The sequence below is a fragment of the Benincasa hispida genome, chromosome 9 (genome assembly GCF_009727055.1).
Source record: "Benincasa hispida cultivar B227 chromosome 9, ASM972705v1, whole genome shotgun sequence".
Lineage (NCBI taxonomy): Eukaryota > Viridiplantae > Streptophyta > Magnoliopsida > Cucurbitales > Cucurbitaceae > Benincasa > Benincasa hispida.
The window spans coordinates 66731720-66803213 of NC_052357.1; the positions used below are offsets into that span (position 1 = coordinate 66731720).

A 71494-nucleotide genomic window follows, 5' to 3' on the forward strand; every position below is an offset into this window, starting at 1 on the left:
TTATGATGCTTGGATCACTGCTGATCAGCTATTTCTAGGCTAGTTATCTAATTCGATGACACCAGAAGTGGCCGTCCAATTAATGGGGTTCGAAAATGCCAAAAGCCTCTAGGATGCCATTCACGCCTTCTTTGATGTTCAGTTGAAGGCTGAGGAAGATTACCTTCGTCAAGTTTTTGTTTACCAGATCCATCTTCTCCTTATCCACCTCCTGGGGACTCGACTTTGGTTCAACCCTACAGTCCATCCACTGATTCACCACTTTTAGCTAGTGGATCATTTAGACTGTCATCATCTCCTTCTCTAAAAAACACCATCTCTCCCAGTCAGTCCATCACCTCTACCTCAAATCAACCATCTAATTTAGCTCCCACAGTACCAGGTCCTTCAGTGCCATCCCAACCATCTCATCTATGATTACAAGAGGGAAGGTAGAAATTTTCAAACCAAAAGTCTGGTTTACAGCAGCAAAACCCGATTGAGCAATGACATAACCTACTCGAGTTAAAGATGCTCTAATCACTCCTCAATGGAAGGCGGCCATGAACAATGAATACAGAGCCTTGATCAGCAACAATACTTAGCATCTGGTACCTCCATCACCATCATATGACATTTTGGGCAATAAATGGATCTTTAGATTAAAGAAGAATCTTGATGGTTCAATAGAAAGGTACAAAGCGAGATTGGTGGCTAAGGGATTTCATTAACATCCAGGGGTTGATTTCTTTGAAACTTTCAGCCCGGTGGTTAAAGCTTCAACTATCATAGTTGTTCTCAGTATTGTTGTCTCTAAGGGCTAGGGAATTCAACAATTGGATTTCAACAACACATTTCTCAATGGAAATCTACAAGAAAATGTTTATATGTAACAACCCACTGGGTATGTTAATCCAAAACATCCTCATTATGTCTGCAAACTCGATAGAGCTATATATGGCTTAAAACAGTCTCCTCGGGATTGGAGCAATACTCTAGTGAATACACTGGTTAGTTGGGGATTCAGCATGTCAAAAGCCAATACATCCTTTTTTTATGTTTCATCATCGTGACTCTGTTATTTTTCTCTTGGTTTATATGGATGGTGTGATAATCATAGGCAACAAAAATCACCTAATATCTCAACTAATTAAGATGCTTGACAACAGATTTGCTCTAAAAGATCTAAAACGTTTTCACTATTTTCTTGGGATTCAGGTACACTACCTTAAATCAGGCTTCATGCTTAACTAGGCTAAATATGTGGAAGACCTGCTTCATAAGTTGGACCTAACCGAACTGAAATCGGCTGCCTTTCCTTGCACTATAGGTAAACACCTTTCCTTCACTGATAGCACGCCCTTGTCTGATCCATACTTATATCAAAGCACTATAGGAGCTCTCCAATACTTAACTCATACAAGACCGGATATCTCGAACATTGTAAATCACTTAAGTCAGTTCTTAAAGGCCCCAACAGATGTTCGTTGGCAAACGATAAAGAGGGTTCTTCGGTATATCAGTGGCACGAGACACTGTGGACTTTTGTTTCAACCGAGTAATAACTTAGAAATTTCTACCTTTTCTGATGCATATTAGGCTTCTAATATTGATGACATAAAGTTGATCACAGCTTATTGTGTTTACATAGGGAATAATCTCGTGTCTTGGTCTTCAAAGAAATAAACGGAAGTGGCACGCTTCAGCACAGAGTCTGAATACAGGGTTCTAGCGCATGCTACATCTGAAATCATTTGGTTACATCCACTAATGGCTAAATTACAATTCAAATCGACCCACAAATTGGTTTTATGGTGCAACAACATTAGTGTTGGAGCTCTAGCATCGAATCCTGTCTTTCATGTCAGAATAAAGCATATTGAACTTGATGTACACTTTGTTCGTGATCAGGTTCTCAATGGAAAACTTGAAGTCCGATATATTCCTTCATCAAACCAAATAGCTTATTGTTTGACAAAACCATTGACGCATTCTCAGTATTTTTTGCTTCAAACCAAACTCGGTGTCGTTGAATTCCCCGTGAGTTTGAGGGGGATGTTAGAGAAAATGCCAAGAACAATCCAAGAGAAAGAGGTTGCCACCTCAGGTTGATTGTGTCAATTCAGGAAAAAATGCCACGGTGGAAAGATAAGAAAAAAAGGAAAAGTTTGTTATGGTTTGTTATTGTATTCTTGAATAAGATTGTGCCACCTGTCCAATAGTTATTAGGCATTATTTTTCATTCTTTATTCCTCCATTAGAGGAACCCTAATAAGGGGAAAATTTGTATTTAAAGAAGGCATTGTGCCCCTGTTAATACATATAATATTCAAAGAAAAGATTCTCATAAAATTTGTTCTTCACCAAGTTCTAACTACGCAGTATAGATCAATGTACAGAGCAATGGGAAGACCAAATCGCAACAATCCCTTGGTTCTTTACGACACTTTTGACTTGATATAAATGCATTATTTCCTCATTTAAGTTCAAAACTCGATTTACTTGATTTATCATTTCTTCATTCCTATTTTCCATTGTTTTTTATTGTGTTTTTGCTACTTTGGGTTTGAGACTAATATTGGCAATTTAGAGCTTGATTATGGTGATTAATGGCTAAGATAAGTTCTCTGTAGCTTAGGATAAGGAATACACACATTTGTAATTAATTGTGAGGATGTGTGCAATATGGCTTACTTTTTGATTGCTTGTAATTCTCAATGTATTCTCTCTTTATCTCTTTCCCCACTTAAATGGCTTCTTTCTCTAGACTTCAATTTTAAATCCACGTTTCCTCGCCAATAGTTGCCGCTATTAGTTTCTCTCTTCAACTCGCTGACCAGATCCTTCCAACTGCAACTAAATCCAGCCAAGATCTAGTTGTCGTCCAACGATTACCAGAAAAAAGAAATGGGACAAAGTAGGGAATATTCGAACGATTTTCCTTCAATTTCGACGGTGACCAAACGATTCCAGTGATCTGGACGACTTTCAGCGATTTCGGACCTAGCAAAACCAATTTAGTTATGGTTTCTGCGATTTCGAACATACAGATGAATTTTTTTTCTTCTTTTTCTTATTAAAAATAGAATATATTATATATGGTTGAAATAATGTATTGTGTTCATCATATATACTGAAATATACATCCAGGTATTAAGATGGTTTGGGACTTAGGTTTTTAGATTTTCTGCTACATACTTTGTCATATGATATATTTTGGGGTTTATCACTAGTTTATATGAAATATATCGAGATATCGAAGTGAAAATTATATTATATATTTTGGTATAAATGATCAATGAATAAGGTTAACTTATATATAGTACAATGTTTATAGTATATATCATGTTATATGATATTGTCTTGGGGTCTATCAAGTATACATGTCTTATTGAATGTGTTGGGTTTTTCACTGCTATAAAAGATTTATATAAAATATCTAGGGAGTAAAATGTTTATATGAAATATATTGGAATACAGAAGAGGGAATTATCTCGTATACAAAGGTATATTTAAAAGGTTTATATGAAATATATTGATATATATAAATATATGTGATAAACAATGGAATGTATAGACAAATCAAAATACCTAAGGTACATATTATATTCAATATATATGAAGGTGTGTTTATGCTAACAATGGGTAAAAGACACAAAAAAAAAAAATAATGGAATATTTAAAAAATAACCATGAATCTGTCAGAAAAACCAACAAGTTGTCGTGAAATAAGTTGTATTTGATTACATTTCAAATATATTTCATATATTTGGTTAGAATATTTTAAAACATCTAATACAATGTTCTAAGATATGTTTAAAAATAATCATGAGTCCGCCAGAAAAACTAATAAGTTGTCGCGAAACCAGTTGTATTTTAGTAAATATATTTACCAATATATTACATATATTGGTTAGTGTTGGATTTTATGCCCTAAAACTCATAGATAGTAAATTTAAATAATTAACCGTTATCAATAAAGAGTTATTGATGTTATTTCAATAAATATTATTGATTGTATGGTATTCTATTTTCTCTTAATAACCCTAAATCCAATAAACTAACACCACAGGTTGTCTAATGAGTCTTGAACTGTATGTGCAGACATATAGGGATCATTGTTCAAGATACAACTTTAAGGGTCTATCATATAAGAATAAGGTTGGGTATCATATCCTTGTGACACTATGGATACGACCGACTTTATACTTGATATACAATCCAATATGTTTGTGTAGATGACATGTGAGTGTGGATATCCTATACAATGAGTTTGCATAAGACCAAACAGCTAAACAGTAACCACTAACTAGTTAAGTTTCTATTTCAATAGGATGATTTAGGCAATTTAATCTTAATCCTAGGTGTATTATGAACTCCTGTTCGCGAGGGATTGTCCTTTGATTTGTATGGGCGAGAGTGGAAAGTTTGCTGACTCACTAAAGTCTACCATTTTGGGGACAAGACCAAGTGAGGAGCTGGAAACATAATAATATAAGATGGATGTCGCTTCTTCTCGACTTTAGGGTAAGTAGATGAGTGTTCCTTTAAATGGTGTCTATGGGACTTGAACAAATGGTCTTACCCTCTCATTGGCCCGAGAGGGGTTTTTATTTAATAGTTGGAACATAAACAGGTTGTTTGTTAAAGGAGTACTAGTACTTAAGGATACAGAGTAACCAGGGGTAAACCGATAATTTAACTCAGGTGATATTACGAATACTCGTGAATGACTAATTTATTGTTATTAGTCTATATCCGCAGACACAAAAATATAGTGAAAATAGTACAGTTGTAGGTTTTTTGTGGAGTATACCCACAGTTAATGAATATCGATTAATTTGGTTAATAAGTTTAGCTAATTAATCCCATATTATTGGAATTTCTAATCTGTAGGTTCATGCGGTCCCCTTCCTAACTTGTAAAGGGAATTGAGGTAACTATGTCTTGAATTGAGTTTGAAATGTTCAAATTCACTTAGGAAAATGATATAATGTATAATGATACATTATAATATAAAGTTTATATTTTATTTAAGCTTTATAATATAAATTTAATGTTGGATATGTTTCAAAATTAATTTGTGGGAGAATTAAACATTTGAAGAAGTTTAAATATTAATTAAATGTGAATTGGATTCATATTAAAATGGATGATTAAAAATTAATGTATATTTGATGTACATTAAAACCATAGGTTATGAGAGAAATACAATTGAATATGATTCAAGTATGAGCTAAATTAAATATTTGATATTTAATTTGGTAATTAATTAACTATTAACCTAATTAAATTAAATTAATCGAATTAAAACTATAGGTTATGTAAAAGATGTTTCATTTAAATATGATTTAGATGAAATCATTAATTAAATAAAATAAAATTTAATTAATTATTAGATTTATTTATTTATTTATTAACAGTTAACTCCCATGCATGGAGTTAACAGGAACAATCCCACGTTTCACCATCTATCTCTTATTCTTAGATAAAACTCCTGCAAATCGTTTTGTAAGAGTGTTGGTTGTACTGAGATTTTATTCCGAGAACACAAAAGAGTTATGTATTCCCTTTTGCCTCTCGAAAAAAACCCTCCAGTTTTTTTCCCAATTTTGATATTTGTTTCCCACAAACCTCACATCAAGTTTCTTAGAGGATAGGGAGGTAACCTTCGTGGTGGTATTGATTTGGCCATTTCATCTCAATTGTCAATATAAGTAAGGCTTTTCATCCTCTATATATTCTTTAATTATATGCTTAACCTAGGTTATATTTTACAGAGTAACTGTTGATTGGTCCCTGTATTTTTCTGGAATTGCCCAGTATATGAGTATTTCAAAAAACTCAAATTAAAAATGAGTTTGGTTTTGTGTTTTTCGTTGCAATTAGAGCTTTCATCCTTACTGTTAGAACCTTTGCAAATATTTAATACAATGTTTTAAGGTATATTTAAAAATAACGATGATTTTTTGGTAAGTAAAACTAGTAATTTGATACATGAAATACGTTAAATGAAAAATAAAATCAGGTTAAATGCATTTTAAATCACAATTATGTTAGTGAGTTGTTGTTAAATTTGATTTATTGGGATTGTATATATTGTGATATAAAAGAAATTTACGATATATATTGGGAATTATGTTGAACATTGAGTCAACATCCAATTTATATATTGTGGTATATTTCATATATTGATTTAAATATTTGCAAATATCTAAAACAATATTCTAAGATATATTTAAAATAACAATACACTCCTAAAAAAAATAGTTGCTTGATACATCAAATTTTGGGTTGTATGTCCTAAAACTCGCAGTTTGTAATGTTAAACATATTCTATTATCAATAAAGATGTTATTGATGTTTATTCAATAAAATTGTTATTGAATATGTGATTGCACTTGTAAAGTTTAAATCCAATAAACTAAAGATCCATGGCTTATTTGAATACATGAACTTTATGTGGAGACATAAGAGTAGATCAATTCAGTAAATAGCCAAAACGGTTTATAGTATATGAATAACGTTGGGTACCTTATTTTGGTAACACTATTGGATGCGCCCCACTCTGCAATTGTTACAATTTGTTGTAAAGTGCTACAAACGAAGTGATCCTGATTCGTCCATGTATTGACATGAGAAGTGGAGGCATCCTATACAATGAGTTTGCATAAGATTGGACCAAGAATAAGTCACTCTTACTGTATAACGTCGTTTACTATTTCAAAGCAATTACCTAAGTAACTTGACCTTAATCCTAAGCTGTGAACTCCTGTTTATTCAAGATTATCCTTAGATTTGCATGGGTGAGGGTTGGCTCAACAGTGCTGGCTCAATAAGCCTTCTATTTAAGGGGTAAGACCAGGTAGATAGTTGAGACATAGGGTGCAAGATGAAATTCACTCCTACTCGCTTTTAGGAATAGTAGAGAGGTTGTTCCCTTAAGTTCTAACTTCGGGTCTTGAACAAGGGGACCCAACCTCTCGTTGGCCCGAGAGGGACTTGGTTTAGTGATTGGATCACAAACCAATTGTTCATTAGAAGATCAATGGGACTTAAGGAGCAAGATGTAATCTAGGGGGTAAAACAGCTTTTGACCCAGCCGTTATTACGAACAACCTGTGAAGGGTTAACTTACTAACCATGGTAATATCAAGTGAACATAATATGTCTACAGTGAGAGGAGTGCAACTATTAGGCTTTAGTGGAGTGACCCGGTAGTTAACGGATAGTGGTTAAATTAGGTTAAAGAGTTTAGCCGGTTAATTGCGGATCGTTAGAGCCCATGATCTGTAGGTCCATGAGGTCCCCCTACTAACTCACATCAAACTAAACCTTACAAGCGAATTTAAAGTGTTCAAATTCAATTTTTGGAGCAAAGTGTTAATATATTACAATATATTTAACCTAATGTTTAATTGTGAATTAAACATAAAGAGAGAGGAAATATGATATATTTAAATATCAAGATTATGAATAGTGATTCATATTGATTGGGATTAGTGTTGGATTTAATATTAAATTAAAATAATTAATTGTTTAATTAATTATTTAATATTAATTTAATTTTTAAATTGATTATTATAATTAATTTTGAAATTAAATGGAAATTGTCAAAATTGCATTAAAAGTCAAATTGTTGACTAGGTAAAAATGCAATGAAAGTGACCATGGTAATATCAAGTGAACATATATGTCTACAGTGAGAGGAGTGCAACTATTAGGCTTTAGTGGAGTGACCCGGTAGTTAACGGATAGTGGTTAATTAGGTTAAAGAGTTTAGCCGATTAGTTGCGGATCATTAGAGCCCATGATCTGTAGGTCCATGAGATCCCCTACTAGCTCACATCGAACTAAACCTTACAAGCGAATTTAAAGTGTTCAAATTCAATTTTTTAGAGCAAAGTGTTAATATATACAATATATTTAACCTAATGTTTAATTGTGAATTAAACTAAAGAGAGAGAAAATGGGTATATTTAAATATCAAGATTATGAATAGTGATTCATATTGATTATGGATTAGTGTTGGATTTAATATTAAAATAATAATAATTAAATTGTTTAATTAATTATTTAATATTAATTTAATTTTTTAAAATTGATTATTATAAATTAATTTTGAAATTAAATGGAAATAGTCAAAATTGCATTAAAAGTCAAATTGTTGACTAGGTAAAAAATGCAATGAAAGTGACCATGGTAATATCAAGTGAACAAATATGTTTACAGTGAGGGGAATGCAACTATTAGGCTTTCGTGGAGTAACCCGGTAGTTAACGGATAGTGGTTAATTAGGTTAAAGAGTTTAGCCGATTAGTTGCGGATATTAGAGCCCATGATCTGTAGGTCCATGAGATCCCCCTACTAGCTCACATCGAACTAAACCTTACAAGCGAATTTAAAGTGTTCAAATTCAATTTTTGGAGAAAGTGTTAAATATATACAATATATTTAACCTAATGTTTAATTGTGAATTAAACATAAAGAGAGAGAAAATAGGAATATTTAAATATCAAGATTATGAATAGTGATTCATATTGATTGGGATTAGTGTTGGATTTAATATTAAATTAAATAATTAAATTGTTTAATTAATTATTTAATATTAATTTAATTTTTTAAATTGATTATTATAATTATATTTTGAAATTAAATGGAAATGGTCAAAATTGCATTAAAAGTCAAATTTGTTGACTAGGTAAAAAATGCAATGAAAGTGACCATGGTAATATCAAGTGAACAATATGTTTACAGTGAGGGGAATGCAACTATTAGGCTTTAGTGGAGTGACCCGGTATTTAACGGATAGTGGTTAATTAGGTTAAAGAGTTTAGCCGGATAGTTGCGGATCGTTAGAGCCCATGATCTGTAGGTCCATGAGGTCCCCCTACTAGCTCACGTCGAACTAAACCTTACAAGCGAATTTAAAGTGTTCAAATTCAATTTTTGAAGCAAAGTGTTAAATATATACAATATATTTAACCTAATGTTTAATTGTGAATTAAACATAAAGAGAGAGAAAATATAATATATTTAAATATCAAGATTATGAATAGTGATTCATATTGATTAGGATTAGTGTTGGATTTAATATTAAATTAAAATAATTAAATTGTTTAATTAATTATTTAATATTAATTTAATTTTTTTAATTGATTATTATAATTAATTTTGAAATTAAATGGAAATGGTCAAAATTGCATTAAAAGTCAAATTGTTGACTAGGTAAAAAATGTAATGAAAGTCAAATTATTGACTTTTGACTTTGAAGTCTAAAAGTTAAATTTGTTGACTTTGGACTTTGAAAGTCAAACTTTGACCAAGTTAATAGAAATATCCAACATTTGTGAGTGGGAAATGTCAACTTTTGTATGGCTAAGTATTTTCTTCATTTGAAGACACTTGTCCCATTAAATCCCACTTTGAGTTAGTGGATTTTTTAGTGTTAAATTCTCATCAAAATCAAAATTGCATGTTTTGCATATAATAGGCTTTAAAAGAAAGAGCTCCTTGAATTTTAAACTTCTTGGCCATAGTGGAAATTGATGAGATTATGTGATAATCTCTTAACAAATTTCTCTCTAAGACTTAACCTTTTTCCTGTCCAAATTAGTCACTCACCGGATCCCACCATCCCGTTCTAAGGCTGAAGAATAGTCGGAAAGACTCTCGCAGTGGTCTACGAACCGTTCGTATGGAGATTGGAGCTAATTTGGTGAAGATTCAAAGTCTACAAAGGTTATATTCTTTTTCCCCTTTTACTTGTTTTAATTGCATGCTTATCTTTGTGATTAACCTAATTACTTTAGATCCATTTTTCTTCCGATGCGCATGTGTTCGTTCCATCATCAAATACATTAAATGAAAAATAGAATCATATTAAATACATTTTCTCTCTCCAATTGAAAATGGAAAGAATCTCAAATAATTAATGTAATATAATAAATGCATTGTTTCTCTCGAACATTAATATGCTATATATGGAAAATAGAAAGAAATCTCAAATACTAATTGTTTGTGAGAAGATTTGAGCTAATTTAGAGAAGATTCAAAGTCTACAAAAGTTGTATTCTTTTTCCCATTTTACTTTTTCAATTGCATGCTTATCTTTGTAATTAACCTAATTGGAGTACTTTAAATCAATTTTTCTTCCGTTGCACATGTGTTCGTTCCATCATCAAATTCGTTAAATGAAAATATATTTCCTCTCTCCAATTGAAAATGGAAAGAATTCTCAAGTAATTAATATAATATAATAAATGCATTGTTTCTCTCAAACATTAAAGATGCTATACATGGAAAAGCATACGATAAATGTATTTTCTCTCTCCAGCCGCCCACCTCAGAAGGGTAGAGATATCCAATTTTTCCATGGGGGCGGAGATTCTCCAATTAGGCGGAAAATGGGGGAGGGAGTGGGGAGAAAAAAATACCCATGAGTTAAACGGGGATGGGGACGGGAAATGCATTCCTCGTCCCTGCCCCCACCCCCGTCCTCGCCTCGATTAACTTATACATATTTATTTAGTATAGTTATCTAATATTATGTTATTATTATTATTATATAAATATTACATTTAAATTTCAAATTTGATTATTTATTGGGAAAGATAATTAATATGTTTAAATTGAATGTTTAAATTTAGATTATATACGTGAATAATTTGATTTATATTTATTTCTTTCTACTAAAAAAATTAATTAGCTTTTTTAGGCCAAAATTTGAGTAATTTACTTTTAAATTCAAATTTTCATATAAAACTAACCATAATAAACAATTGAGTGATAAAGTTAATTATTTAATTAAAATTTGCTCACAATAATGATTTAAATTAATTGGTTTTTTACAAAAAAAAAAAATAATAATAATAATGACGGAAAAAATTTTCCTGCGGGGAACCCGATCCCTGCGAATTCCCCGCAGGGAATCCCCACCCCGATCCCCGTGGGGAGTTTCATGGGGATGGGGAATGAAATGGGGAGCGGGGACGGGGAATGACATCTCGACCCCACCCCACCCGATTGACATCTCTACACAAGGGGTGTTTTTGTTTGAAAATAGTATTAAATTCCTTATATGAAAATGTCCAAATATTTAGATATTTATGAAAATAAATTTTCAAAATTGATTAAATCTATAATAATCCCTATTTACAAATCAGAAAAGTAGGTGTTATATTTACAAGGGATTAATATAGATTCAATCTCTTTTCAAAACTTATTTTCATAAATGTCCAAACTTTTTTATATTTTCGTATATAAGATTTAATGGATTTTTTGGATTAAAATAGCCTTGAATGTGATTAGCGACTAGAGAGTGAATGTGGTATTGGAAAAAAAATCAATATTTACCAAGCACCCTTAATGTAGGAGAGAGAAAATGCATTTATTTGTTGAGATTTTATTATTATTTTTTAATTAGAGAGAGAAAATGTATTTAATGAAATTTTATTTTCTATTTACGTTGGTTTCATTTATAACTTATTGGTTTATCTTGTGGATTCATATATATACCTTAGAACATTTTGTTAGGTACTTGAAAACATCCTAACCAATATATGAAATATATCACAGTATATAAATTAGAGTTTTACTCAATGCTTAACATAAATCACGATATAAACCAATATATCAAATTTATCACGGTATGTAAACCACATAATGGCTTAATATTCAACATAAATTAGAGTATGTATCATAAATTTCATTTACATCACATTATATATTAGTAAAACAATTCAATAGATCAAAATGTGTTTATGTCATAATACATGAAATCTAAATAATAATAATAATAAACTCTCATTTATAATACATATATTACAAATATATATTATATTTCCTATAAAGCTAAAAAAAGCATAGAAAAAGTGTGTATATATATATATATATATAAGGGTTTTGAGAGATAAATCGAAGAATATGGAAAATTGTGGGTATTTAAAAAATATTATAATTTAATATATTTTTCTTAAAAAGTGCATCTCATTTAAAACTCTTTTTCTCTTTCCTATTTAAAAAAACGTATAATTAATTTATCATTGGAGACTAAATAATAATTTAACCCTAATTTTATTGTAATATTTTTAAAAAGTTAGACATTCTCGTAAATGAAAAAAAAAAAAAGTTGAATATTAATAAAATATAAGTCCCTTGTTAGGCATGTGCAGAAAGACCTATTTACAATTTACTCGCATTTATGAGAAGACTCGGTGGGCTGAAAATGGGCCTATTTGAAAAACCCAGAAGAGGTTTCTGGGCCAAGAACGGTCGAACTCTGTACTGTTTTAAGCCCATCGTAGGCCCATCAGCCCAAACACCAGAACTACATGTACACATCCTCACGAAAAAGAGCAAACTTTTCATCATCTAAAAAAAATGAAAAGTTTTTAAAAGGGGAAAAACAATTTAAAACGGAGAAAAACCCGTGCGTGCCAGCTGCTTTAGTACATGTCAGGCTGTCAAAACCAAAGATTTCTAAAATAAAATAAAATAAAATAAAAGCTGTCAAAACAGAAGACGCACAGTTTTGAACATCTCTGAACCATCCATCTCAATCCAACGGCTCACATTCAATCCATCTCCCCAATCCGGTCTTCGTCCTCAACGCAATTATCGCTCCACTATCTCTTGCAAAAGAGAAAAAAGAGAGAGAGAAAAAAAAAAAAAAGTTCTCCAACTTCTTCTCTTCGGCTCTGTATTTCGATTCAGCCATTCTCAAACTCTACAGATCTAATCGTTCTTCTTTGTTTTCTGCAATGGCGGTCACCTCTTCCCCTCGTGAGGAGTATGTTTACATGGCTAAGCTTGCCGAGCAAGCTGAGCGTTACGAGGAGATGGTCGAGTTTATGGAGAAGGTCTCCGCCGCTACAGACAACGAGGAACTCACCGTCGAGGAGCGGAACCTTCTCTCTGTTGCTTACAAGAATGTTATTGGAGCACGTAGAGCTTCCTGGAGGATCATTTCCTCTATTGAACAGAAAGAGGAGAGCCGAGGAAACGATGATCATGTTTCCATCATCCGTGAATACAGATCTAAGATCGAGACTGAGCTCTCTAACATTTGCGATGGGATCCTTAAGCTTCTTGACTCTCGTCTCATTGCCTCCGCTGCGTCTGGTGACTCCAAGGTGTTTTATCTTAAGATGAAGGGCGATTATCATAGATACCTTGCTGAATTCAAGACCGGAGCTGAGCGCAAGGAAGCTGCTGAAAGTACCCTCACTGCTTATAAATCTGCACAGGTTTGATTCCGTCCCTGTTTTACGATCCACCTATCGTAATCAGTCGGTTTCTTAGGTATCTAATACTCATTCTCTCTCGCTTTCCGACTTTTATTCGAATGCCGTGGAGTAACTACCTTTAGGTCTTACAGTCTCGTCTCGAAGTTTCCTCCTTTGGAGACATTTTAATAAGCTGGGAAAAACCTGTCTAGATCTTTATATACGATCGAATTACTTGCATTTATGAAAAAAATATTGTGTGAAGAAATAAATCCGGGAAACTAGGTTTACATAGTTTTTCTTATGGCGATTCTCTTTTGATACTTTATTTTTGGAACAAATTAAATCGTTTCTCGTAGAATCACTAGTTTTTTTTTTGTGGGAAAATGATTTCAATATACATAAAATTTATTGGATCTAAATTCTTGGAAAGAGTTATGGGAAAATGTAAACTGAAAATTGTTTGTCTAGGGATTCCTTTGCAATTAATGTGAGTTGCTTTTCTCTGAGGTTCGAGCATGAATTAAATCATTGATTGCATTGACCGTATACATACTCGGCCTATGAGTAGCTATCTTTTAAAGAAAAGTTATTGTTCTGATTAACTGTAACTCTTACGTTTTTTAGGATATTGCAAATGCTGAACTTGCTCCTACTCACCCCATACGACTTGGGCTGGCTTTGAACTTCTCAGTGTTCTATTATGAGATTCTGAATTCACCTGATCGTGCTTGCAGCCTTGCCAAACAGGTTACTCGAATATATTGATCCCCTTTCATCATACCCTGAAGCTACTTGATATGTAGAAACGTTTCCTTATTCTTCTGATTGAATGATTAATTTTTGTTTCTCTTTCAATTGGGTGTAACTTTGTGCAAACCAACCCATTCTATATTTTTTTAACTTCGTTTGTTATAAACTGAACTGACCATGCCAAGAAAATAAATCAAGCTGGCTGAAACCAACTAGAAAACCATGTTCGAATGATCGATCATAACCAACCCAATTGGGCCATAATTGGAATAATTTTCATTTTTAATACTGTGAAAGTGAGCTATTTTGGTTTGGTTAATTTGCTCAGTTTTTTTAGTTTTCTTTACTCTGGCTTCAACTTGCACCCTTACCTAGAACTGTATATTTCCTGTTCAACAGTCTGGAATGTCACCATCCTTATCCACTTATCCCTAAGTCGGAGTCTATAAGTCATTTCAAATCACTTACCATTGTACTTCTATACCAATCAGGCTTTCGATGAAGCAATTGCTGAGTTGGATACACTGGGCGAGGAATCATACAAAGATAGCACTTTGATCATGCAACTTCTTCGCGACAACCTCACCCTATGGACTTCAGACATGCAGGTAATGAGATGGATGGTCCTATTTCATGGTCTAGATCTTTGTCGACCATCTGCACACATGTCTTGACTCTTGGCATTATATATTAGCTTGCTATTAATGTGTAAATTTCTTTTTCTGGATTCTTTTCAGGATGATGGAGATGAGATTAAAGAAGCAGCTCCAAAACGCGATGATGAATAGTAGTGAGCTTATTGATTTGCACGTGCAGTATTCAACTTCTCCTTTACATGTTTTATTCTGGAGAAGTGCTTGTTTGGAAATTTGGCTTTTCTATTATTATCTAGGTATTTCTTAGCCTTTATCATCACCACACTCTGGAAAAAAAAAAACGCGCTCGTTTGCCTTTCCCCCGTCTTTTCTTTTTCTTCTTTTGACCAATCAATTCGATGTCTCTGAATTGGCTTGTTTTTCTCGAATATAAATTCTATATATTATTAAGCATCATGTAACTGATCTACCTTTCGTCTCTTACACGGTACGATACAGATCCTTCCCAAGTAATTATATAAACTATCTCTGCTGTCTGATTCGAATCCTGTTGTATGTGGGTTGTGGCTATTTTCCATTGCCAAATAATAATAAGAAAGAAATTGTAGAATAGTTTATTTTCTATGTATAAGATGTGGTTCAGCATCATCTTCTTTGATATGTCACATATTTGGTGGTCCTGAAGCTTTGGCACATGTAGTTGTAAGATTTATATTGATTGGTGAATGAATGGTGAGATGAAAGAAATTGGCTCTATCTATCTGCCTTAGTGTATTGGGTTTCTGCAGGCCTGCTTTTGGTTCTATGAAGCTATCTTTTCAGTGCTCTTGTTGGTATCTGCAATCAGGTATGTTTTAAAAGCCTAGTTTAGAATGGGACAATATCAATTTTCAACCCTATTCTAAAATTTGGTTTGGGAGTGATTCTAAAATAATTAAGATCATTTTTGTCATTTTCAAAATGGAACATATTTTTAATCCTTCCAAACTATTTTTGATCATATGATTTAATAGTAAAATGATTTTGAGTGATTAAGAATGTGTCTTAGAGTGGTTTTAAAATTGACAAAAATGATTTTGATAATATTGATTTTCACTGATTTTCTTTGATTGACGATTTTAATTCTAGTAAAACATGGAGCTAACACAATTATATTATTTTGTTACAAATTTAGTCTCAAATGTTTACACCTTGTTTGTTAACTATTTTTTTCTTTTTAAATTAAGTATATGAACATTACTTTCACTTCTAAATTTCTTCCTTGTTTATCTACTTTTTGCAAATGATTTAAAAACTGAATCTAATTTTGAGAACTACAAAAAAGTAGATTTAAAAAGGTTGTTTTTGTTTTTAAAGTTTAGTTTAGAATTTAACCATTGTACTTAAGAAAGATGCAAATGCAAATCATGATAAGAGAAATGTAGATGAAATAAACTTAATTTTTTTAAAAAAAAAATTAAATGATTATCAAACGAGACTTTATTTATCTTATCTATTAAAAATATTAAATTTTTTTTATGAAAATTCGTCTTAAATATATATATGTAACATAGTTTAGACTCTGAACTTATATTCTAATTTAACCATTAATTTTATTTTTTCGCTTGATCAAATTCAAAACCAGTTTTTGACCTTTACTGTATTTTTTTCCACTCATTGCCCCCAAAGAGTGATAGAATTGAATATTTCAATTAATCATTATTGCTTCTATAAAATGGAAGAATGAAAATGAATTTGTTACAAATTCAACCAATTTTATTTCCAAAAAAATCCTATTTCTAGTCAAAAATGAAATAGTAGACGTCCTATTCTATGCCAATCCATTTCATCTACCAAACATTCCTTTCGTCCACTCACCGTAGAGTCAAAGAAATCGGTAGGTAGGCAAAATGCAATATAAATCCAAGAGATTTGAAAATGAGTGTTCTAGTTTTGATTAAACCCCTATCGTAAAAGATATTAGTATAGGTTTGTATCTACAAATATAACACAATTTAAAAAAAAATTACAAATATGTATCTACAAATATAACACAATTTTAAAAAAAATTACAAATATAAAATATTTAGATTTTACTTTTGAAATCTATCGGTGATAGTATATATCAATGATATGATCATTAATAAGAGTCTAAAAACAATAGAGACTGTCATTGACAATATTGTTATATTTACAATTCTTTAAAAGCCTTGCTATATACTTAATTATTATCTCTAAAAGTGTTATTCAATTTCCTTAAACTATAACGTAATAAAAATTGATACTTAATTTTGATGACATTATCATAACAAGAACTAAATTATTACAAATTGTAAATTACGGAGACTAAACCTTTATTTATTAAAATTTAAAGATTAAATTATTACAAATTTCAAAATAAGGGACACTAAGCTGTTACCCACTAAAGTGCAGAAACCAAAAGTACTTTTTAAATTAAAACATAGAATATAACCTAATATCTAAATGAAAGACAAACAAAATAACAATAATGATTGCAAATCCCACCTTTTTTAAGTTCACAAGAAAGCCATTTGGAGCTTGCTGCAAAACCCAGCTTTATGGATCTAAACACAGACACAACAAACCTCCTTATTATCATCTTTTCTTTCGCTAATTTTGATAAAGCTGAATCCATTAGACCAGCAAGTAAAAGCATTTTTGCTTCCTTCTTGTTTTTCCCCTTTACATGCCATTAATTAACTAAAGCAGAATCTTGGAAACAAACAACATTATTCATTATAAACCTCATGTAAAAGCAATAACAAAATTCACCCTAATCTCAATTTGCAACAGCATCTCAACTTACTCTATGCTCTGCCTCCTTCAAACCATGAAATGACCTTAATCGTTACAAACCCCATCAACTATCCTATCATCCCGACAACGAGCTTTATTTTAGGGTATAATATACAGTATAGTCATACCATGTAGGTACTCCGACATTTGACTATGTTCTTTTTTCACTGTTTTTACTTGCAACCAAAACTGGCAAACAGAGTTGTTCAATAGAATGCCATCTAAAGAGTTGACAGGTTCAAATCCAAACAAGGGAAAGAAAACCCTTATGAATTAAGAAACCATAACTCAAATCAAGATTATATAAATGAATACTTGCCAATTTGGTTCTCATGTTTATAACTAAATAATAAATGACATATGTATATATGTATGTATATACGTATACATTTCTCCAAAAACCCATGAACAGTTCTTTATACAAGCAAAGAGGTCAGAAAGCAAGTATCAAACCATAGGACAGAATTCACAACACCAAGACAAGCTGCTGGATTTTGAAATCCTATTGTTCTCCTGCAACCAAGTCCAGCACGTGAAAGCACGTGACAAGCTTTTTACACCCCCCCTCCCCACAAAAGTTAACACCAGAACTGCAGAACATTGTTTGAAACTATGCTTAAAATACCATGATTCCGTCTCAGAATTGATCAGGCATTGAGCTTCTAATAAGAACAAACAGCCACCAAATCACAAGAACCAATGTTTTTGTCTAATCAAATCATACAATTTAAGGAACTAATTCAAAAACTTGTTATAAGGGAATGAACAAGGCCTTGTGAGGCAGATAAACAAAGCTTGAGCTCAAAAAAGTGTTTCTTACAAGTAATAACAAGAAAGAAACAGATACCCTAAGAAATGTAATCTATGGCACTTGAATACTGTAATGTAACCCAACCCTCTAAACAGAAAGAACCAAAGAAAACAAAAAAGAAAAGATCTTCCAAGAGATTTACAGAACAAACTTCAGTTTCTGAATCAGTAGTGAAAATTCATTCCCATTTCACAGACTGATGATCCAATTTAACCCTTCATTTCAACATGTATACAAAATAATCTTAAAAAAAAGAACCTGAGAGCTGTGAGAAACTACAAAGATTAACGAATTTGTATCAACTTACCATATGATTATGAAAACTCACAGACCTCTCCATCTGGGGCTGGGCACTGGAACAGTGGGTGACAATGGAAACTGTGGATATCCCAACGGACCGGCCGACGGCGAAAACAGCAAGCTCGGCGAAAGCAAAGGGTATGCTGATCTTGGTGAATTCATACATCCGAATGGAAGAGGGGAAGAGGGCATCGGCAGTTGAGCGTCTGAAGTCATTACACCCGATGAAGGTGGCGGAGGTATGGTTCCTTGCGCCATGGCTGGCGGTGGAAGCTGTTGCTGTGAGGTTAAATTGTTCCAACGAGGTGAAACAAGAGGAGCTAGAGGTGAGAATCCGGAGAATTGCTTCTGATTAGAATCGAGAGTTGAAAATGAGGTGTGAAGATATCTCATATAAGCCGAAACGGGTGATTCAGCCGGCGCGTGGACGGCTGGTAGCGGAGGCAGAGGCGAAAGCGGCGCAACAGGCCGTCCGAAATTATTAGCAGATGAAATGGAATTTCTAGGGTTCAGACCAGGCGGTGGTTGTTGTTGCGGCTGCGGCATAGGAACAGCGCTATTTAGCATCGGAGGAGGACGATTACTCACGTTTGCAAGTGGAGGTGGTCGGATTCGCTGCAGGCGAGAGCTCTGGGGCTTTGGTGGATGAATCGGCGGCGGATTCGAAAACCGCTCGTGCGCCGGTGAGCCAGTGAGCTTCTGAACCACGTCTCGAAAATCATTCTTGTTGATATTGTAAACCGGTGGCTGATGGTGCTGCGGTGGCTGCTGGGTTTGAGCCTGCACCGCCAATTCCGGCGGCGGTGGCGGCGGTTGAGGAAGACTCTGATTTTGATTAAAATTAGGATTGGAGTGAAGAGAAGAATCAAACCCGGGCTTCTTAACAAAACTAGGCTTGGAAATTTTGTGGGAAAGCTTGTTGAGGTGCCTGAGATATTGGTCCCTGCCTGTGGAGGCCGTACTGCCGCCATTATTAGCGGCGGAGGAATCTCCCGTCAGAGAAGATTGACAGCTTTTCTCCATATTTCATACAAAAAAAACAAAACAAAACAAAACCCAGATGGCCGGACCCCTGTTCTTGATCAAAACACAACTGCAGATCTAATCTAATCTAATCTAATCCAACCTCTCTCTCTGTCTGTCTAACTCCTCTTAGGTTTATAGAACAGAACAGCTATGTCTGAAATTTCTGCAAATTGGACGATCTTCTTCTTCTTCTTATTCCTCCTCCTCCCGCAGTTGCTGAAGGGGACCCAGAAGAGAACAGAATCGGAAAATGAAGAAAAAAGAAAAAATATTTAGGGGAAAAAGATATAGTTCAGAGTGCAGAGATCGCCCACCTGTACAAAAAACTTCATTACAGAGAAACTATAGAGAGAGAAAACAAGTGGAGCCTCTTACTCTTATCTCATTGCCTTTCCCCACATACCAATAATTCTTATTATATCCTCTCTAATATAATTTCTTTTTTTTTTTCTTTTTTTCTCGTTTTAAAAAATATCAAATTTAAATTTTGGGTCTCTTTAATTAAAAATACTATTTTAGCCCCACGACTTTGTATTTATTTTATTTTACTTTCCATTAAATTTTAAAATAATTTAATTTTTATTTAACTCTCCCAAACAAACAAAATACTTTCTTTCTATAAAAAAAAATTAAGATTAAAATATTATTTTGGTCCATATACTTTTAATTTTGATTTATTTTGGTTTTTATACTTTCAAAATATTCATTTTCACATATACTTTAATTTTATTTATTTTGGCCCTTCTACTTTCAAAATGTACATTTTGATCTTTAACTTTCAAAAAGTGACCGCTTTGGTCCACGTCATTTTTTAAAAAAATTTAAGGACTAAAATGAATCAAAGTTGAAAGCACCACGACCAAAATAAATATTTTGAAAGTATGAGAACTAAAATAAATATTTTAAAAATACAAGTACAAAGATAAAATTTTTAAAATATAGATATCAAAATGAACCAAAATAAAAAATACTGGCATTTTTTTTAATGCATGTAACTTTTAGTTTTGATAATTATGCCTATTTTTCATAAAAAGAATTATCTTTTCGGAGGTGAATAATAACTAAGTTTTGGAAAAGAAAATATATACATATTTTTAAATTTTTAAAACGTAACTTAAATTTTTAAAACAAATTTGAAATATAGACAGCAAAAACAAGTAAATAAATAGATACAATTAAGTAGTGTTTATAATCTACAAGTGGAGAAATAAAATGGTATGTGAATTTTATAATAAAGTATATATATTTTGTCTTGATGTTGAGGTCGACGGGCCAAGAACAAGCTTTGTAATTGAATTAAAAATTAAAAGTATTGGAAATGAAGAATCCGGCTCATTAGATAAGCATGAAGGAATATGTAACGTGTCCTTTTTTTCCCTTTAATTATAATATATTTATATTTATATTTATTATTGGTTGCTTAAGCAATTATAATTTATGGCTTACAAAAACATCATTCCACCACATCAAGAATTTTATTTAAAGTTCATCTCAGAAAATGTATATTTAAAGTTGGCAACAAGACAAGTTTTGTTGTCTAATTAAAATATTATTCTCTCTTTATAACTCAAATCTTATCTTCATATCACTGTAGTTTGTGACACTATAATTTCATTCTTTTTTTTCTTTTATACTTTATATTCCCATATTCTCTCTCTCTCTCTCTCTCTCTATATATATATATTTTTTGTTAAAGAACAATTATTACATTCTTTTTTTGGCTAATGTATGATATGGTTAGTGGGTGAGAACAAATACTTAAATGGAATATATATATATATATATATATATATATATATAATTATAATTACTTAATTTAATGAAAAATTATTTTAAATGATAAAATTGTTAAAAATATTTACAATATAGAGCAAAATTTTAGAACTATCAATGATGGATGCTGATAGACACTGATTGACAGAAGTCTATTAGCATCTATTATTGATAGTTCTAAAATTTTGTTATATTTTATAAATATTTTGATTTATTTTTTTATATTTAAAAACAACCCCAATTTAATAGCATACAATAAATAAGTGCAAGTTTATCTTTATCAAATGAATGGAATTTCGTTGAATTATACTATCATATTTAATTTAATCGGTGGTCATATATTTCTTTTTAAAGTGTAAGTATATATAGAAAAAATAAGGATCTTTTTAAATATAAAAAATATTTAAAAATATTTACATTTTATAGAAAAAAATTTTAAAAATATGAAATTTTTGGTGTAAATGTTTTTAAAATTTTTCTATTTATAAGAATTTTCTAAAAAAATATGTAAAGAAAACAAATAGAAAGAGTGTGGGATAGGATTCATGAAATGTCGTCACACAAAAAAAATGTTAAGAAATGAATTGAATATTCTTTTTAAACAAAAAAAAAAAAAAAAACAAATGAATTAATTACTTACCAAACATTTACCGGGGAAAGTGTCTCTCCATATATACATATTGATGAGATTGAAAAATGGAATGAAAAAAGATAAACTGAAGTATAAAAAAGGGTATTCAATAAAAATAAATATGTGTTTTATATTTTTATATATGTATTTGATAATAGATTCAAAATTAAATTCTATTTCAATAGTTATTTAAATATATTTTTATACTATATATTTAATCATAATACTAATTGTAGTTACCAACTAATATTTAGTTGATAATAAATTATTATTAATTTATTTTTTAATATGATTTATGTTTTAAAAATATTATATTATCATTTTAATATTATATAATTTACAATACATGACATAATACATATTATATTTTTTAAAACATGGACTTAATTTGTAATCTGACATATTGTATTTTTAAATATTATCTTTATTTAATATAATTTGTATTTTAAAATATAAAATCCAAAATCTAGATCCAATGAAAACAAAAAAAAATGTTGTTGTCATAATTTGTAGTGTTTAGATCACAGGATCTGAAACAGTTTTCAAAACAGAATAATTCAATGAATCTTAGAACACGAAATAAAATATGGATTCTTTATCAAATAAACAAATTCTTAATTATTGCGATGCATTCATTTTTGCTCAGTCCAATCGATGTCTAATAAAATTTTGTCATGGGATAATTTTTATTAAAAAAAGAAATTGAATTGTTTTTATTTTTTATAAATTGTGATATGAAAACAATGTTATTTGTACAAGAGAGTATTATATATTTATATTATAATTAGGAGAGTAAATTAAAAAAATGAGAAGTGAGGGGCAAAGTGGTAATAAAGAGAGAAAAGAAAAGTGGGTCAGAGAGTACTATTGGTGGTCAAAGCAACCATAGAAAACGAAGGACGTTGTTGTCACCAAATTTCGTTCCTCTAAAAAATATCGTTGTTCATTAAAGAATCTTTTCGCCTACCCCTTTTATTTCCTTTTTTCTTATTTTATTCCTTTAAATTCTATTTTTGATTTGTTAACTTTTAAAAGGGTTATTTTACTCATTGTATTTTAGAGTTTGTTCTATTTTTTTTTTTTTTAGTATACTAGTTACTCACTCAAACAAAGTTCAATCTTTCGACCTCACCAATAATAGAGTACAAAATGAAGAAAGGAGTGGAGAGAAAGCCAAACGGGGACAAAGGCGATAATACATTTCCCATTTTTATTCCAAACCTCATTTATTATTTTTATTATTTTATATATATACACCAACACACATACATAAAAGATATGTTTGAATCAATTTAAACTCTTATGTGTGGATAATGATTTTATATGAATATTTTGATATGTTTGAATAATTTTTAAATTCCCATGTATGGAGAACTAAATAACTTCATACACAATTTTATTTTATTTGATCATTTAAAATGTTTACAACTTTTTCTTGAGAAATAAATTATTTAAAGATGATTCCAAAACGTCATTGTCTATTAATGATAGTCAATGATGGAGATTAATAGACATATATCAGTGTCTATCACTATATATCCATGTCTATCATGACACTACTAAATATCTATTAGTGTCTATAATGACATTTTGATATGTTTGAAAATATTTACAGCAATTTTACCATTTAAAACCATGGTATTTGGACAATTTTTATTGGATTTATTTCCTTAAAAAAAAAATTAAATGGATAATAATTTTTCATAGGGAATTTGACCCTTGCAAATTTTTTCATAAATCTCTACTTTGATCCAAGCAAAATTAAACGAAAAATTAGTTTGGATGGGAAATAAAAGAGTCGAACATCTCTACATATAGTGGAAGAGGATGTCCATTACCATCATTTGGCAGAGTTCGTTATATTTTAATTTCTAAATTTTAAAAAAATCTAACTCAATTTTTTACTGATTTTATTCATTACCTTTTATTTTAATTGTAATAAACTAATAATGCAGTTTTCTTCCGAATGTGTATTAGTATGTTCGTATGAGTAGAAGTCAGATTAAACATTCACACGATAAAATTTATGATACATAAATATGGACCCGTTTGGATTGACTTAAGAAAAAATAGTTTTTAAAAAAAATTCATTTTTATTTAAACAGTTTTTATCAAAATGGTTTAAAATACAATTCAAAAACTATTTTGAGTGATTGTCAAATACTCAATTTTTTTTCCTTCTAAAATCACTTGTTTTTTTTTTTAAATTAAACACTTGAAAATGTATTCCAAACATACACTAAATAAGCTTGGGTCAAATTGATTTTTGAAAGGTTGGGACAAGAAATATAACAAACTAACCACTCAAAGACTAAAGTGAGATTTATACTTATTTTATCTTACTTTATTGGCTTATTTTAGGGTCGAATGTCATATGCCAGTTCATTGGTTTGATTTGTTTTAGTTATTGTACTTTAAAATATTTAAATTTTAGTCCATATGATTTCAATGAATATTAAAATTAGTTTTGTTATTTGTTTGAAGTTTATTTTTAATGAATTTTTTAGGGCAAATATCAATTTATACTCTAAACTTTAAAGATTGTATCTAAACTAATTATCGTATATATTTAAACTTTGAATTTTCTTAAGTGTATTAATTTAAACCAAACTAATAATTATATCAATTTAAACCCTAAACTTTCGTAAACATACCAATTTAAATCTAAACTAATAACTGTATCAACTTAAACCATAAACTTTCGTAAATGTATCCACTCAAACCTTGAAGTTTTATAAGTGTACAATTTAAACGCCCTCCATTATGTTATATTTGGATACATTTATGAAAGTTCATGGTTTAAATAGATATACATGTGATCAAGATTTAAATGGATCCATTTATTAGTTTGGGGTTCAAATTGATAATAGTCTGAAGTTTAGGATTTAAATTTATATAACCCAAAAGCCCAAGATTATAAATTGATATTTGTCCAATTTTTTAAAATAATAAAATTAATTTTAAATCAATAAAATACATAATAGGAATATTTTGTTCTTTCAAAATTTATAGGGGGAAAACTAACATATGCTAATTTTTTTATTTCTATAAATTAACCGTAACTAAATGCATGGACTAATTTTAAGTCTCTCATTCCCTAGTTCAATCAGAATAATCAAAGGTAGTCGTTGAAGATGCGTAACAATAAATAATCTTTTTAATTCATGTCTAAATCAGTCGAAAAGCACGAGAACTTTCCAATCTATAAAACTAAAATAAAATAAGTCTAGATTATAGGGACCAAAATAATAGTCTGACATTTATTGTCTTTTTTATTACTTTTAAAAGGTCACTTCTAATTCACCATGAAAATTATTTTATTTAAATAACATTTTGAAAATGTTTATTTCAATATATATTTTTTTTAACGACTATTTTAATTTTGTAACCGTAAGAAAAACAATTATTAGTTTTTGTTAGTATCACTTGTTTTGTCAATAGTTGTCAAAATGAGCATAACTTAACTATTATAATGTTGTCTCAATGATTGGTAGGTTGGAATCCCAATTAGGCTGGTCCCAAATAAGATAGGCCATACTTTTCAAAATGAGACCATATTTTGTAAAAAGACAAATGGTAAAATAACAAAATATATCATTTTTAACACTTAACCATCATCGTTCCTTATCTGACTGATGTGATTATCGCTGATAGGATTAATATTCTAAATGGGCACATCGTTAGAAGAATTCTCGTTGTCAATAGACAAACATTCATCCAAATTAATAAAGTTATTAGCATTATCATTCCAATTATCACAGTTTTCACTCAAAATATTTTTATCCTCGACGTTAACAATATTATTACTTTCATTAGGAGTGCATGATTCCTTCACAAAGAACTTATCAAGAGCTTCTCTTTGAGATCGAGTTAACTTTCTAATCTTCTTTTTCCTTACGTTTTCACATCGAAATCATGTTTTCTCATTCCAAGACCCATTATCAAATTCTTAAAACAAATAAACAAAGTGAGAGAATGAAAACCAAAAGGATAGAAATAACCTGTAAAAATAATTATGTCAAACATTAGTCATCAATCAATCAATATTCAAAAACTTCAAGAGCCTTAGACGTCTATTTTATATCCAAAATTATATATATATATATAAAGAAGCTTCAATTAGAAACCATCACACAAACAAAAGTAGGACGATTTTGATAAATTTCAATACAAACAAAAATAAAAAGCAAGCCCGTAAATCTACCGATATATATATTAAACATTTACCTTCAATTATCGAATTGGAGAAGAAACAATCCTCATATTCTCACAGCCTTCAAATTCAAACCTCATTACAATGAATAGAAGTAGACAATAGTTGTGGGTAGGAATTCTTTATTGACTTTTAATGATTTTATCATAAATCACTAGTTGAATCGGTATAATTGGAAGAAAGACAAAGTAGACTGAAGATAAATAAGATTTTTTTTTTTTTTGGTGAAACCCCATAAATATGGTGTTTTTTTAGGAATAATTGATTACAAATTAACTTTTAAGATGACAAGGGAGAAAATTAAAAAGTTTGATGTTTGAAATGACAAAAGGAAGAATTGGATTTTTTTTTTTTTTTCTAAAAATTTTATTATTATTATTATTATTATTTTTTATAGAGGTGAGGAGTTGATGAAAGAGACACATACTCAGTCAAGTTTTCGTTTTATTTTTATTTTTCTTTTTTGAGTCAACCAACATTTTCAATTTGGAGCTCCTAAATTTTGGGTCCTATGATAGGTCATAGCCCACATATGCTAAAGAGGACATGCCCCAACTCTTGTTCTACAAAAAGATTAAAAATAATAATAATAATAATAAAAATAAAGGATAATGTGATTTATGTGTATTGATATATTGACATATAAGGGATCTATTATCCACCCTGAGCATAGTTCAACTAATTTTAGATATATACACTCGATTAAAAGCTCTAAAATTCGTATTCCAACTCTGTGTTGTTGAACTCGTGGATTAAAAAAAAGTATGAATAAGATATTGATATGGATTGGTCATAAAAACTTGGCTAAAACCATGAGATAAGTATTTATGGGGTGGATATTATATGTCAAAATAATAGCAATGATGAAAATGATTTTTTTTAAGTCTACTAATGAAGAACTGATTTGATAACTATTTATTTTTTCAATTTTTTATTCTTTAGGTCCGTTTAATAGCCTACAAATACATCTTCCATCTCTAAATTTATTGTTTAATTATATATTTTCTATCAATGTTTTAAAAAACCAAGGAAAATCTTGTTTTTGTTTTTAGAATTCAACTACTAATTGAATCCTTTCACTCAAAAAAGATGAAAAGAAATAGAGAGAAAATATACTTGGTTTTCAAAAGTACAAGAAAAAAAAAATCAAATGGTTACCATATAGGTCTTAGTTTTTTTTTTTTTTTTTTGTATTTTTTTTGTATTTTTTATTCTCTTTTTTTAAAAGCAAATATATGTGTGTTTAATAATAATTTTTTGTTTTTCGCTTCTAAAAAACAGAAAGCTTAATTTATTTGATAATTGTTTTTGGTTTTTTAAGTTCTTACAAAAGGGAGAGATGAAGAGATGTTTTAGATAGAAGAATGGTGTAAAGATAGTAAATAAAAATTTAGAGACATAAATATAAATGTTTTAGGGATAAAAGTAAAACATGATAGATTTAGAGACTTAGAAGAAAAATATTTATTTAGAGAAAAATTAGTTAGGGATGTGTGAGAGAAAATACTGGTTATACTTGGTATAAATATTATCTAAAAAGTAAATACAACTTTGAGGAAAGAGATCAAATTTTAATGAAAATAAAGTTAAATAAAAAGAAAAATTTTAGAGAGGGGAAAGTTAGGAGTAAATGATATGTTAGATAAATAAAGTATAAGGTTTAAATCCTATCTTGATTCTTAAATTTGGAATATTATTCTATTTTGGTTCAAAATTTTTTAAAAATGTCTATTTTAGTCATTGAATTTTAAAAAATTCCTACTTTGGTCCTTAGTGTTAAGATTATCTTAACTTTTTAAAATGATGAGTAAATGATTTTGGTCGTTTACTATTTTGATCTGTTGGTTGTTGTCATTCTGATTTAATTTCTCAACGCATGTCATATACAATTTCATCCATATATACAATATGTGAGTGCTTTGTTTCCTTGGAATATTTTTTTGATTCTATGACAGTACTTTTTTCTCTCCCTCTCAATCCCTCTATTTTCTTTCTTTCTTCTTTCTTCTTTCTTCTTTTCTTTTCTTATTTTATTTTATTATTTTTTTATGAATCCAGTTATGTGATTTATTGAGATAATATTTTTTTCCTTTTTCTTTTTAGAGTTTATTTTCTATATTGGTAGATTTATTTGATTCTACTCTATTTTCATCTCATTTGCTTGGAGATTCAAATTTGGAAGAAAAAATAGTAGGGTTTGTTGTAAAAGAAATAAAAAGAAAGATAGTATTTTTTAAAAAGGGAAAATAATATGGGAAGTTGGAGGATCGTAGGAGAGTTAGTTTTGAGGGAGAAAAAAGAGAAGGAAATCAATATATATATATTTACTTCAATTTTATTTAAATTTCTTGATTTTCCATGGATTTTGGCGAACTTTTAGTTACAATTTTGACGGAGACTCCAATTTTGTCCTGCTTGAGCTGATTGCCATCGTCGTCTTCATCTCAGGCTCCAATCTACCTGAGCCGATTGCAATGTTCCATCTCCTTCAGTTAATGTCGTCATCATTGCTTTGTACACCTCAAAATCAATATTTGAAGTAGAATAGCTTCAAATAAAGGAGAAGATGGAGGAGCGAGAAGAAGTTAGGTATTGATATTTCAACCAAGTTGATAACAAAATAAATTAGGACCATCGAATTTTTCGTCTAAAGTCGATCAATTTATTTAGCATCTTAATCCGAACATTCAGTGCCTAATCATTTAAAAATGAAACCACATTCACCACTAGTTAACAGAAGGGGCATTTTTAAATATAAAAAAAAATATATTTAAAAATATTTACACTTTATAGTAATAAGTTTAAAAAATACATAACATTTTTGAAACTTTTTACTACAAAAGGTAAATATTTTTGGATTTTTCTATTTATAAGAATTTTCTTAATAGAATCTTAACAACAGTGAGCAAAATAAGTAATTTTTCAAAATTCAGAAATTAAAATAAATATTTTTAAACATTTAAAAATCAAAATAGAATAAATTTCAAAATTCAGAGACTAAAATAAAATTTAAATAGAAAATAAAGAGTTGCAGTGACAGAAAATTTAGAGTATACAAATCTTAAGAGAAAAGTTAAGCTAGAGATTTATTTATTAGAAGTATAACAAGTAAAAATAAATAATTTAAAAAAACAGTTAAAAATAAATAAATTTGGAGCTTTTTTTTAAAAAAATATATATAGAGAGAGATTGAGAGAGAAAAAGGTTAGGGAGGAATGAGGAAAAATTAGAGAGAAAGAAATAAAAATTATATAAAGTAACAAAATTAAAAAGCAAAAGCGATTATTAAAAGTTAGAAAAAAAACAAATCGTTGGAAAGAGATATATGGGTATGTGATCAAAATTTTGAAAACTATTGATTTAAAAAACATTTTTTTTTAAAAAACAAAGACGATTATTAAACCACTTTGTTTTTTAAAATAAAAACTAGAAAATAAAAACAAAATGATTATATATATATATATATATATATCTTCTTAATATTAAATGTTAGATTAGATGTTAGGAAGAAAGAAGATTTCGAAGGACAAGCCTTTTAGAAATGAAAATTAGAGGACTTTCATAAACATATCAACATAGTGAGTAGAAGAAAAATAGAGATTTTTGCAAAATAGAGTGTGATTGAGATGTTTGATGAAAAATCAAACTATTGAAATAATAGCACACAAATTCTCCACCCAAAATATAATTGGTAATATTTTTAGAGTTATTTTTAAATATTAAAAAATGAATCTTATAGCAAAATGTTACTTAGTGATAAACATCAATAGATAATACATTTTACTATATTTGAAAATATTTCCAACAATTTTATCATTTAAAAAAATTATCCTTATTTTTATAATATAGTGGCAGATTATGCCATTTATTATTTTTAATACCACACAAATATGGAATCTTATAATCTTCCTTAAAAAAAAGGATTAAATTGTGTTTAAAGAATATATGTAAAAAAGAATTGAAAAGAAATAAAGTTATTTATGTGCACGTCTCATTTTTCTCATTTTGTCTCTTCAATCCACTTGCTGGGTAATAGTGTTTTTCATTTGTCACATATTATGATAATCAAAGGTACAATAATTAATTAACCATAGTTAATTTGCTACATGCATAAATCATTTATTGGAGTGACATCTTTACTTAAAGCATTTTCAAAATGAAAATGTTTCTTCCATGGGTCCATGGGTGTGGACTTATATGATGCGACTTCCAAAAATTAATTTGTATTGTATTAAATTTTATTATAAAATCAAGACATACAAGATCAATTTTATAGTGTTGAAGATAATGGTATTGACTATTGACCTTTATGCATATGATAGAAAAGAAACTAACAAAATGAAAACGTTTTGAATGAATGAATTGAGATTATGAACCAATCATGACATAGTTTAGAAAATAAAAATGTAAATTATCATTTCAAAAGTTGAATTTGAATCTCATTATCGCAATTGTTGAATTCATAAAAGAGAGAAAAACTGGATTGAATTATGATTTTGGTATTTCATCTTAAGTAACGCATTTTGTGGAGTTAGCAGTTTGGTTTAAATCTCAACCTTATGTATTGTTGAACTAAAAAAAATTGAAAAATGAAGTTGTTAGGGGAGAAAATTTGTATTTTTCATTTTCTTCTGCATTAAAGATTAAGAAATAGTCAGGACTAAAACTATTAAGTTATTTATTATCAATATTATGCTATTCTCTACACGATCTAGTAAAGAAATTTTGGACAGTTGGTTTGAGCATAGTAGTGATCATTAATCAAGAATATTGAAATTATATGAGAATTTATTTTTGGACCATCAAAACTTCATATTAAAAATGTTGCTAATAGATTGTGTTGATACTGAAACTTGGGATCAATGGTAGACTTAGATAATGGAAACCAAACCCATGCTTGTAAGACCCAAAAAATGAATGGCTTAAACAAAAGATAGTCTAGTTCTAACGTATCCATCGTTTTCTCTTTTTTATTATAGACAGATTTATAGACTAACGAAAGATTGAGCTAACTAATGTCCAACCATAAATCATTTTTAAGATTCTTTAAGTAAGAAAATAGGAGAGAAGAGCATAAGGCGAGCTTGGGCTCAGTTTTTAAGCTTGGTTAATCCACGCTACCCGACTTATTAATGGCTGATTCATGAGTCCATGAAGTCACAACTAGTCCACAATAGTTGGCCTCAATCTTTGGGAGCCCGATTAGGTGTGTGGATTGGCCTTTTCTTTTGGATTGACAACCTAATTCAAGCATAGTCAATATATCCCTTATCTATGTTGTGTGTCTCACTTTTGGGCCTTAAACCCCTTGTGAGATTAGGGTTGACAAAATTCCCCGCGAGTACCCGTGCCGATCTGAGCGGGGAATCCCCGATTTGATCGGGGATGAGGTCAGGAAAAAATTTTCGGGCCCCATCCCCCGACCTCGACCCCGATTTGATATATTTATATTTTTTATAAATATATATTTATAATATTAAAAAATTTATTTATTATATTTTTAAATAATGTATATGTTTGGATTGGAGCCCAATATTAAATATTTAATTTCTAACTCTAAGCTACAGAAGTCAAGCCCAAACTTAAAAATAAAAAAAAAAAAGTCTTAAATTGAATATGGTATGGGATTCCCCATAGGGAACTAGTAAGGGAATCCCCATCCCCGTCCCCGCTTTCAAATGGTGAGGACAGGGGCAGGAATAGGGGTGAATTTTCCCCATGGAGCTGGGGACGGGGGACGCCCCCATCCCGACCCGACCCCATTGTCGACCCTATGTGAGATCTCAAACGCTACTTGGTTTTTATATAATATTGACTTTCAAATTAAGTTCGTGAAATTTATTGTAGATAATCTAACCTTAACGACTTAAAATTCCTGTTCAATATTTATGTACGTAGAAGAAGAAGAAATAATAATATAATAGCTTTTACATAATAAAGTCACCGAAGTGAAAAGATATTATGTCACCCAGATGAAAAGTTATTAGCTAATAATTGTTAAATTTAAATTCAATATTTGTATGTCCCTTAACAACTCCAAATTTTAAACTAATTTTATAATTTACTTTCATCTACTCGACATTATCAAACTACTTGCCATGTCATGGTAGTCACTCCAATAATCTCTCTACCCAAATACTAATTGAACTTAAAAGGCACTTTAGAATAGTTCAATAGTCATATCACTTTTTAGTTAGGTCATTTGATCAAAAGTTTGACTAATTTAATAGAAATGATGTATACGAGTGTTCGAGTCAATTAAAATGCAGCTTGCAACAACATATTGAGAATAAATTTGAAGCCAATTTATGTTTTTTCTACAGGAACTCTAAACTAATCATGAAGGTCAATTATGATAGTTAAGACTCTAGTTTTGCTTTGATTTACCTATAAAAGTTCTACTTTTCTTCCCATTTTCTCCAAAATGCTTTTATTTTTTAAAAAATAAAATTTAGAAGCTATTGTTTCCTACTTTAATGTTCAAAAATTGATTTTGATTTTTCTAATAATAATAAAAAAAATCAATGGCAGATTGATGGAATACATAGATGTAATTATTTAAGTTGATTCTATAATCTAACTCATAGATGGACACTATTTGTTATCTACCGTTTCAAAAGTTTAAGTTTTCATGCAAAATGAGTATAGTCGAATTGACATATTGATGTGTTAGCGATCATAAATTATGTGGCTCGAATCCCTTGCTTCGCTCAAAGCATATCGTTGCAACAGTATATGAACATAATGGATGAAGGAGAATAATAGAAGCACCAATAAATCTTAGGACTTGAATGTTTTAACAAGGTTGTAATTTAGTAGTTTAGTGTACGTTAATAATCAAATATTTTTTTCCTGTTTGTATTTGATTATTTATCGTCTCTTTAATATTTTGAGGAGAGATTTTAATTTTGAAATTTTATGAAATTTTGTATGGAAAAATAATGAGGATATATATATATATATATAAATAAATAAGTCAACTTATTTATAAATATAACAAGATGTTACTATCTATTAATGATAGTCATTTATACACCTTTTATATATAACTTTTATCTTTTTACACTCAAGAAAACTTCCAACGAATTGATGTACGAAAACCTGCAGCGAATTGATGTGCCAATGGTTAGAACAATTTTTAAATATATTTTCAAAAAAAAATTTAAAGTTATTTATGCAAGGAGGTGGTATTAATGGTTAATGTTATTACATCAACGATAAAAAGTATTTTTAAATGATTTTTAAACATTTAAAATTTCGAGGTATTTTTGACATAAAATTAAAAAAATTGAATAACATTTATTTTTATAATTTATCCTTTATCTACTTTTCTTTCCCCATAATTCATCCTCTTATTTTCCGTACATCAGAAAAAGAAGATAATTGGGGAAAGGGCAGCCATCCGCTACCTCCATTCCTTCCCGCAAAGCCAAAGCTTTCTCAGAGCCCCAACAATGGGATTCCAAACCCTTAAGCTCGCCGCCTTTCCGGCCTCTTCCACTTCCCGTCTAATTTTCAGGCCACCCACCAAAACCCCTTCTCTTAGTTCCCTTCACCCTTGTTTCCGTACCCACAGACCTCCATCTCCATTGCTCCTTCGAGCTTTCTCGTTGCCGGCAGTCCAAGTCGATCCTCCCACTGCAATCACCGGAGAAGAAACGGGTAATTTCATTTTCTCATGGTTTTATAGTCGTTAACTTTTTTCGAATCCTCCAATTTGCTTGATGAGGAAACGGGTGTTTGATGCTGTGTATTGTTGTTCATGAATTGGTTAGTTGTGAAGCCTCAATGGAAAGCTTCAATAGACTTCAAGTGGATTAGGGATAACAAGGATTTGGTGGCTTCAAATATAGAGAATCGGAAATCTGGTGCTAATTTGGATCTCGTGCTCCAGCTGTATGATAAAATGTTAAATCTTCAGAAGGTTAGATTTTGATTTGGCTTTTTTCCCCTTTTCTCTTCTGGGTGTTGACTCAATTACCATACGGATTGATTCTGTATTAATTCTTGCACCATTTTAGCTGCATTATTACGTCTATTGATCTTTTCATCAAAATTTTAGTTTCCCAACTATACACGAGGACAGACCATCAAACTAGTCATTTTGCCCCTTTTTAAATCAATGCTTAGCTAACTGTTACTCACAGATACCAGGAAGTCGAGCGGCTTCGTGCGGAAAGGAATGTGGTTGCAAACAAGATGAAAGGGAAGCTGGAACCATCTGAACGACAAAAGCTCATAGAGGAAGGTATATGCATTTTTCTGTCCGAAAATGTCATTAACTTCATTTTCAATTTCCACGTTACCAAATTTACTCTGGTGTTCTCTTTTCAGGAAAGAATCTGAAGGAAGGATTGGTTTCTTTGGAAGAAAACCTTCTTAAACTAACAGACCAGCTCCAACAAGAAGCACAATGTATACCAAATACAACCCATCCGGATGTTCCTATCGGAGGGGAGGACTGCTCCATAATAAGAAAGATGGTATTTCTGCTTTTCAAACTCTTTAATATATTTCCTCACTCCAATCCTTTTGGATGATAAATTTTTATGCCCTGCAATCTCGTTTGTAGGTCGGTAGCCAGAGGGAGTTCAGTTTTCCTGTTAAAGATCATCTTGAACTTGGGAAGCAACTAAACCTTTTTGACTTTGATGCTGCTGCCGAGGTACAATCTTTGTTCAATTTGAGGTACTCAAGAGCTGTTAGTTCACCTTGTTATGTCTGTTTGAAAATGTTTGTGAGAAAGCTATTGTTTTGAGCACCGCCCTCCCCCCCGGGCGGTTAATGCTTATCATTCTATGTAACAAAATTGGAGGACTGTATCTTTAAAAGATAATTAATTTAAGCTTTTGAATTATCCAGTTCTTAGTTATGTTGTATGTCATAATCAATTCAATGTCGTCCTCGTTTACTTTGTTACTCTTGTGAGTATTGGTTTAGTTGTTCTCTGTCTCTAGATATGACTTTGCCACTTTTGTTTAGTTTGAGATATTCAATTGATTGTCCTTAATTTGGCCTATTCTTATTTTAAACTTTTATTAGTGTCCTTACATTTTTGAATGCACGAACCGCCTCAATGTTAAATTTTGCTGATTTATACAGGTTAGTGGATCTAAATTCTACTACCTGAAAAATGCGGCAGTAACATTAGAAATGGGTCTGATCAACTGGACACTCTCTGAAGTCATGAAGAGGGGATTTACTCCTTTAATAACCCCGGAAATTGTTAGGTCCACAGTCGTTGAAAAGTGTGGATTCCAACCTCGTGGTGAAAATACTCAGGTTTTGCATATTTTTCTCAGTTTTTCTTGGTTTTCTGTGGTATGAGTTCTAGCTTCAATGTCGTGAGATAGCTTTCCAGTACAAGATAATTTCATCTATTCGTAGCATACACATTTGATTTGAGACAGCATTATAATTGCGGGGCTAGTTATAAGATTTCTTGAACATATAGATGTGTTTTTAATTGCCATTTTAAATCTCTGCTTTCCAGTCCAGACATGTAGATGGGAGTGTTAGTTTGCGAGGTCTATATGGAATTCCTTCTTTCAAGAGTTTGATTTTGTGTTAGCTTGCCAGAGGGATGTTTGTTTGATGATCGGAGAGTTCTTCCATCTACTTTTCAAAGAGAAAGGCCATTTTTTGTAGTATGAAAGGGTGTGCGCTTTGTTGTGGAATCTTGGAAGATGGGGGAGGAACAACTGAGTGTAGAGGTGTGGATAGGGATCCTAATGAGCTTGATCCTTGGTGAGGTGTTCCATGTTTCTCTTTGGGCTTCGGTTCCAAAAACTTTTTGTAATTATTCCCTAGGCAACATATTATTTAGTTGGAAACTTTTTCTCTAGTGGGGTTTCTTTTTTTTTTTTTTAAAAAAAAATCCTCGTATTCTTTCATTTTTTCTTAATAAAAGTAGTTGTTTCTATCTAAAATATGGGTGGCTTTTTCCAACTATATTATTTGTAAGATGATTTAGCTCTTAAATCCTTTCACACACTTGGCTTGTTGCTTGTGGCAGGTTTATTCCATTGAGGGAAGTGACCAATGCCTCATTGGTACTGCAGAGATTCCTGTGGGAGGGATTCACATGGATTCCATCCTTTCTGAGTCTTCATTACCTTTGAAGTATGTTGCTTATTCTCATTGCTTTCGTACTGAGGCAGGTGCTGCTGGAGCTGCAACAAGGTACCAACCGACATACTTCCCTGACCATTTTCTTTTTCCTCAATGATTCTCTATCTTCTATAATGAAGGCGTGATTGGGAGTGATTTTGAAGCAGTTAAGATAACTTTTGTCATGTTCAAAACCACTTAATTATGCCTTTAATAAATGAAAATCAGTTTAATGTTTGATTTTACTTTTTTAACCTAATTTTTAAGCCATGTTTTAAAGTAATTTAAACATGACAAAAGTAATATTAGCAATTTCAAAATGACTACCAAACATTCATTAAATCTCCTTCCTAAAATCAACATTTCTACATCTGTGAGATCCATTCTCATTTGAAAACTTCATCTTACATCCCTTATTTTACAGTGGAATAGCATTTTGTAATCGTTCTTGGTGTAATTTTTCTCAGCCTTCTCTTGCCTTTTGTAATTTCATACTATGAAATTATGAATGATGTTTCTCATTTAAAAGGAAAAAAAAAAAAAATCGTTTGAAAACTTCATCTTTTCATAAATGAACAAGCCTTAGCCTTTACATCATTAACATAGTCGCCTCTTCTCTAATAAGTATTTGATTTATTGATCTGATGATGAACAGAGGCCTGTATCGAGTTCATCAGTTCAGCAAGGTAGAAATGTTTATATTTTGCCGACCTGAAGAGAGTGAGTCTTACCACGAAGAACTCATTAGGATTGAAGAGGACCTATTCTCATCACTGGGATTGCATTTCAAGTAAGAACCTGCCTTTTGTTATCTTCATTGCCATTGTATTGTTTGAATAACACATCCGTTTTTGCCTTTTGGTTGCCTCATCTCACTTCATTTTTGTTCTTGTAGGACCTTGGATATGGCTTCAGCGGATTTAGGCGCACCTGCTTATCGAAAATTTGATGTGGAGGCATGGATGCCGGGTTTGGGACGGTATGGCGAGGTACTCCATTCTCTCTCTCTCTCGCTCCCCTTTGTATGCAGTAGGGGTACAGTTAGAGTTAAAGTGTTATGAGACATTTGAATCTTATTTATAAATCATACATTGTCGTCGTCAACAGATATCAAGTGCATCGAATTGTACAGACTATCAAAGCCGTAGATTAGGAATCCGATATCGTCCACAAGAACCTGTACCAACAACTTCGAAGAAGAGTAAAGGCAATCTAGTGCCTACACAATTTGTTCACACATTGAATGCAACAGCATGTGCTGTGCCTCGAATGATCGTTTGCTTGCTTGAAAATTATCAGCAGGAAGATGGTTCTGTTATTATTCCTGAGCCATTGAGGCCTTTCATGGGTGGACTAGAGCTAATTGCTCCTGCATCTGTATAGCGTCCTGAGGCAATTTCAACTTAGTCTTGTTCTAGAAATTTCAAATTTTGCAGTCCACACAACATATTTATGTTGAAAGAGAGAAATTCAAAGAACTGACATTTACCTGATTGATTTCCCAATTGTAGGTTCTATGGTTTAACTTATGGCAGCTGATTGCTATATTATATTTTACCATTTGGTGGCCTTACGTATTTGACTATGATTTACATATTTCTTCTGAGTAGTTTCTTCTAAAGATGGCCCATTCCTTTGCCTTTGCTATGAGTAAATATTATACACTTCTCCCTGGCAGGTATTAAATGCTTGTTCCCCTTTTGGAGGGTGTACTTACAGCTGAGTGTTTTGAAGCAGTTGGTTTGAAGGGGAAGAGTGAACAAAATTGGAACAAAAAATTTCTAGTGGACTCCAATTGTAAATTATGGCTAATGCCTACAAAACAACTCTTCCCATACAATTCTCGAGAAGCTTGCCGTTATAAAATCGGTTGGTTTCAGAGTAGCTTTCTTCAGGTTTATCATCCTTTCGAGACTCACTATAACTTGAGTTTGCTCAAATCAACTTTCTTAACTGGATAGGTGTAAGCCTCGTAATTTATCTGCTGTCCCAAGCTACTTATTTTTGTAAGAGTGGTTATTAGATCAACCTGAAGGAATAGATCGTAAAGCTGAGTATGAGGATACGAGTCAAATGAAGATATATAAATGAGAATCAAATATGTAAAAGATGTGAGTGAAAGCAAATGCAGTTAATGTGAAATCCCATTCATGCCCACCAAAAAAAGGGTAGAAACCCGAACATTTTCAAGACTGGTCTTTCGTATCATCCATTTTAATGCTGACAGAAAAATAAATAAATAATCACATACCTCATAATCAGTTTGAGATACTGTTTCACGGCTACGTTGATACTTTTGAATCCATGGAAAAACATTAGGATCTGAGGCTAGTAATTCCTCAGTTGCTGCCTGATCCGGACCCAGAAATGCAGACAGAACGGCTAGCTGGCAAAGGTCCAAGCAAAGTTTTAGCATTCAATTCAATCTCTAATAAAATAGCAAACTACTGACATAATTTCCGGGTTCATTCCTGTTTTAGTCTTTTGTTTTAGTAGTTATTTCTTTTTTAACTTAAAAGCACATTAATCATCCAGTAGAAAAGGGAAATCTTAGTTAATTCTCCAGGAGTAGACTAACATGAAACTCCAAAATGTCAGTTAAAATAGAAAAGGAAGATGAAAAATAAAAATAAAAAAAGCACCAAAAATCCAAAAAAAAAAAAAAAAAAACACATGAGTGATGTGATGTGACTGACGTCCCTATGAGATGCTGTACTAACAAAAACTTTCATGAGAATGAAAAGAAACAGCTTATTATTTGTTAGATCACTCGAGTATAAAAGGCATTGTAGGTTATAGAAAGTGCATTTACCATATTGTTGAAATGTGAGAAGTGTTAGAGATTTTTTAGTTCAACAATAAGTGGAAAGGGAAATCTAAACTTGAAAGGTTACATATTTTATGGCTGTTGAGCTAAAAGTTCATATGAGCACCAACTAGTGCATTCCAGGCCTAGAGAAAAAAAACATCTTCAGGAGATGACTAACACATAACAGGTATACACAACAGAAGGGAGTTCAAGTGAGACAGGAAATACAGGGGTCCTTGATAAAAAATTCAGCCAATGTAACGGAAACCAACCATTGTGGCATAAATTCATAATAGAAGGGAGTTTATTTTTTTCATACAGTAAACAATATTGATCAAATATAGCTAACTTTTTAATCAATTCTTTATATTAGGAACTAAACCATATTAAAAAAAAATCTAACCCCACTTTCTCTCTTCCCTCTCTCACTACTCCAATAAGGAAACTAACACTGTTATAGAAGTGACACATTCTAAAAATTATTTCTCACTATGTCCTTTCCTATCCATGAACAACTACTACTAACTCTTTCTTAAGATTCTTTTATTTACTTATTTTCTTGTCAGCATACTGACTGTCCAAGCAATCAAAACATAGGTTCTATTATTATTATTTTTTAATTTTTTAAATTTTAGTATACTACTCTACACAGATCAATTAAGTTTTTTGACATATATAATCTGCAGGAAACATATGAACGTATTACTACTTGTAAGGCAGCAAAATATTTCAAATGGAACTTTAAATTAAGGAACATGCCTGTCGGGGACCAAATCCAAGAGCAGAGAACTTTTCTTTCATTTCCTGAACGCTAGCTTTCCCCCAGATGGGAACCCTTCCCTCAGGATCAGGCGCTTCAGCATCCGATCTTCCAAATTGCCTTTCAAACAAGCCCCACTGTAGGCACAAGAAGACACTGTTGTTTGCGTTATGCCCCCAATAGTAAAAATTTGGAGAATGTAAATGTTCCTTTTTGACACTAAATTCATAGCTGCTCATGCGTAGACTATATTTTTCAGAACAAAGCATCTTTTCTCTATCCATTTGTACAAAAGGCAAAGAAATGGCCACCCATTAGAACAAGATAAAAAGAGGATCCTGAAATCAACTCAACCAAATATCATACTGAAAGAATTTGCTCACTCACCAAACAATTCCCTATAAAGCACATAAATAGGTAGAACTACTTTGACAGCTATAAATTAATATGAGAAGTTCAAGGTATCCACAACAGCCATATCGTATTTGCAACTAAGTAACCCAACTTGCAGTAATGACTTCAGCATGTCTTTCAATTGACTTAGCACAATCTTCTGTTATTAATAAACAGATACAAGACACTCGTTTTCGTGATAGTTTCAGTTAACTTCGGTAGCCAGAAGCATTCTTTCTGAATAACTCTATTCACTCTAACATCTCTTGACAAAATCAGATTCATTGCATGGCTTTTGTTGCCCAAGAGCTACTCAGCAGATTTAAGAAGAAACGTGGACTTATAGAAAAGGACCACATAGAGGATTGTCAGCTCAGACAAGCAGTACCACTCAATTCGCTATGTAATTGCTAAAAGAAAACATCACTAACAGGAATATCACGTCAACCCTCTAGTTGACTGCCGAGGGATCCTCACTCGGTGGATGGATGTTAAAATGAGCCAGTGTAAGATCGTCAGTGGGTGATCCACTGACACACTTGCGGCGGCTCATTCATGTACTGGATGAGTATATTTGTGAAAAACATTCAGATGTCCATGCAACATAACTGACCTGCCCGTTGGAGCCATAAGCAGTATATAACAAATTCCCCTTTTCCTCATTCCCACCACATTTTCTGATGGCAGACGCTAGAAAGGTGGATTTAATGGCACTTTGTGCTGCATGGAGAAAATGAACTTGATCTCATTGTTATTGTTTATTTCGAAAAGGCACTCCAACTCAACCCCACAAGAATCTGAAAGATTCAATACATTTGAGGGGCTCTGACACTCACAACTTAGCTAATTACCTGCACCATTTTAATTTAATAAAAAACTAAAAAAGAAAAAGAAAAAAGGTATTAGAATGCAATGGACCAATGCATGGAAGACGTTCAGAGATGGACATTGATAAGCCATTAAAAATTTAAACCTGCAAATTGAATAAGATCTGCGTAGGAAATAGGTCCACCCTTTGAATAAGAATCTATCTCCTTCTTTGCTTCCTCTAATAAACTCAGAGCAGCAGACAACTTCTCGTTTTCAGGTCTGGAAATCTCTGAACTTCATGGCAGAAAGCATGAAAAAGAAGTTGATAGATTTTATAATAACGAAAGCACCAAGGTATTATTTTATACAAATGCCTTCTAGTTAAATAAAACTAAACTACTTGATACCTGAAAAGAAATATGTAACTAGAAAACGTGCAAGGATAATGATTTAAAACTAGTAATAGGATACCATATTTGAAAATCGTATGCAAATCATCAATGATGCACCAGACATGCAAGTCTTTTATGAAAATAATGTGAATGTTAATAATTTATTTCCCAGAAAGAAGGAAATGGCATTCAAAATGTAGTACCTGAAGCGAATGGATCCATTTGGCCCTCCAGATTTAGTCGCCTACAAACTCGATAGAATTCTATTAGCATCTTCCTTCCAATCTATTTAGTTTGTCAGTGCAGTAAAATCAAACCCAGTTAGGTAATTTTCAGAGAGGAAGTATTTTTGTCTGACCTTGTCGTAAGTCACAGCATCATTTAGTGCCAATGTTAATAGGGAGGGAACGATGTCTGGATTTTTCTGAGATAAACAAAGAAAACAAAGGGGATGAGCATCTCCTCCCATAACCAAGTGTATGATTATAAGAACATAGATCCTTCAACCATAGCAACCAAAACCAAAACTTGTCGAGAAAAATATTAAAAGGATTAAATATACACTATCCTATTTAAGCTTCTGAGTCGAGTGATGCAGAGGTCTTAAAGCTCAAATCCGTATAACATTATTCTTCCTTATTTCACATGATAAATCTCCGTTCAAATATCGAAGCCTCAACATTAGAGGATGTGTTGAGAATGTATTTAAAAAAGAAAAATAATAATTTACCATAGTCTATCAGCTTGAATTTAGTAATGATTTATTGGATTTATACCTTAATAGCAGTAAAAAGGGTCCCCTTGATACTTGCTGCAATCAATAATGTAAAAGCGAAATCAGTAACATAGGCGTTTGTAAATATGTAGCCGCTGGAATAAAACTCATCACCTTGCATTATTTACTAGACGTTTCAAGCACTAAGGAATGGTAAGATCAAGCAAAAAATCGACTGAAAAACAGTAATGCGGACGAAAATAACTTACATAAAAAGTCAGATCGCTGTCTGCGTTGTATTAAATCAGCAGCATAAGCCGGTTCCACAATTAGGTCAGAGTTCACCATTAATCCCTAAGAAGAGGTAACAACTGGCAGAAACTCATCATCACTTCATTCTAACTCATTCGAGCTCATATAATATACTAAAACAACCATTTGATCGCTCACTCTCTTCATACATTATGAGCAAGCAGCTAAACTAATTTACTGTCAGAAGAAACGAAAAACACCTCAAACTAAGAAAAATCTGCTAGAACAGAGAAAGAGAAAGAGTAATGGCTCTCACCAGGGCAAGAGTACCACCAAAACCTTGAAGAACATCTCTTCTACTAAACCGATCCTCGTTGTTAGCATCCGTTTTGATCTGAGCACAACGAACTCTGACCTGAAATTTCAGAGAACAGAATGTACGATCAGGGAGCAACTAGAAGCGCGACTTTTCATCATGAAAAAGGATCTACATAAAATGTGGATGGCATAATCAAAGAGACGAAAGAGTTACAGTGTGCGAGGGAAATGCAGTAGCGGAGGAGAGGGCAGTTTGAGGAGGAAGGAGAGGGATAAAGGAAGGCACAGAAGAAAGGAAGGAGACTGCCATTGTTGATAAATCGAGCTCTGTGTGGAAGAAAATGGAAGGAGGAAGAAGAGGAAGGAGGAACGTAGAATGGGAAAGGAAAATGGAGATTGTGAAGCGCTATATTTGTGGAGAGTGGGAGTTTGTGATCATATCCTGATCCGGACTTGGATGCATCCATCTGTCCTCCACATCATCTGCCGTGGCCCCACCATATCCTGATCCGGACTTGTATGCATCCATCTGTCCTCCACATCATCTGCCGTGGCCCCACCATATTCTTCAATCTGTTAAATTTGTTTCTTCATTAAAAATATGATTCAAATATTTTTTTCATCATTATATTTTTTATGGGACCTTTTTTTATTGTTGCAATTTTAAAATGTTCTATAAAATAAAAAATTTACAAAATTATTTTAGTTTTTAAGAAGATCTTTTCAAAATCTACAATATTTTTCTAAATAGTTTGAAGATATATATATATAATTTTATAAATCTTTTAAAAAGTGTAATACTAATGCAAGAGTTCTTATATTTTGTGACTTATTATGGCGTTTGATCTAAAAATTTGGTAAATATGTTCATTTTTATACCTTTTCTGGAATAAAAATTATCATTATATATTTGTTAAATTATATAAAAATTAACTTTAAACTAAGATAAAAACTAAATTTAAAATATGTATAAATTATTGGGACTAAATTTAGACATTTGAAAGTAAATGAACTAAAGTAAAATTAGATTGACCAACATGATATTTTATCCTAAAAATATTTTCTTTTTGTTTACATTTCAAAATAAATATTTATACTTTATTTAAAAATAAATATTTATACTTTATTTAAAAATAAATATTTTATAAGTAATAGAGGCATTAAAAAGACCATAACAACAAAAATGCACATAGGAAAGCACTGTTCTTATTTATAGGTCATTGAATATATATTATCTATCTAGTTCATGTATTTTAATTTGTTTTTGATAAATCTCCCATTTCCAATTTTTTGTTGTTTAACAAGGCTCTAGGTTAGCCTCGTTGAGTTAAACATCAAGTAGTAAACTTGTATGTAAATCTAATTTTGAGTCATTTTAGGATTGATTTGGATTGATTAGAGAAAAGTGTGTTCTTTTTTTAAGAAAAAATCATTTTTATTTAAACTCTTTTGATTAAAAGAGTTTAAAATATTTTAAGAGTATTTCAAAAGCTATTTTGTGTAGTTGCCAAACACTTTGATTTTTTCTAAAATGACTTATTTTTAAAATTAAACGCTTAAAAAATTAAACCAAACACATGAAGTTATGAGTGATATAAAAATTTGTTAAGGAGAATAAACCTTTACATATCTTTATAAGGTATGATATTGTCCGATTTAAACATTGGCATAACTTTGTTTTTGGTTTCACCTAAAATATCTCATATAATTGAAGATAGTTGTTAGAATTGTATTACTGACAATATTTGTTTAAGATGTGCTTAGTTCTCCATAGTGAGTGTCCACTAAATATCTTTAACATGTTTGGTTTCTAATAGGTGGTTGTTGATGTCAAAATGTTGTTCATGCAGTTATTTTGTTTCCTTATTTGGAAGATTTTAGTATATTATTTTCTTCAATTGTGTTTTCTTTTCTACGAAGATCATAATATTTCTTAGGGATTCCTTTTTGCTTTCCGCTGAATATTTAAAGGTTGTTATGTTTGCTAGGGTTGGTGATGCTGTGATAGAAGATCTTTGTTGTTGCTACAATGTGAGTTGTTCGAAATTATAACAGTATGACTTTCTAGATGAAGGTTGTTTGTTCATTTCTCATCAATTATCGTTTAAAAGATATTGATTGGGTTTGCATCAAAGTGAGAGATTCTCTAACTTAGAGATAGTCTAAGTATACAAAATGGAGTGAACTTCACTTGAAAAAAAGAAAGATAAACTACGTGGTGAGTAGAAGTCTTGCACTTAAGTGGAGTCTAAGTGTTCATTTGTTAATGTACGAGTACTTGGAGGGAGGAGGACCTTAAGAAAATTGAGAGAGTCTCACATTTAAGTGTTCATTTGTTATTCACATTTAAATTGAGGAGGAAGTCTAAATGTTATTTCAATAAGTGAAGCTCTAAGAGTGCCATGGTAATTATCGTAGCTTTACAGATAAGTACAACTTTGTAATAACTTTTCTTTATATTAGTAGATTTATCTTTCTTGGGCACAATGCAATCCACTTATGAACTGGGTTACCAATTTTTGAGTTGCTTCTATGTGGTTATACCTTTACTTTATTTGTATTATTGTGTAGTGTGTTACAACATCTGTATTAACATTTGTATATGTGATCTAGATTACCTTTCTAATCTTTTAATTGTCTTCAATCATATATACTGGTAATCATCCTTTTATTGAGTTAATGCGAAGTCACATTCCCAACAGAAATACAGGCAAAATTGACAATCTAAACCAATCGAAGTAATATATCCAAATAAACAATGCTCAAAATTAAAAATCTTGTGAAAATCTAAACCAACCAAAGGAATATATCCAAATAGACAATGCTCAAATAAAACTAGCAAAACTCATCAACTTTATTGATTATATAAATGACTATTTATAAATAACAAGGCAACAGGAAAGTTGCATATTTCCATGAAGCATCAACAGAAAAACGTAATGGTAAATGGTAACCTGGCAAGCTAATTTAGCTGATGTTAGCTTCCGATGTTATAATTAGAAGCAAATCAACTCAGTTATCAAATCCGCAACAACCTATACTTTCTCGTGATATACACAAACTCTGTATCCGTAATGCCACCATTGACATCAAAATCCACAATCCCAAAAGAGCCTTCTTCATGCCAAATTTCCTCAGTTAATTTGATATTTATATATATATTTATCTTCGAATGAAAGACGAAGTTTGTGAATTTGGTTGTTCTCTCTGACATAAACAGTCGGGCAAAGGATTAACATAAAAAGCTTCTTCTGAACGGAACCTATCCATTCCTCTAGTTCCTGAAATGGGGCCTTTTCTCTTCCTTGCAGATCCTTGCCTAAAGTAGAACAGAGGACATAGTGTTTCAAGTAGGTATGTAATAGTTTGGTTTTGTTCAACATTTTCTTCTATGAGATGGATTATATAGAACATTTCTTCAAAAAATATTAAAAGAACGATGATCCTAAAATATCCTCTTCTCTCCATATTTTCAGTTTTTCTAAAACAAAACTGTACCTTCTCTTATGCAATTCAATAATTTGGCTGGCTAAGTTATTCCCCTCTTTCATGGTTCCTTGTTCAAGCTTGTCAAACAGGCGAACAAGGGCTTTCCTGTTTGGTAAAGTTTAGAAGTTAAAAACCGTTTTCACCGAATAATGTGCACAAATGAATTCAAAATTATATGTACAAAAGACTTGCCTGTCTGGTGATATTGTCCTCCTATGTCCAAGGAAACGACGGTGACCTTCCACTGCCCTAGCCATGTTACCAGAATATGAGGATATAAATACATCACTTTCAACAGATACAATGTAGTCAAGAGCAGCCATTTGAGATGCATGATGGACAAAAGGTTCAAGCTCCTTAGAAGATGCCAAAAATTCCTGAAAAAGTTGGATGAAAGAAAGTAAGTAATATTGGAAGGCTATAATAGATAAAAATATTATTGCACAATCTATTACTACCAAAACAAGCAGTACTACTCATTTAGGATTGAAGTCGCCAACTATTGATATACCAATTTCTATAGTTCCTTTCGTAGCATTTGACTGAATTTGATTGATGCCAATGATTTCCTAGCTTAAGGGTGAGTTTTAGATGACTTGGGTAAGAGTAGAAGAGTCGTGATCCCATTAAAAACACATTTCAAAATTTTAATGGGGGTTTGGTTAGATAATTGAAAGTTATTTTGAAATGCTTTTGGAAGAAGCATTTAATTAGTGCTCGTAGAAGGAATACTCACTTTAAAACACTTCTTTCATAAGGCATTCTAAATTCAACCTAAATAAATAACCTTCAGCTAAAATAAACACAAGTGAAAAGCGTCAAACAGTATTATAATACAACTCCATACCTTCCTCATTAACAAGGGATATCGCAATTGGAGATCAGACATGTGAGATTCACCCCCATATATATCACCTGCAGCAATGTATATAGGAGTATTTGATGGGTATCCAAGAGCGCTTAGAAAAATTCCAACCTCTTTTGGAGTAAGGGGGCAATACCCCTTAGATCTTTGCTCCTTGGGATCAATGTTTTTTACTTTCCAATAAGATGTGTTCTCCCTGACAATTTAGTTTATAAGCATATGTTAGGCATCAAACAGTCCAGCAACCATATTGAGTTGCTGCTAGGTCCTCCATACCTAATTGTCCTTAACTCGTCAGCTTCGGCAGGAGACAAATTGTGTGTGCATCCACTGAATGAGAGCATATCCTTCTCATACCGTAAATGTAAAGCAATGTAAGGACCATAAGACCTCATACGATCCACCAAAAGCTATGACAAATGAGATCCATTAATTTACAGGAAATGCTTCACAAAAAAAAAAAAAAAAATGAAGAAGACAAATTCAATTCCCTCTAGAGGGAAGAAAAAGAGAAGGCAAAAGAAGTTTGGGCATGTTAGGCAACCTTTCCCATAGCTTCAATTTGAGGTGAAAACCGCAAGGCTTCGTAACAAGCACGGCATCGCAACTTCTGTATGTCAGCAGGAAGGTAGTTATTTGCTAAGCGAGAATCTGATTTTGCAGCTCGAATAACCTGTGGAAAAAAACAGAAAATTAGCATTTGTAAATGTTGAGAAAAAAAGGTCTGTGAACAGGAAATTATTAAACTACCCGATGATCTTTCCACATGCTAGCTATCTCATCTCGGTAGTAATCAATGCCAGACCAGCTTCTAAAATGCTTAACTGCTCTTGCAATGGTAGCAAACTCCTTAGGAAGCTTCTTAATGACTTTTACATCATTGGAAAGAGCATTAATAAAATGATCTTCATCAAAAATATCCGAGAAGTTGCTGCATAACAAACAAACATGAATTGAAAAACTTCAGATAAACAACAATAGAAGACAAACTAGAGATAAAAGAATCTTATCTACCTAGAGTCGTTCCAAAATGAATGTTTGTCAAGTTCGGGAATCACGAGGGTTGCATTAATTATACGTGCAATTGCAACCATGTCACATATCTGCACTTGAAGGATGGAAAACAACCTTGAGTCTCAAAAAATTTGTACTGTATTTCAAATAACGGACACATGATACCATTCACCAATGCTTAAGATATATATGATGTGAAAACAGAAACTACAACTATTGCTTAAGCCTACATCTGTGAATTAACTTATTGATGAATTGAATACGAACTCGCATGTCTCTCTCTCTCTCTCTCTCTCTCTCTTAAAAATAGAAATGCGGTACTACCAATACCCATTACTTTTTAGAAAATTTATGAGAATATAAATTATAATCTCATAAACTGATCTCGTTACTAGGATTTTTCAAATTCCCACCAGAATCGTTCCAAATGTATATTCATAACTTATTTTTTGGATCCACAAAACTTTTTATGAGTTTATTTAGGATGTTTATTAGTAAGTACGGATACTTAAATATTCCCATGATGTTTCAACCACTAAACACGTTTATCTTATATCTCAAGCATTGAATCAGTATTTTCTCCTAGAATCAAATGAACAAAACCACATGCTCGTGCATCATAAATGGACCTTATTTGGTATGAACAAAAAAATCTTATTCATAAAGACACGGGGACCAGATCATGTGAAAAGAATAAGGAAGACGGTGCAAAAAAGTGATTACAAACCCCAGCGCGCATTTGATTAAGCCCTCCATTTGTATGAACCAGAAGGTAACCTCTCGTCTTTCCAGGAGCTGAAAAATCCCCAAAATAAAACAATAATAACAAGCATACTAGTGTAGATGCACACAATAGTATTTTATTTTAAGAAGAGAAACAAATAGCGATCTGAACTGTCTTACATGAGTAATTAAGACTAGGCTCAGTGCAGGGAAAGAAATCACGATTTGAAGGAGGATTCCAAAGATCGTCCAAAGCTGAGGTCTGGCTGCCACAAGTCAACTGTCAGGTCTGAGGTATTGAAAAGACATAACTACTTCGCATTGTAAAATGCCTAAATCCATCGCAGGGTCTCAAAAAGAGTTGAGCAATCGTCTAGTCCTCTCCTCTATTGGACAAAGCGTCAAGAAAAACAGGAAAATAAAACAAAATAACGCTTTAGTGTCAGAACGAAAGCATAACTATATAGTTTTTACCTTGTGAAAAAGACGAGGAGCTTTCGACCAACGAAGCGGTGCAAACTCTTGTGTCAAGCTTTGCTCTGGAACCAGTCTCTGAAATTTTAATTCACGTTGCTACAGAAATGAAAAAGAAACTTAAAGAAAGCTAAAAGAAGGACGAGTCCAAACAAAGTTTCAACTACACAATCTGTCTGGCCATTGAGTACAAAACAAGAAAAAGTACTGAAGTAAAGAAATCGATGATTCCGAATTGTGAACAGTATGAAGAGCAGTCCAAACAGTAATGATAAACCACACGCATAAGCAGAAAACAGTCAGGAAGATGAAATTAACAGAAAGAATAAGATCGCGACAGAAACAAAATAAAGAACAGAAAACGCTGAAATTGAATAAACAGGAAAGAAAGAACAAGCGATAAACGAATTGAAGGTCGGTAATCACCTTCGGGAGTTTGTAAGATCGAGAGAAGATCGGAACGTCTCTGGATGAAGGAAAGACCTGTACGGGAACGGATAACACGGCAACTAGGGCCATTGAGCACATAGTGCATGTTAGAAACTTCCTCATGACCAATAACGCTCTTCGCCGCGGCTTCTGCATATCTCAATCTCTAAAAACTGAAACGATCGAGAAGACGACCCCCGCTCAGAAGCTTAGTGGCTGAAACAATGGCGGCCAAGCATTTTACAGAAGGAAAAGCTCGGCCAAAGCGGTGGGGTTTTGAATTTGGGATGGTTTTTGGTTCTATTTCTCTTCACTTTTGCCGCTCTGTTTCGGGCGGTTTTCTGACAATTTTCTCGTTAGCATTCGCAGGGAAGTTATTTTATTTATACGAATTAAAATAAATAACACTAAAATAAATTGCACCAGCGGGTTCCACGAGTTCTTTTTCATTCCAAATTTCATAACTATTTTTTGCTTTTTTATTTTTTTAAAAATTAAGCTTAGAAATAATATTTTTATCTATATTCTTTTAAGTTTGTTTACAAAAACTTAGTTAAAATTTAAAAATTAGTCAAAAGTATTAATCTCAAACTCAGAGATTTGATTCTCTTATTCCACATATTTCTAAAAGTTAAATTTATAGATATAGTTCGACATCTATTTATAGTTTTTTGGGAGAAATATCTTTTTGTTATCTAAGATTTTGGCCTAGTTTCTATTTAATCCTTAGGTTTCAAAATATTACACATTTAATTTTTAAGTTTTGAGTTTGATTTCATTTTAGTCCCTAAGTTTCAAAATGTTACAATTTTACCCTTAACATTTGAGTTTTGCTTCAATTCGGTCTCTATGTTTCAAGATTTACATTTTTAATTTCGACTATTTACTAAATATTCATTTTCTGTCTTTAGTGTTAACTTATGTTAATAAATTAAAAATCATTAAAAAAATTATAATTAATTAAGTTTTACTATTTTTTTTATCACTTTTAAACTTTAAATTAAATTTCACTTCATGACTATTTTTAAATTAATTAAAGGAATTGATGTCAATGATTGAAAAACTAAAATTAAAAATGTAAAATCTTGAAACCTAAGGACCAAATTGAAATAAAACTCAAATCTCGAAGGTAAAATTAAAACATTTTGAAATGTAGGGACTAAATTGAAAAACTCAAAACCTAATGACCAAATGTGTAATATTTTAAAACTTAGAGATCAAATAAAAACTAGACCAAAAAGATATTTTTTGCAGTTTCTAAGTTGTGTTATTAACTCTCTATTAATATTGTCAAAAATCAAGTAAAGTTTCAAAAATTAAAATAAGTAGTTTCAAAAAATTTGTTTTTATTTTTAGAATTGAGTGAAAAATTCCAATGTTTCTTTTAGAAATGAAAATTAAAAAATATAAAAAGAGGAAATAAATATAAATTTAAAAAACATAAAATTAAAAACGAAATTCTACTAAATATAGCCTTAACTTTTGTAGACTTAAATTTGTTTATGAAATTTGGTTAGAATAGTGTGTATTTTAAGAAATCATTACGAAACCAACGGTGAGAAAATAACGATACATTTTAAAATTTAGAGAAAAGACAAAAATGGGATTCGAGACCTTTGTTTTGCGAGTCAATTTTACATTTAAAAATTAAAAAAAAAAGAAAAAAAACCAAAAGGTATGGGAAATAGTTTCCACGTGGATTTTTTTTTTTCAGAAAAGGAAATTAGAAAGCAATGTACTTCTAGTTCTAATGGAAATTTTTAAGAATTTATTTTTATATTGATAGATCAGAATAATTCTAACAATTCGATTACATTGCAGGAAAAAAAAATATGATAATTACATCTCAATTTTGTAGGTGTATTTAGATTAATTTTTGAAGTGTTTAATTTTAAAAATAAGTCATTTTAAAAAAAATTAAAATATTTGATAATCACTCAAAATAATTTTTAAAACATTTCAAAAATTTATTTAAAATCATTTTATTAGGAAAGTTTAAATAAAAACAATTTTTTTTGAAAAATTCTTTTCTCTCCCTCCATCCAAACGAGGTCTAAATCATATTAATAGATTTAAAATATTTATCAAATTCATTAAATAATGGGTAGTGATTGATAAGCCAATACACTTTTTTCAATTAAAATTATACTAAATTCCAAATAGTATAATATAGAGAATTTTTCTCGAATAATTACATCACTTGTCAAAGTAACTCATTTTTAGGATTCGTTGCATTTGTTAAAAGGGGAAGATGCGTTGCATTTGTCTAAGTAGTATATTTTATATCAATTACGTCATCAGAGTAGTAACTCACTTATGTTTAAATATTATTTTAGTTCAATTGTAATCTTATATTTTCTTTTTAATCTCTCTAACTTTTAATGTTATTCTTTCAAAAAAAATTTAAAATTTCATTTTAGTATATTCATTTTATTATTTTTTTGTTAAAAAAAAACATGAGTATGACACTTCACTAAAAATTATTTAAATTGGCATCGTGAATTTGTGTTGAAAGGTTTCCTTTATGAATATATTTTATACTAAAATTTTCAAATAGCTATTAAAATAATTACTTTTAAGGCATGTATGGAAATGGTTCTAAAATAGTTAAAATTATTTTTCACATTTTCGAAATCATTTTTAATTAAAAGGAAAATTCTTATAAATAGAAAATTTTTAAAAATATTTACACTTTACAGTAAAAGTTCCAAAAGTGTTTTAGAAAAAAATTCTATGAAAAATTCTACCTCCATTTATTACTTGTCACATCAAGATGCTTTAAGAAGTAATGTGGAGTCTACTATCATTACACAAATATTTATGAAACTATTATTTTTTATAAACAAAGAGAGTATAGTGTTCTAATATTACTATAAAAGCCAAGTAGAAATTAGGGTCAAACTCGAGGGACTAAAAAAGTATGAGCAATACATGCGTGTATCCTAAGATCCCTCATCTTTGTACACTCCACTATTATCACACACATATGAATTGAATCAAAATATTTCAAAAAACGAAGTAGACATAATTTGACATGTGATAAACTATAATTTGACAATTTACTGAAATGTATTAGGTATTTTTCAAAAAGTATTTTCCTCGATTTTTTTAAACTTTTGTTTCACACTCTAGAAACATGATGACTCCGTATGAATTTTTATTAGACGATATAATCTAATAAGATCATAACTCAATTGATATTTAAATATATTAATAATTACGAGATTTGTGATTCGATGAAGTACGTATAAATTTTTTTTAAAAAACTGGAAATTGTAATAAATTTGATAGGTAAAAAGTCGAAAGCATGGATCTCAATGTAGCACATCGGGTGAAGTGCGTATATTTATAGGCACAGCACGAAAGGCTGGCATAATAACCACGCACATGTGCCTTATTTATTAACTCAAACCCATTTCTATTTCTTAAAAATATATTCTTTCCGATTCAATGAAGAAAGGCTGTCTATAAAAACAATGGAATTTAAAAAAAAATAATTAAAATATCATTTTAAAAAAAAATAGTAAGATGAATGAATATCAAATTATTATTATAATTTATATGATTTAGCCATTTACATATAATTTTAGTTTATTATTTTCGTTTTCATTTTTCAATTTAAGTTTATTTTCAATAAAAGAAAGATGTAAATTTCTTGCCTATTTTCAAGTCATGCAAACATCATTTTGTCTTCTTCCTTAAACAAATGAATAAACTTTTTTCCAACTTGAAAAGGAAAGGAAAAATTTTTACGGATAGAAAAAATGTCAAACTATTTATAGAAATAACAAAAAAAATACTAAGGGGTATTTGACATGCAAAATTGAATTGAGTTGAGTTGGTAATTATTATAGAAGAGTAATTAAGAAACTTGATGTGAATAACGAGCTGAGAAATGTGAGTTAACGCAAATAACGAGTTAATAAATATATTTAATAATTGGTGAACCAGACCGTGAGTGAGATTTATTTATCCATCCAACCCAATCCAATTTGGGGACCAAGCACCTCCTAATAGAATTCTATCATTCAACTCCTATTAAAGAATATTAAAATTTTATTATTTTATATGAATGTTTTTTTTATTTTTCTATTTTTGAAAATTTTGAAAAGAAAAAAGAAAAGAAAAAGAAAATATTTTATGCTTAACTTGTTTGTGTTATTGGAAACAGAAAACTTTTGGCGTGCTTCATAGGTCAGGTATTGATCTTTCTCATTAACGTGGAATATTTTGACAAAATCTATTATTATTTATTTGTTTTTTTTCTATTCTGTCTCTTGCTCCTGTTTTCGGGTTAATAATTATTTATGTTGTTATTCGTAATTTGGAAGTTGACTTGTCGTATTTGTTTTTGTTTCTCTAAAATTTTAAATCGTTATTTTGTAAGATCTGCCTAAAGTTAATTCTTATCTCTTTTCACTTGTTTTTCCATTTTCCATTTTTTCTTTTTATAAATTATTTTACAGTGGGGATATTGATAACATTCTCTCTCAAAATAAATTGACCATAAAAAAAATCAATTATTTTATCTTATTAAAAATAAAATATGTGTAATTTTTACAAGTTAGGAAAAAGAAATTGAAGATCGTGATAAACAAAAATGTTCATATAAATTTTAGAACTAGGACAAAATAATAAGTATTAGATTACAAGAACTCAAAATTAAAAAAAAAAAAATATTAGATTTCAAGATACATATAGATAACAATAAATAGTGATGGTGATTTGAATATATAACAACAAAATAAAGTTTTAGAAAATGCATATAGCATATGAGTTTTTGCCTTTAGAATAGAAAGCTCAAGAGTAATTATATTGATATTTAAGGTCCATTTGAATTGATTAGAGAATCTTTTTCAATAAAGTTATTTTTATCTAGTGTATATTTTGAAGTGTTTATTTTTTAAAACAAGTCATTTTGAAAAAAAAAATGAAGTAATTGGCAACCACTCAGTATACCTTTTAAAATTCTTTTAAATCTTTTTTTAAATCGGAGTTTAAATAAAATTAATTTTTTTGAAAATTAATTTTTTCTCTTAGTTAATCAAACACACTTAAACCACTCTTTTGATAATTTTTTTTTAAAATTGAGAATATTTCAAGAATTATATTAAGTGATTCATAAATAATAATTTAATTTATTTTTAAAATTAAATATTTTAAAAAAGTAAATAAATAAACTCAAAAAGTAAAAAGGAAAAAAAAAACTTAGAAATTGAAAGTTGAAGTCTCATCTATAACTTTTCCGCGTGATTATCGAAGAAAAAAATAAAAGTCGAATTTCCTTTTTCTTTCCACACTATTTTGTTCTTTTCTCACTTTCTCACGTATCCCACACGTGCGTTTCTGAGTTCTCGAGTTTTACGGAAGCTAAGCTCAAAAAATCAATATCGATTTTATTGACTCTAGTATATATAGGCTTAATTAAAGTGGAGTTCTCCAGAAAAAATAACAATAAATAAATAAATAAAAATAGTCAGATCTAATTTTTATTTAATTTATAAATTTCAAAATAATACTCTTTTAATCCATAAATTTTGAGTTTAAAATTGCACTCTTTTAATCTATGAATTTTATGTTTGATTTCAATTTAGTTAATAAAACTTAAAATCGTACAATTTTTTTTTTTTTTTTTTTGAGATTTGAGTTTTATTTCAATTAAGTTATTTCATTTCCTCACTTTTGCCCTCTGTTTCGAGACGGTTTTTCTTGGACAATTTCTCGTTAGCATTCGCAAAGTTATTTTATTTATACGAATTAAAATAAAATAACACTAAAATAAAAATTGCAACCAGCGGGTTCCACGAGTTCTTTTTCATTCCAAATTTCAAGAACTATTTTTTGCTTTTTTATTTTTAAAAATTAAGCTTAGAAATAATATTTTTATCTATATTCTTTTAAGTTGTTTACAAAAACTTAGTTAAAATTTAAAAAATTAATGTCAAAGTATTTAATCTCAAACTCAGAGATTGATTCTCTTATTCCACAATATTCTAAAAGTTAAATTTATAGATATAGTTCGACATCATATTTATAGTTTTTTGGGAGAAATATCTTTTTGTTATCTAAGATTTTGCCTAGTTCTATTTAATCCTTAGGTTTCAAAATATTACACATTTAATTTTTAAGTTTTGAGTTTTGATTTCATTTTAGTCCCTAAGTTTCAAATGTTACAATTTTTACCCTTAACATTTGAGTTTTGCTTCAATTCGGTCTCTATGTTTCAAGATTTACATTTTTAATTTCGACTATTTACTAAATATTCATTTTCTGTCTTTAGTGTTTAACTATGTTAATAAATTAAAAATCATTTAAAAATTATAATTAATTAAGGTTTACTATTTTTTTTATCACTTTTAAACTTTAAATTAAATTTCAATCTACTTATGACTATTTTTATAATTAATTAAAAGGAATTGATGTCAATGATTGAAAAACTAAAATTAAAAAATGTAAAATCTTGAAACCTAAGGACCAAATTGAAATAAAACTCAAATGCTCAGAAGGTAAAATGTAAAACATTTGAAATGTAGGCGACTAAATTGAAAAACTCAAAACCTAATGACCAATGTGTTAATATTTTAAAACTTAGAGATCAAATAAAAACTAGAACCAAAAAGAGTATTTTTGCAGTTTCTAAGTTTGTGTATTAAACTCTCTATATATATTGTCAAAATCAAGTAAAGTTCAAAAATTATAAATAAGTAGTTTCAAAAAAATTGTTTTTATTTTTAGAATTGAGTGAAAAATTCCAATGTTTCTTCAGAAATGAAATTAAAAATATAAAAAGGGAAATAAATATGAAGTATACAAAAACATAAAATTAAAAACGAAATTCTACTAAATATAGCCTTAACTTTTGTAATAAATTTGTTTATGAAATTGGTTTAGAATAGTGTGTATTTTAAGAAATCATTACGAAACCAACGGTGAGAAAAATAACGATACATTTAAATTTAGAGAAAAGACAAAAATGGGATTCGAGACCTTTGTTTTGCGAGTCAATTTTTACATTTAAAAATTAAAAAAAAAAAGAAAAAAAAACCAAAAGGTATGGGAAATAGTTTCCACGTGGATTTTTTTTTTTAAGAAAAGGAAATTAGAAAGCAATGTACTTCTAGTTCTTAATGGAAATTTTTAAAGAATTTATTTTTATATTGATAGATCAGAATAATTCTAACATTCGATTACATTGCAGGAAAAAAAAATATGATAATTACATCTCAATTTTGTAGGTGTATTTAGATTAATTTTTGAAGTGTTTAATTTTAAAAATAAGTCATTTTAAAAAAATTAAAATATTTGATAATCACTCAAAATAATTTTTAAAACATTCAAAAAATTTATTAAAAAATCATTATTTAGGAAAGTTTAAATAAAAACAATTTTTTTTGAAAAATTCTTTTTCTATCTCCCTCCATTCAAACGAGAGTCTAAAATCATATTAATAGATTTAAAATATATTTATCAAAATTCATTAAATAATGGGTAGTGATTGATAAGCCAATACACTTTTTTCAATTAAAATTATAACTAAATTCAAATAGTATAATATAGAGAATTTTTCTCAGATAATTACATCACTTGAAAGATAACTCATTTTTAGGATTGCGTTGCAGATTGAGTTTAAAAGGGAAGGATGCGTTGGCATTTGTCTAAGTAGTATATTTATATCAAATTACGTTCATCAAGAGTAGTAACTCACTATGTTAAATATTATTTTTAGATGTCAAGTTGTAATCTTATATATTTTTCTTTTTAATCTCTCTAACTTTAATGTTATTGTCTTTCAAAAAAAAATAAAATTTCATTTTAGTATATTCATTTTATTATTTTTTTGTTTAAAAAAAACATGAGTATGACACTTCCACTAAAAATTATTTTAAATTGGCATCGTGAATTGTGTTGAAAAGGTTTCCTTTATGAATATATTTTATACTAAAATTTTCAAATAGCTATTAAATAATTACTTTAAGGCATGTATCGAAATGTCTAAAATAGTTAAAATTATTTTTCACATTTTCGAATCATTTTTAATTATAAAGAAAATTCTTATAAATAGTGAAAATTTTTAAAATATTTACACTTTACATAAAGTTCCAAAAGTGTTTTAGAAAAAATTCTATGAAAAATTCTACTCCATTTATTACTTGTCACATCAAGATGCTTTAAGAAGTAATGTGGAGTCTACTATCATTACACAGAATATTTATGAAAACTATTATTTTTTATAAACAAAGAAGAGGTATAGTGTCTAATATTACTATAAAAGCCAAGATAGAACTAATCAGTTAACTAGGCTAAAAAAAATTTATACGTAACTATCGAATCACAAATCTCGTAATTATTACATATATTTTTAAAATCAATTGAGGTATGATCTTTATTAGATTATTCGTTCTAATAAAAATTCATTACGGAGGTCATCATGTTTCTAGAGTCGAAACAAAAGTTAAAAAAAATCGAGGAAAATACTTTTTGAAAAAAATTACCTAATACATTCTAGTAAATTGTCAAATTATAGTTTTATCACATGTCAAATTATGTCTTACTTTCGTTTTTTTTGAAATTATTTTTGATTCAATTTACAATGTGGGTGATATAGTGGAGATGTAACAAAGATGAGGGATCTTAGGATTACCACGCATGTATTGCTCATTACTTTTTTAGTCCCTCGGTTTTTGACCCTTAATTTCTACTTGGCTTTTATAGTAATATTAGAACACTATACCTCTCTTTGGTTTTATAAAAAATAATTAGTTTGCATAAATATGTAATGAATAGTTTAGACTCCACCAAAGCATCTAGACTAAGAGAGTAGAATAGAATATAGGTCAAACAATAATCGAGACTAAAAAGGTATGAGGCTAAATACATGCGTGTGTATCCTAAGATCCCTCATCTTTTGTACACTCCACTATTATCAAACACACATTATGAATTGAATCAAAATATTCAAAAAACGAAGTAGACATAATTTTTGACATGTTGATAAACTATAATTTGACAATTTACTGAAATGTATTAGGTTATTTTTCCAAAAGTATTTTTCCTCGATTTTTTTAAACTTTTTGTTTTCACACTCTTAGACAACATGATGAAACTGCCGTTATGAATTTTTTATTAGACGATATACACAAAAAAAAAAAAAAAATGAAGAAGACAAATTCAATTCCCTCTAGAGGGAAGAAAAAGAGAAGGCAAAAGAAGTTTGGGCATGTTAGGCAACCTTTCCCATAGCTTCAATTTGAGGTGAAAACCGCAAGGCTTCGTAACAAGCACGGCATCGCAACTTCTGTATGTCAGCAGGAAGGTAGTTATTTGCTAAGCGAGAATCTGATTTTGCAGCTCGAATAACCTGTGGAAAAAAACAGAAAATTAGCATTTGTAAATGTTGAGAAAAAAAGGTCTGTGAACAGGAAATTATTAAACTACCCGATGATCTTTCCACATGCTAGCTATCTCATCTCGGTAGTAATCAATGCCAGACCAGCTTCTAAAATGCTTAACTGCTCTTGCAATGGTAGCAAACTCCTTAGGAAGCTTCTTAATGACTTTTACATCATTGGAAAGAGCATTAATAAAATGATCTTCATCAAAAATATCCGAGAAGTTGCTGCATAACAAACAAACATGAATTGAAAAACTTCAGATAAACAACAATAGAAGACAAACTAGAGATAAAAGAATCTTATCTACCTAGAGTCGTTCCAAAATGAATGTTTGTCAAGTTCGGGAATCACGAGGGTTGCATTAATTATACGTGCAATTGCAACCATGTCACATATCTGCACTTGAAGGATGGAAAACAACCTTGAGTCTCAAAAAATTTGTACTGTATTTCAAATAACGGACACATGATACCATTCACCAATGCTTAAGATATATATGATGTGAAAACAGAAACTACAACTATTGCTTAAGCCTACATCTGTGAATTAACTTATTGATGAATTGAATACGAACTCGCATGTCTCTCTCTCTCTCTCTCTCTCTCTCTTAAAAATAGAAATGCGGTACTACCAATACCCATTACTTTTTAGAAAATTTATGAGAATATAAATTATAATCTCATAAACTGATCTCGTTACTAGGATTTTTCAAATTCCCACCAGAATCGTTCCAAATGTATATTCATAACTTATTTTTTGGATCCACAAAACTTTTTATGAGTTTATTTAGGATGTTTATTAGTAAGTACGGATACTTAAATATTCCCATGATGTTTCAACCACTAAACACGTTTATCTTATATCTCAAGCATTGAATCAGTATTTTCTCCTAGAATCAAATGAACAAAACCACATGCTCGTGCATCATAAATGGACCTTATTTGGTATGAACAAAAAAATCTTATTCATAAAGACACGGGGACCAGATCATGTGAAAAGAATAAGGAAGACGGTGCAAAAAAGTGATTACAAACCCCAGCGCGCATTTGATTAAGCCCTCCATTTGTATGAACCAGAAGGTAACCTCTCGTCTTTCCAGGAGCTGAAAAATCCCCAAAATAAAACAATAATAACAAGCATACTAGTGTAGATGCACACAATAGTATTTTATTTTAAGAAGAGAAACAAATAGCGATCTGAACTGTCTTACATGAGTAATTAAGACTAGGCTCAGTGCAGGGAAAGAAATCACGATTTGAAGGAGGATTCCAAAGATCGTCCAAAGCTGAGGTCTGGCTGCCACAAGTCAACTGTCAGGTCTGAGGTATTGAAAAGACATAACTACTTCGCATTGTAAAATGCCTAAATCCATCGCAGGGTCTCAAAAAGAGTTGAGCAATCGTCTAGTCCTCTCCTCTATTGGACAAAGCGTCAAGAAAAACAGGAAAATAAAACAAAATAACGCTTTAGTGTCAGAACGAAAGCATAACTATATAGTTTTTACCTTGTGAAAAAGACGAGGAGCTTTCGACCAACGAAGCGGTGCAAACTCTTGTGTCAAGCTTTGCTCTGGAACCAGTCTCTGAAATTTTAATTCACGTTGCTACAGAAATGAAAAAGAAACTTAAAGAAAGCTAAAAGAAGGACGAGTCCAAACAAAGTTTCAACTACACAATCTGTCTGGCCATTGAGTACAAAACAAGAAAAAGTACTGAAGTAAAGAAATCGATGATTCCGAATTGTGAACAGTATGAAGAGCAGTCCAAACAGTAATGATAAACCACACGCATAAGCAGAAAACAGTCAGGAAGATGAAATTAACAGAAAGAATAAGATCGCGACAGAAACAAAATAAAGAACAGAAAACGCTGAAATTGAATAAACAGGAAAGAAAGAACAAGCGATAAACGAATTGAAGGTCGGTAATCACCTTCGGGAGTTTGTAAGATCGAGAGAAGATCGGAACGTCTCTGGATGAAGGAAAGACCTGTACGGGAACGGATAACACGGCAACTAGGGCCATTGAGCACATAGTGCATGTTAGAAACTTCCTCATGACCAATAACGCTCTTCGCCGCGGCTTCTGCATATCTCAATCTCTAAAAACTGAAACGATCGAGAAGACGACCCCCGCTCAGAAGCTTAGTGGCTGAAACAATGGCGGCCAAGCATTTTACAGAAGGAAAAGCTCGGCCAAAGCGGTGGGGTTTTGAATTTGGGATGGTTTTTGGTTCTATTTCTCTTCACTTTTGCCGCTCTGTTTCGGGCGGTTTTCTGACAATTTTCTCGTTAGCATTCGCAGGGAAGTTATTTTATTTATACGAATTAAAATAAATAACACTAAAATAAATTGCACCAGCGGGTTCCACGAGTTCTTTTTCATTCCAAATTTCATAACTATTTTTTGCTTTTTTATTTTTTTAAAAATTAAGCTTAGAAATAATATTTTTATCTATATTCTTTTAAGTTTGTTTACAAAAACTTAGTTAAAATTTAAAAATTAGTCAAAAGTATTAATCTCAAACTCAGAGATTTGATTCTCTTATTCCACATATTTCTAAAAGTTAAATTTATAGATATAGTTCGACATCTATTTATAGTTTTTTGGGAGAAATATCTTTTTGTTATCTAAGATTTTGGCCTAGTTTCTATTTAATCCTTAGGTTTCAAAATATTACACATTTAATTTTTAAGTTTTGAGTTTGATTTCATTTTAGTCCCTAAGTTTCAAAATGTTACAATTTTACCCTTAACATTTGAGTTTTGCTTCAATTCGGTCTCTATGTTTCAAGATTTACATTTTTAATTTCGACTATTTACTAAATATTCATTTTCTGTCTTTAGTGTTAACTTATGTTAATAAATTAAAAATCATTAAAAAAATTATAATTAATTAAGTTTTACTATTTTTTTTATCACTTTTAAACTTTAAATTAAATTTCACTTCATGACTATTTTTAAATTAATTAAAGGAATTGATGTCAATGATTGAAAAACTAAAATTAAAAATGTAAAATCTTGAAACCTAAGGACCAAATTGAAATAAAACTCAAATCTCGAAGGTAAAATTAAAACATTTTGAAATGTAGGGACTAAATTGAAAAACTCAAAACCTAATGACCAAATGTGTAATATTTTAAAACTTAGAGATCAAATAAAAACTAGACCAAAAAGATATTTTTTGCAGTTTCTAAGTTGTGTTATTAACTCTCTATTAATATTGTCAAAAATCAAGTAAAGTTTCAAAAATTAAAATAAGTAGTTTCAAAAAATTTGTTTTTATTTTTAGAATTGAGTGAAAAATTCCAATGTTTCTTTTAGAAATGAAAATTAAAAAATATAAAAAGAGGAAATAAATATAAATTTAAAAAACATAAAATTAAAAACGAAATTCTACTAAATATAGCCTTAACTTTTGTAGACTTAAATTTGTTTATGAAATTTGGTTAGAATAGTGTGTATTTTAAGAAATCATTACGAAACCAACGGTGAGAAAATAACGATACATTTTAAAATTTAGAGAAAAGACAAAAATGGGATTCGAGACCTTTGTTTTGCGAGTCAATTTTACATTTAAAAATTAAAAAAAAAAGAAAAAAAACCAAAAGGTATGGGAAATAGTTTCCACGTGGATTTTTTTTTTTCAGAAAAGGAAATTAGAAAGCAATGTACTTCTAGTTCTAATGGAAATTTTTAAGAATTTATTTTTATATTGATAGATCAGAATAATTCTAACAATTCGATTACATTGCAGGAAAAAAAAATATGATAATTACATCTCAATTTTGTAGGTGTATTTAGATTAATTTTTGAAGTGTTTAATTTTAAAAATAAGTCATTTTAAAAAAAATTAAAATATTTGATAATCACTCAAAATAATTTTTAAAACATTTCAAAAATTTATTTAAAATCATTTTATTAGGAAAGTTTAAATAAAAACAATTTTTTTTGAAAAATTCTTTTCTCTCCCTCCATCCAAACGAGGTCTAAATCATATTAATAGATTTAAAATATTTATCAAATTCATTAAATAATGGGTAGTGATTGATAAGCCAATACACTTTTTTCAATTAAAATTATACTAAATTCCAAATAGTATAATATAGAGAATTTTTCTCGAATAATTACATCACTTGTCAAAGTAACTCATTTTTAGGATTCGTTGCATTTGTTAAAAGGGGAAGATGCGTTGCATTTGTCTAAGTAGTATATTTTATATCAATTACGTCATCAGAGTAGTAACTCACTTATGTTTAAATATTATTTTAGTTCAATTGTAATCTTATATTTTCTTTTTAATCTCTCTAACTTTTAATGTTATTCTTTCAAAAAAAATTTAAAATTTCATTTTAGTATATTCATTTTATTATTTTTTTGTTAAAAAAAAACATGAGTATGACACTTCACTAAAAATTATTTAAATTGGCATCGTGAATTTGTGTTGAAAGGTTTCCTTTATGAATATATTTTATACTAAAATTTTCAAATAGCTATTAAAATAATTACTTTTAAGGCATGTATGGAAATGGTTCTAAAATAGTTAAAATTATTTTTCACATTTTCGAAATCATTTTTAATTAAAAGGAAAATTCTTATAAATAGAAAATTTTTAAAAATATTTACACTTTACAGTAAAAGTTCCAAAAGTGTTTTAGAAAAAAATTCTATGAAAAATTCTACCTCCATTTATTACTTGTCACATCAAGATGCTTTAAGAAGTAATGTGGAGTCTACTATCATTACACAAATATTTATGAAACTATTATTTTTTATAAACAAAGAGAGTATAGTGTTCTAATATTACTATAAAAGCCAAGTAGAAATTAGGGTCAAACTCGAGGGACTAAAAAAGTATGAGCAATACATGCGTGTATCCTAAGATCCCTCATCTTTGTACACTCCACTATTATCACACACATATGAATTGAATCAAAATATTTCAAAAAACGAAGTAGACATAATTTGACATGTGATAAACTATAATTTGACAATTTACTGAAATGTATTAGGTATTTTTCAAAAAGTATTTTCCTCGATTTTTTTAAACTTTTGTTTCACACTCTAGAAACATGATGACTCCGTATGAATTTTTATTAGACGATATAATCTAATAAGATCATAACTCAATTGATATTTAAATATATTAATAATTACGAGATTTGTGATTCGATGAAGTACGTATAAATTTTTTTTAAAAAACTGGAAATTGTAATAAATTTGATAGGTAAAAAGTCGAAAGCATGGATCTCAATGTAGCACATCGGGTGAAGTGCGTATATTTATAGGCACAGCACGAAAGGCTGGCATAATAACCACGCACATGTGCCTTATTTATTAACTCAAACCCATTTCTATTTCTTAAAAATATATTCTTTCCGATTCAATGAAGAAAGGCTGTCTATAAAAACAATGGAATTTAAAAAAAAATAATTAAAATATCATTTTAAAAAAAAATAGTAAGATGAATGAATATCAAATTATTATTATAATTTATATGATTTAGCCATTTACATATAATTTTAGTTTATTATTTTCGTTTTCATTTTTCAATTTAAGTTTATTTTCAATAAAAGAAAGATGTAAATTTCTTGCCTATTTTCAAGTCATGCAAACATCATTTTGTCTTCTTCCTTAAACAAATGAATAAACTTTTTTCCAACTTGAAAAGGAAAGGAAAAATTTTTACGGATAGAAAAAATGTCAAACTATTTATAGAAATAACAAAAAAAATACTAAGGGGTATTTGACATGCAAAATTGAATTGAGTTGAGTTGGTAATTATTATAGAAGAGTAATTAAGAAACTTGATGTGAATAACGAGCTGAGAAATGTGAGTTAACGCAAATAACGAGTTAATAAATATATTTAATAATTGGTGAACCAGACCGTGAGTGAGATTTATTTATCCATCCAACCCAATCCAATTTGGGGACCAAGCACCTCCTAATAGAATTCTATCATTCAACTCCTATTAAAGAATATTAAAATTTTATTATTTTATATGAATGTTTTTTTTATTTTTCTATTTTTGAAAATTTTGAAAAGAAAAAAGAAAAGAAAAAGAAAATATTTTATGCTTAACTTGTTTGTGTTATTGGAAACAGAAAACTTTTGGCGTGCTTCATAGGTCAGGTATTGATCTTTCTCATTAACGTGGAATATTTTGACAAAATCTATTATTATTTATTTGTTTTTTTTCTATTCTGTCTCTTGCTCCTGTTTTCGGGTTAATAATTATTTATGTTGTTATTCGTAATTTGGAAGTTGACTTGTCGTATTTGTTTTTGTTTCTCTAAAATTTTAAATCGTTATTTTGTAAGATCTGCCTAAAGTTAATTCTTATCTCTTTTCACTTGTTTTTCCATTTTCCATTTTTTCTTTTTATAAATTATTTTACAGTGGGGATATTGATAACATTCTCTCTCAAAATAAATTGACCATAAAAAAAATCAATTATTTTATCTTATTAAAAATAAAATATGTGTAATTTTTACAAGTTAGGAAAAAGAAATTGAAGATCGTGATAAACAAAAATGTTCATATAAATTTTAGAACTAGGACAAAATAATAAGTATTAGATTACAAGAACTCAAAATTAAAAAAAAAAAAATATTAGATTTCAAGATACATATAGATAACAATAAATAGTGATGGTGATTTGAATATATAACAACAAAATAAAGTTTTAGAAAATGCATATAGCATATGAGTTTTTGCCTTTAGAATAGAAAGCTCAAGAGTAATTATATTGATATTTAAGGTCCATTTGAATTGATTAGAGAATCTTTTTCAATAAAGTTATTTTTATCTAGTGTATATTTTGAAGTGTTTATTTTTTAAAACAAGTCATTTTGAAAAAAAAAATGAAGTAATTGGCAACCACTCAGTATACCTTTTAAAATTCTTTTAAATCTTTTTTTAAATCGGAGTTTAAATAAAATTAATTTTTTTGAAAATTAATTTTTTCTCTTAGTTAATCAAACACACTTAAACCACTCTTTTGATAATTTTTTTTTAAAATTGAGAATATTTCAAGAATTATATTAAGTGATTCATAAATAATAATTTAATTTATTTTTAAAATTAAATATTTTAAAAAAGTAAATAAATAAACTCAAAAAGTAAAAAGGAAAAAAAAAACTTAGAAATTGAAAGTTGAAGTCTCATCTATAACTTTTCCGCGTGATTATCGAAGAAAAAAATAAAAGTCGAATTTCCTTTTTCTTTCCACACTATTTTGTTCTTTTCTCACTTTCTCACGTATCCCACACGTGCGTTTCTGAGTTCTCGAGTTTTACGGAAGCTAAGCTCAAAAAATCAATATCGATTTTATTGACTCTAGTATATATAGGCTTAATTAAAGTGGAGTTCTCCAGAAAAAATAACAATAAATAAATAAATAAAAATAGTCAGATCTAATTTTTATTTAATTTATAAATTTCAAAATAATACTCTTTTAATCCATAAATTTTGAGTTTAAAATTGCACTCTTTTAATCTATGAATTTTATGTTTGATTTCAATTTAGTTAATAAAACTTAAAATCGTACAATTTTTTTTTTTTTTTTTGAGATTTGAGTTTTATTTCAATTAAGTTATTTCAAAATATACACATTTAAATTTGATTTTTTAATTAAATATTCACTTTCAATTTTTAATATTAATGTCTATTAATTAATCTAGAATAATTTTGAAATCAATTTTAATAATGCTAAAAATAGTGAATCTAATTAATTATAATTCTTTTAAGTTAATTAATAAATATTAACCCTAAAGATTAAATACGAGAATTTAGTGAAAAATAGAGGTGAAAAAAAGTAAAATCTAAAACTTAAAACCAAGTTGAAACAAAATTAAATCTAAGGTTAAAATTGTAGTGATATAAAATTTAGGAATTAAATTAAAATTAAACTCAAAATTAAAGGATTAAAAATGAAATATTTTCAAACTTACCAATAAAATAAAAACTAAATAAACTCAGAGAATCAAAAAGATTTTTTTCCAAAAAAGGAAAAAGTTAATTAATGGGAAATGATTAATTAAATATATTTAGTGATCGAAGTGAGCGTAGTCAATACGGAGCAAAATGAAATTATGCAAATCAAGACCGACATTGAATCTTTTATAAATTAATTAACAATTATCTAATTAATTAAACACTTCTTCGTCCACCGTGACTTGACTTTGGGTCGGTCGAAATTTACATTTTTTTAAAGGAAAAAAATATTCTCTCTAAATTTTTGTATATTGTTTCTATTTTGTTTTTAAATTTCAAAAGGTGATATTTTTCTATATAAATCTTGAGTTAAGTTATTATTAGATCTCTAAATTTTACACTATTGCCATGGATTAACTAATGCCTTTTTTTTTTTTTTTTTTTTTTTTATTTGGTTTTAACTATCAATTAGTTAATATAAAATAATTATGATGTAATTCTCAAAATCATGTGATATATATATATATAGAAAATTATTTCAAATGGTAAAACTGTTGAAAATATTTACCAGATATATCAAAATTTTAGAACTATCAATAATAGACGCTGATAAACTTTTATCAGTATCTATCATTGATAGTTTTAAAATTTTGTATATATTTTGATTTATTTTTCTATATTTAAAAACAACCTTATATATATATACACACTAATAAACATCTATGCGTTAGAAACCAAACTGGCCAACATATATTCAAAATTGACCTTATCAATTAGAACTTCATCTTTAAACTATTAATACATAACTTTCACATAGGGAGAGAAATGCGTAAATCAAATAAGTATTAGCAAATTTTATTAAACTTGAGTGGTTTTTAAAATTATTTTCTTCTTTTATTTTTCTCTATTTATTTGAAAAGAATTTGATTAACTGTAGGAAGAATTCAAAAAATTTATTTAGAAAGAATTCAAGTACTCTTCAATTCTTTGGTCTTGTTGGAATAACTGGTAGTAAGTCGTGGATTCTAGATTCAGGGGCTACAGACGACTCAACTGGCTCCTCCGACCAGTTTCTTTCATATCATCCAAGTGCTGGAAATGAAAGAATCAAAATCGTTGATGGGTCCTTTAATCCAGTGGCTGGGAAAGGTCGTCTTTCTCCCTTTGAGAGTTTGATTCTTCAAGATTTGTTGCATGTTCCTAACCAGTGGACACTCTTGTGGAAGTTAATGCTAAACTCAGTAACTTGAGTAATAGTGGTCCGGTTAACAAGGAAAGATATCAGCGGCTTGTTGGGAAACTAATTTTTCTCTCCCATATCAAACCAGATATTGCATATGCGATAAGTGTAGTTAGTTAGTTCATGTAGTCTCCTTACGAAGAACATATGAGAGCATTGGAGCGCATCCTGAGGTATTTAAAAACCTCTCCAGGCAAAGGGTTGATGTTCAAAAAGTTCGACAGACAGTGCATCGAGGCATACATAGATCTTAATTGGGTAGGCTCTGTGGTAGGCAGAAAGTCGACATCTGGGTATTGTACCTTCGTGTGGGGTAACCTTGTTACATGGAGGAGTAAGAAACAGGGTGTTGTCATTAGAAGTAGTGTCGAAGCTGAATACAGGGCCATGAGTTTGTGGATATGTGAGGAAATTTGGTTGGAAAAGGTCCTAAGTGATCTTGATCAAGATCATAACGGTCCGATGAAACTCTACTATGATAATAGAGCCGCAATAAGTATCGCGAACAACCCAGTACAACATGACAGAATGAAGCATGTGGAAATTGATAGGCATTTCATCAAGGAGAGACTTGACAGTGGCAACATCTGTATTCCTTATATTTCTTCTAGTCAACAAATACTAGATGTTCTTACAAAAGGGCTTCTCAGACAGATCTTTAACTCATGTATTAGCAAGTTGGACCTCATTGATATCTACGCCCCAACTTGAGGGGGAGTGTTGAAAATAGGGTTTAAGCCCTAGGGGCATTTTTGTTTTTTCACTATATTCTAAGGTTTCCCTTTTTTCTATTTAAACGTGTAGCCTCTATATATCTGATGTATAAATTCTAATAAGAAACTTCTATATCGTGGTTTTTTCTCCACGTACTAGAGTTTTCCACGTAAACCTGTGCGTGCATCTTTTCTCTCAATTCTCTTCCTTTTTCATCAATTTATGCTAAATTGAAATGGGATTTGGACGATCCACTTCCGCTCAAAGGTTCTCTGTAAATCGAGTTCCTTCAACTTACTATACCATTTAGCATCTAATGACTAACTATTTTATGTTAATAGTGAAAATATTTTTCATTCCATATATGCATTCGTAGGTCCTTCAACATCTTAAAAAAGAAAAGCCAAAATGGAAGGTCGTTAAGGTAGGTGAAATGACAATGCAAGTAAGTGACAAGTTAGTTCACAGAAACCTTATTTACCGTATCTATATTTCTAATGTTCTATGCACGATGTCCTAAACAATTGGGCGTGGTTGAATGTGGTTATTATGTCATGCGATTTTATGCATGATATAATATTGTCCAAGAGCACTTCAATTGTTGACATGGTATGTACTGTAGAACTTCAAACAACTTGAACTAGAAATTTATTGTCATAAGTTAAGATCCACTTTCTTGTATACAGATGAAATGTGCACCATTTACTTATACACAAGATGACATTGATTGTATGCGATCTGAATGAGCTTAGTTTTGTAGGATTGCACATATTTTTTGCATGATATATGGTACTTGGTTTTTTTGTTGCTTTTAGACTGCATTTTGTTGTAAATGATTTTTTAGAGAAGAAATGCATGTATAGTTTTTCTTTTACTTAGAAGGCGAAGCGAGAGAGAAGGGAAGAGACGCCGGAAGATCGCTCTGGTCAGCTCGAGAGAGAACCCAGAAGGCGTGGAAAAGTAGAGAGAGGGCCGACTCTCGCGAGAGCGAGATTATCTTTTGAGCAGAGTAGAGAAGAACAGTGTAAAAGCCTTGGGAAGCAAGAGATTGCTACCATGCTCTTTATTCTTCTTCCACATTGTTATTCTATATTTCAATTACATATCTATAAAATGGAACTTGCTTATCTGTTCACTCTCTTAAAAGCACGCATGAGTAGTTAAATCTATCGAATGGGTTGAGAAGAACTTAGCTAACATGACCTAGGATCTTCATTGCATGCGATCATCTTGTCTTATATTGCGCCCAACACCCCTTTAGAGCTACTCGAGAGAGAGTCTAAAGAAAGAACCTAAGACTTGAGAGAGCTAGGTTAGAATCTAGACTCGAGAGAGCAAAATTAGATCTGCATAAACAAGAGATAGGGACTTAGAGATAAGCTCTGTTTGCCAACATGCATCGCATGCACCCTAGAGATAGGTTATGGTATTATGCGGTCGCCTTGTATGAGTGTATGTCATTCGTCATCGCATAAACAAGAATAGAGGCTTATGTGCAGTTCCTATAGACTTTATCGCATATATCGCATGCGTTCTAAACTAGAAGTTGTAGCATTTGCATTGAGAGAAGATTTGCTATTGTATGTGTATTGCATGATCGTATAACATGAATGCAATCCTAGGAAGTGTTAGCTGAACCCCTTCTCAATCCATTCCTCGCATATTCATCGCATCTTCCGTAATATTAACTCTTTTCTTAACTCTACCGCATACATTTTATACCGCAAACAATAAACCAACCAATTATTAATTTATTTGTTACCGCAAAGTTATCTTAAGAATTACCACCGCATATCGTTTTTCTTAGTCCTTGAGTTCGACCCTGAACTTACCAGGAAACTCAGTAGGATTTATACTTGGATTATGCTGAGAAAACTTGTTGCACAACGCATTTTCCATCACCGCAATCGCCTTTTATTATTTCACCGCAAATTCCTTCCATTATATCACCACACAAAATAACACATCAAGTTTTTGGCGCCGTTACTGGAGACTTTGGCAATTCAGTGTGCTAACGACCCAGAGATTGAAAGAACGTTTCGACGAAGATTGAGAGACAACTGCCAACAACAAGACATAACTCCAAGAATGGCGGAACAACATGTTTTGGGCAAGATCAATGTTGTATAAGTAAAACATTTATCCAATTTGATTATGGGTGTTCATACTTGTGGATATAGGTTATGAATTCCATGTTTTGGGCAAGATCAATGTGTTGGAAAATTGTTAATATTGGAAAGGTAAAACCTTCTTATATTGTTATTATTGTCATTATTGATGGGTAGAGTTGAACTCTAAAATGATTTTTTTATTTTCTTAACAGGTTTTGTAAGAATTTGTTAGAGACAAAAAAAACCATGGAGCATTGATATATTTATATGATTTTTGTAGGGTTAGTAGCTAAACTTTGATTGAAACGTAATTTGATGTGTATTATTGTAAAAACCTTTATTAATGGTTATTTATAAACATCTGAACTTGTTTTACTAGTTAATTAAGTTTAAGTTCTCTTAATTAAGTGTTTAAGGTGTGTATTAACATTAATGGAAAAAGTAA

General features: G+C 30.2%; 6 protein-coding genes across 8 annotated transcripts; 2 read left to right on the forward strand and 4 right to left on the reverse strand.

Annotated features, from left to right (window-relative positions):
• The first annotated feature begins 12554 nt into the window (after nt 1-12554).
• LOC120086416 (14-3-3-like protein) lies at nt 12555-15099 on the forward strand. Its single transcript, XM_039043054.1, has 4 exons — nt 12555-13226; nt 13833-13955; nt 14450-14566; nt 14696-15099. Exons 1-4 carry the CDS (start codon nt 12741-12743, stop codon nt 14744-14746), a joined length of 777 nt encoding a protein of 258 aa, XP_038898982.1. The 5' UTR covers nt 12555-12740; the 3' UTR covers nt 14747-15099.
• Nucleotides 15100-17685: 2586 nt separating this feature from the next.
• Nucleotides 17686-19891, reverse strand: LOC120086247 (VQ motif-containing protein 9-like). Its single transcript, XM_039042796.1, has one exon. The coding sequence runs from the start codon at nt 19482-19484 to the stop codon at nt 18486-18488; it is 999 nt and encodes a 332-aa protein (XP_038898724.1). The 5' UTR covers nt 19485-19891; the 3' UTR covers nt 17686-18485.
• Nucleotides 19892-33886: 13995 nt separating this feature from the next.
• Nucleotides 33887-37787, forward strand: LOC120085545 (serine--tRNA ligase, chloroplastic/mitochondrial). Its single transcript, XM_039041572.1, has 9 exons — nt 33887-34028; nt 34252-34352; nt 34439-34587; nt 34677-34769; nt 35207-35386; nt 36120-36286; nt 36870-37004; nt 37110-37203; nt 37322-37787. The coding sequence occupies exons 2-9, from the start codon at nt 34304-34306 to the stop codon at nt 37595-37597; spliced, it is 1143 nt and encodes a 380-aa protein (XP_038897500.1). The 5' UTR covers nt 33887-34028; nt 34252-34303; the 3' UTR covers nt 37598-37787.
• Nucleotides 37788-37861: 74 nt separating this feature from the next.
• On the reverse strand, nt 37862-43078 carry LOC120085546 (thylakoid lumenal 29 kDa protein, chloroplastic). Of its 2 annotated transcripts, none has more exons than XM_039041573.1 (11): nt 42878-43078; nt 42662-42760; nt 42363-42447; nt 42155-42189; nt 41737-41802; nt 41582-41622; nt 41150-41280; nt 40790-40896; nt 39783-39920; nt 38466-38600; nt 37862-38243 (listed from the first exon to the last, which is right to left on the reverse strand). In XM_039041573.1, exons 1-11 carry the CDS (start codon nt 42971-42973, stop codon nt 38133-38135), a joined length of 1044 nt encoding a protein of 347 aa, XP_038897501.1. In that variant the 5' UTR covers nt 42974-43078; the 3' UTR covers nt 37862-38132. The 2 variants fall into 2 exon arrangements, with proteins under 2 accessions (XP_038897501.1, XP_038897502.1); XM_039041574.1 differs by having other exon boundaries at nt 42363-42464; nt 42878-42893.
• Nucleotides 43079-45493: 2415 nt separating this feature from the next.
• LOC120085544 (O-fucosyltransferase 7-like) lies at nt 45494-50034 on the reverse strand. The gene is made up of 12 exons (XM_039041570.1): nt 49655-50034; nt 49229-49327; nt 48935-49016; nt 48759-48826; nt 48032-48120; nt 47768-47948; nt 47562-47690; nt 47294-47427; nt 47000-47213; nt 46345-46529; nt 46162-46257; nt 45494-45982 (listed from the first exon to the last, which is right to left on the reverse strand). The coding sequence occupies exons 1-12, from the start codon at nt 49811-49813 to the stop codon at nt 45826-45828; spliced, it is 1593 nt and encodes a 530-aa protein (XP_038897498.1). The 5' UTR covers nt 49814-50034; the 3' UTR covers nt 45494-45825.
• Nucleotides 50035-58801: 8767 nt separating this feature from the next.
• On the reverse strand, nt 58802-61362 carry LOC120086614 (O-fucosyltransferase 7-like). Of its 2 annotated transcripts, none has more exons than XM_039043349.1 (7): nt 60980-61362; nt 60554-60631; nt 60260-60341; nt 60084-60151; nt 59357-59445; nt 59093-59273; nt 58802-59015 (listed from the first exon to the last, which is right to left on the reverse strand). In XM_039043349.1, exons 1-7 carry the CDS (start codon nt 61136-61138, stop codon nt 58878-58880), a joined length of 795 nt encoding a protein of 264 aa, XP_038899277.1. In that variant the 5' UTR covers nt 61139-61362; the 3' UTR covers nt 58802-58877. The 2 variants fall into 2 exon arrangements, with proteins under 2 accessions (XP_038899277.1, XP_038899276.1); XM_039043348.1 differs by having other exon boundaries at nt 60554-60652; nt 60980-61361.
• Nucleotides 61363-71494: the final 10132 nt, after the last annotated feature.

What these genes read in the sequence shown, in the direction of transcription:
- LOC120086416 (XM_039043054.1), top strand. Translation starts at nt 12,741, where the DNA reads ATGGCGGTCACCTCTTCCCCTCGTGAGGAGTATGTTTACATGGCTAAG. An exon ending in CTGCTTATAAATCTGCACAG is followed by an intron (nt 13,227 to 13,832) that starts GTTTGATTCCGT and finishes TACGTTTTTTAG; the next exon opens with GATATTGCAAATGCTGAACT. An exon ending in CTTGCAGCCTTGCCAAACAG is followed by an intron (nt 13,956 to 14,449) that starts GTTACTCGAATA and finishes TATACCAATCAG; the next exon opens with GCTTTCGATGAAGCAATTGC.
- LOC120086247 (XM_039042796.1), bottom strand. Translation starts at nt 19,484, where the DNA reads ATGGAGAAAAGCTGTCAATCTTCTCTGACGGGAGATTCCTCCGCCGCT.
- LOC120085545 (XM_039041572.1), top strand. Translation starts at nt 34,304, where the DNA reads ATGAAAGGGAAGCTGGAACCATCTGAACGACAAAAGCTCATAGAGGAA. An exon ending in CTCGTGGTGAAAATACTCAG is followed by an intron (nt 35,387 to 36,119) that starts GTTTTGCATATT and finishes TGCTTGTGGCAG; the next exon opens with GTTTATTCCATTGAGGGAAG. An exon ending in GTTTGGGACGGTATGGCGAG is followed by an intron (nt 37,204 to 37,321) that starts GTACTCCATTCT and finishes CGTCGTCAACAG; the next exon opens with ATATCAAGTGCATCGAATTG.
- LOC120085546 (XM_039041573.1), bottom strand. Translation starts at nt 42,973, where the DNA reads ATGGCAGTCTCCTTCCTTTCTTCTGTGCCTTCCTTTATCCCTCTCCTT. An exon ending in AGATCTTATTCAATTTGCAG is followed by an intron (nt 40,897 to 41,149) that starts GTTTAAATTTTT and finishes TTCTCCATGCAG; the next exon opens with CACAAAGTGCCATTAAATCC. An exon ending in TTGGATTTGGTCCCCGACAG is followed by an intron (nt 38,601 to 39,782) that starts GCATGTTCCTTA and finishes GACCTTTGCCAG; the next exon opens with CTAGCCGTTCTGTCTGCATT.
- LOC120085544 (XM_039041570.1), bottom strand. Translation starts at nt 49,813, where the DNA reads ATGCAGAAGCCGCGGCGAAGAGCGTTATTGGTCATGAGGAAGTTTCTA. An exon ending in CTCCTCGTCTTTTTCACAAG is followed by an intron (nt 49,017 to 49,228) that starts GTAAAAACTATA and finishes TGTGGCAGCCAG; the next exon opens with ACCTCAGCTTTGGACGATCT. An exon ending in AGGACAATATCACCAGACAG is followed by an intron (nt 46,258 to 46,344) that starts GCAAGTCTTTTG and finishes TTTACCAAACAG; the next exon opens with GAAAGCCCTTGTTCGCCTGT.
- LOC120086614 (XM_039043348.1), bottom strand. Translation starts at nt 61,138, where the DNA reads ATGCAGAAGCCGCGGCGAAGAGCGTTATTGGTCATGAGGAAGTTTCTA. An exon ending in GCCTAGTCTTAATTACTCAT is followed by an intron (nt 60,152 to 60,259) that starts GTAAGACAGTTC and finishes GGGATTTTTCAG; the next exon opens with CTCCTGGAAAGACGAGAGGT. An exon ending in TCATTTTGGAACGACTCTAG is followed by an intron (nt 59,274 to 59,356) that starts GTAGATAAGATT and finishes TTTGTTATGCAG; the next exon opens with CAACTTCTCGGATATTTTTG.